General features: G+C 47.2%; 3 protein-coding genes and 1 pseudogene across 3 annotated transcripts; all 4 read right to left on the reverse strand.

Moving 5' to 3' along the window:
• Nucleotides 1–10,169: 10,169 nt before the first annotated feature.
• LOC119921396 (olfactory receptor 1571-like) lies at nucleotides 10,170–19,490 on the reverse strand. The gene is made up of 3 exons (XM_038741643.1): nucleotides 19,396–19,490; nucleotides 10,988–11,837; nucleotides 10,170–10,190 (listed from the first exon to the last, which is right to left on the reverse strand). The coding sequence occupies exons 1-3, from the start codon at nucleotides 19,488–19,490 to the stop codon at nucleotides 10,170–10,172; spliced, it is 966 nt and encodes a 321-aa protein (XP_038597571.1).
• Nucleotides 19,491–34,652: 15,162 nt separating this feature from the next.
• On the reverse strand, nucleotides 34,653–39,887 carry LOC119921397 (olfactory receptor 7A10-like). The gene is made up of 4 exons (XM_038741644.1): nucleotides 38,972–39,887; nucleotides 37,995–38,037; nucleotides 34,779–34,879; nucleotides 34,653–34,714 (listed from the first exon to the last, which is right to left on the reverse strand). The coding sequence occupies exons 1-4, from the start codon at nucleotides 39,885–39,887 to the stop codon at nucleotides 34,653–34,655; spliced, it is 1,122 nt and encodes a 373-aa protein (XP_038597572.1).
• Nucleotides 39,888–45,244: 5,357 nt separating this feature from the next.
• LOC119921398 (olfactory receptor-like protein OLF4) lies at nucleotides 45,245–46,192 on the reverse strand. The gene has a single exon (XM_038741645.1). It carries the CDS (start codon nucleotides 46,190–46,192, stop codon nucleotides 45,245–45,247), a length of 948 nt encoding a protein of 315 aa, XP_038597573.1.
• A 9,656-nt stretch (nucleotides 46,193–55,848) lies between these two features.
• Nucleotides 55,849–66,990, reverse strand: LOC119921399 (annotated as a pseudogene).
• Nucleotides 66,991–71,008: the final 4,018 nt, after the last annotated feature.

Here is a 71,008-nt window from a genome sequence, read left to right on the forward strand (position 1 = left end):
AGGTGGTAGAGCTGGGCTTAGAACTTAGTTCTCCTGACTCCCAGGCTTTCCACTAGGCCACACTGATTCCAAATCCCAGACCAAGATGGAAGATATAGAATGCAAGGCCAGGTTGTAAAGAGAGGCCCGATACTGACCGCCTGAGGAGTTAAGAGTTAGGAGGCCTGGGCTTCAAACGTCTAGTGAAACCAGTAGAGACCAAGCTGCCCACATCCCAAGAGAAGGACAAAGGACAATGAAGCTGAGCCTAGACTAGCCTCGAAGTTCTCTGAGGGCAGGGAACGTGTCTTCCAATTATGTTCTACTGTACTCCCCCCAGGCTTAGTACAGTGCTCTGCACCCAGTAATTGCTCAATAAATACCACTAATTGATCGATTGCCTATTGGACGGCCTTTGAGCCCATGAATAACAGAATTTATCTACATGTATCGGATCCCCTCAGTCATTTTAGTTGGATTGAAGAGGAACCTGCCTTCTGAGCACACTCAAAATAAGGGAGGGAACTTATATTCATTTAGTAATTTATGTATTTATACTTATGTCTGTATCCTCCACTAGACTGTGAAGTCGTTGTGGGCAGGGAATGTTTCCACTAACTCTGTTCTATTGTACTCTCCCAAGCACTTAGTACAGTGCCCTGCACAACGAAAGCACTCAGGAAACACCATTAATGTTGAAGAAATATTAGGCAATGTAGGTAATTCATTAATTTCTAGACTGTGAGCCCGGTGTGGGCAGGGATTGTCTCTCTCTTTTGCTGAATTGTACTTTCCAAGTGCTTAGTAGAGTGTTCTGCATACAGTAAGAGCTTAATAAATACAGCTGAATGGTAATATCAGGATGTCATTATGACACCCACCAAAAAGGTGATTGCAGGAATGATCAATTAATCAATGGTATTTATTGAACACTTACTGTGTTCAGAGCACTGAAATAAGTGCTTGGGAGAGTGAAATAGAACAGAGTTGGGAGAGTATAGTAGAACAGAGTTGGTAGACAATATAAAAATATCTTTGTAAAGTGTCTCTTTGTGTGTGAAAAGTGTCTCTTTGTGTAAGTGAAAGAGAGAAAGGGGTGATTGGGTGGGGTGTTAGGACCCCAGACCCTTTTTCGTTGCTCCAAAGCCATTGCCTTCCCATCCTGGGTCTCTGTGAAAGTGTAAATGCAGACTTAGAAGCCTAAACGGAGGGAGGCTGATAGGTGAAAATAAAAATGGAAATTTTCAGATTCCTTCCTGTAAATGTGCTCCTTCTCTGTGCTTCCATGGGAAATCCAAAGATAATCCATGAAAATGGGAAACACCACCATTGTGAGAGAATTCCTCCTGCTGAGATTCTCGAAGGTCCGGGAGCTGCAGCTGTTACTACTGGTCTATCTGGCGGCCATGATGGGGAATCTCCTCATCGTCGCCGTCACCACCCTGGACCGGTGCCTCCACACCCCCATGTACTTCTTTCTCAGACACCTGTCAGTCTTCGACCTGTCCCTCATCTCCGTCACCGTCCTCAAGTTCACCCACAACCCCCTGATCAATGGCAGAGCAATTTCTCTCTGGGGCTGTGTGGTTCAGGTCGTTTTGTGATTTCGTTTGCTTTCTCGGAGTTGTCCCTCCTCACGGTGATATCCTACGACCGCTAGTGCGCCTTCTGCCGCCCCCTGCGCTACGAGGGCATCATGGACTGAGGGGCCTGTGGGAAGGTGGCGGCCTCCTCGTGGCTCAGCGGGGGCCTATTAGGGGCAATGTACTCAGCCGGTACATTAACACTGAGCTTCTGTGGCTCTAACACGAACTGCTAGCTCTTCTGTGGCATCTCTTCCTTACTGAACATGTTCTGTTTCGAAACGCCCGTTGTCATCTATGTCAGCGTGGTCACTGCATTTAGCTTGGCTTTCATCTCCTTCATATTCATCGTCGTCTTGTACGTGCACATCTTCTGGGCCGTGCTGAGGATGCCGGCCGCCTAGGGCCAGGCCAAAGCCTTCTCCACCTGCCTGCCTCGCCTCATCGTCGTCACCATCTTCCTCTCGACTGGAGCTGTTGCCTACCTTAAACCCGTGTCAGACTCCCCCTCGACACTGGACCTGCTGGTGTCCATGTTCTATACCGTGGTTCCCCCTACCCTGAACACCCTCATCTACAGCCTGAGGAACCAGGACATGAAGGTCGTCCTGGGAAGCGTCCTGCGGGGGCATACATTCTTCCAGAATAAGGATCCCCTCTTTTTGACCTGATATTTACCCCCAGAATCTTTCCAAACCCCCTGGATGTGAACTGTGCTGTACTAAGTGTTGTTGTTTCTCCTTCCCGGGTGATCAGTCAACCTGTGGTATTTATTGAGCACTTACTCTGACTGTACTAAGCTTTTGGGAGAGTTCAACATAACATAATTTGCAGAGACGTTCTCCTCCCACAAGGAGCTTACAGTCTTGACCACTCTTCGCTCCCTTATCTCTCTTCCCTTGACGTCCCAGATTCCAAATCCTTCCCTGACAAAATTGCTATATATCCAGAAACATGAGACATCCCGTTTTCAGCTGATCCATCTTATGTCCATCACAAATCACTCTTCCCACCTTCACAGCCTTACTGAAGGCAAATCTCCTTCAAGAGGCCTTCCATGACCAAGCCCTCATTTTTTCTTCTCCCACTCCTTTCTGCATCACCCTTGCACTTGGATTTGCTCCCTTTATTCACTCCTCCCTCAGCCTCATAGCACGTATGTCCATAGTCAAAATTTATTTATTTGTATTCATTTCTGTCTCCCCCACTATTCTGGAAACACTCTGTGGGCAGGGAACGTGTCTACCGACTCTATTATATTGTACTGTCCCAAGCGCTGAGTACAGCATTCTGCACATGGCAAGCACTCAATAAATACAACTGATGTATTGATTAGCTAATATGGTCCCGGAAGACTTTCCATGCAATATTTCAACACTACGTGGCTAGCCTCCCTCTTTCTAGAATCCAGCTGCTCTCCCAGAATTAATTCCAATGCTGGGGAATATTTTGATGTAGTACTTGGGGTGGGGTGGTATGTGGGTTTCCCCGCCTCCACCGTCCCTTCTGGGTTATCTGGACCCTTGGGTCTTTGCCAAGGACTTGGATACTTACCCCAATCCTGACCCATAGCACTTATGTCCAACTCCTTACACTCTGTTGCTTCCCCTCTGTAATTCACTTGAATGTCTGCCTCCCCTATAAGATTGCAAGCCCCTTGAGATAGGGATCCTGTTTTAAAAGCCTAGTATTTTCTCCAAGGGCTTAGAACAGTGCTCTGGTAGTGCTTACCAAATGGAGAAGCAGAATAGCCTAGCAGAAAGACCTCGGGCCTGGGAGTCAGATTACCAGGTTCTAATCCCCACTCCACAATTTGTCTGCTCTGTGATCTTGGTCAAGTCACTTCTCTGTAATTCAATTTCCTCATCTGTAAAATGTGGATGAAGACTGTGAGCCCCATGTGAGACAGAGGCTGTATCCAACCTGATTAGCTTGTAGCTACTCCCTGTGCTTATACAGTGCTTGGCACATAGTATGTGCTTAACAAATGCCACAATTATCATTATTATTATTATTATTATTATTATTATTATTATTGTTATCATCAGTGAATAAGAGGACAAAAACACAGAAAAACAGAGAGGAAATTGTTGGTTAAGCGGGGATCCTAGATCATAAGGAGGGAATCAAAAAGAGACCCTTGATCACAAAAATGACTCAAGATAACAGAAGAGTAGCCTCTAAGAAGATGTCTTACAATCTATGAGGAAATCGTACTGGTAAAAATAAATCATACCAGCCTCCTCCACCTAAGGCCTTCAATCATCAATCATCACCATTAATGGTGTTTATTGAGCTCTTACTGTATGCGGAGCATTATACTGAGCCTTTGAGAGAGTACAGTATGCCAGAGAAGCAACATGGCCTAGTGGATCTTGTATGGGCCTGGGGTCATGGGTTCTATTCCAGTCTCTGCCACCTCTCTGCTGTGTAACTTTGGGGAAGTCACTTCACTTCTCTATGCCTCAGTTACCTCCTCTGTAAAATGGGGATCGAGACTGTGAGTCCCACGTGGGACAGGGACTGCGTCCAACCCAATTTGCTTGTCTCCACCCCAGCATTTAGTACAGTTCTTGGCACACTGTAACTGCTTAACAAAAACCATTAATATTATTATCATTATTATTGTCATTACTATTATTTTCATTGCAGTATAACAGAGTTGGAAGATATCTTCCCTACCCACAAAAAGCGAAAGGTCTAGAGAGGGAGTAAGATATTAATCTAAATGAATAATTTATGATATACAATTCATAATTTATAAATATTAAATGCTGTGGGGTTGAGAGTAGCTTGACTATCTTCGTGGCGAAGCCAGGATGATTCATTCATTCAATCATATTTGACAGCACAATAGATTCTGGGGTCTTTCAGTCGTGAGGTCCCTCAGAACAAAAGACGCATCCTGCTTTCTCCAAAGGTAAAAGAGAGGCCACGTGGGAAGTATTATAAACTGCCACTCGGGAGGAGTGCAGAATGAGAAAGACACCATCTTTCAGGAACTGTTCAACAAAAGAGTGATATCTCCTCCCGGGTGAAACCAGCCATCAATCAGTGAGATTATATTAGTGCTTACTGTGTGCAGGGGACTGGACTAAGCACCCAGCGCTGTGTCATCTCCTCCCGGGTGCAACCAGCAATAAATCAGTGGGATTTATTAAGCGCTTACTGTGTGCAAGGCACTGGACTAAGCGCTCAGGAGAGTACAATATAATAGAGTTGGGAGATATGTTTCCTGGCCACAATAAGCATACAGTCCAGAGGAAGAGACAAACTTTAATTAATCCATCAGTGGTATTTCCTGAACACTTCTTGTATGCAGAGCTCTGGATTAAGATCTTGGGAGAGTGCAATATAACAGAGTTGGGAGACAGGTTCCCTGATTACAACGAGATAGACGTCTAGAGATGGAGGGTCTGAACAGCAAAAAGCGGAGGCTTTTAAGTCTGGGAGAAGTGTGATGAGAAATCACCTGTTTCTGTCCATTGGTAAGTGCCAACGTGCATCAGGAAATCCATTTCAGTGACGTTCAGCTGTTTCATTCTTCATGTGAGTTCCTCCCTGACCCTTGTCTTTCTCTAGCTTGATAAGCGCTTACTATATTCCAAGCACAAGGCTAGGCTCTGGGCCAGATAAAAAACTGTACAGAATCCACTTCCCACATGGGGCTCACCGTCTAAATTGGAGGGAGAACAGGTATTTTTATAGGTGCTTGTTAAGCACTTAGTATTGCCTTGTAATAATAATAACAATAATAATTATTATTGTATTGGTTATGTGCTTACTATGTGCCAGGTACTGTACTAAGCGCTGGAACTGTTCTAAGTGCTGGGGTTGATACAAGATTGGACATAGCCCATGTCCCACATGGAGCTCACATTCTAAGTAGAATGCAGAACCCGTATTTTTTTTTATGTATACTTGTTAAGCACTTAGTACGTGCCTAGTACTGTTCTAAGCCCTGGGGGAGATACAAGGTAATAATTATAATAATAATCATATTTTCCAAGCACCTATTATATGCCAAGCACTGTTCTAAGCACTGGGGAAGATACACAAGGTAATCAGGTTGTCCCACGTGAGGCTCAAGCTCTTAATCACCATTTTGCAGATGAGGTAACTGAGACACAGGGAAGTTAAGTGGCTTGTCCAAGATCACCCAGCAGACAAGTGTCAGAGGTGGGATTAGAACCCACGCCTTCTGACTCCCTATCCTGTGCTGTTTCTATTAAGCCATGCTGCTTCTCTAGCAATTAGATTGGACATAGACCCTCTCCCATATGGGGCTCACAATTTGCATAGCAGGGATAAGAGGTAATTAATCACTCTTTTCAAATGAAGGTACTGAGGCCTGAGAGTTTATGTGAGTGGCCCAAGGTCTTACAGCAGGTCAATCAATCAATCAATCAATCGTATTTATTGAGCGCTTACTATGTGCAGAGCACTGTACTAAGCGCTTGGGAAGTACAAATTGGCATCACATAGAGACAGTCCCTACCCAACAGTGGGCTCACAGTCTAAAAGGGGGAGACAGAGAACAGAACCAAACATACCAACAAAATAAAATAAGTAGGATAGAAATGTACAAGTAAAATAAATAAATAAATAGATAAATAGAGTAATAAATATGTACAACCATATACACATATATACAGGTGCTGTGGGGAAGGGAAGGAGGTAAGACGGGAGGATGGAGAGGGGGACGAGGGGGAGAGGAAAGAAGGGGCTCAGTCTGGGAAGGCCTCCTGGAGGAGGTGAGCTCTCAGCAGGGCCTTGAAGGGAGGAAGAGAGCTAGCTTGGCGGATGGGCAGAGGGAGGGCATTCCAGGCCCGGGGGATGACGTGGGCCGGGGGTCGATGGCGGGACAGGCGAGAGCGAGGTACAGTGAGGTCACACTGCAAGCTAGCGGCAGAACTTTAATTAAAACTCTGTCTCTTGGTCTAGGTATCTCGTTTAATTTTGTTTGGTCTCTGTGCTTCTATCTCCCTATCTCTGTTTCTCTGCGTCTGCCTTTCTTTTATTCACCCTGCTGATTCACGTTTATCTTTGTGTTTAGTTGGGAGAGGAGAGTGGTGGTCTGTCAGATATGAAGGGAGAGAGCGTTCCAAGGCAGATAGGACAGTATGACTATATAAATAAGAGGAGTTGCAGTGTCTCAATCCTCACAAACATTTCAGAACAGGGAATGTTCCCGGGAGAATAAATCGGTTTGAATGCTTGTCTTAATTCCAGACTAGAAGCAGAAGAAAGAGGAATCTGACAGGTCCGATGCAATCTAACAATTTCACTTTTACTATGTTTTTCTCGGAGAGATACTCAATTGTTTTCTTAGTACCCTCAGGCAGTCCACAGACCACATGGCCAATCACACAGTTGTGATGGAATTCCTTCTGCTGCTTTTCTTAGACGTCCGATAGCTGCAGCTGGTCCACGCCGCGCTGTTGCTCCTGGTCAACCTGGCGGCCCTGATGGGGAGTCTCCTCAGCGTCTCTGTTACCGCCCTCTACCGGAGCCTCCACACCCCTATGTGCTTCTTGCTCAAGAACCTGTCTGTTCTCGACCTCTGCTGCATCTCTGTCACCGTTCCCAAATCCATCCTCAACTCCGTGATCAACAACAGATCCATCTATTTCAGAAGCTGTGTGGCCCAGGTCTTTTGGGTGGTTCTGCTTGCTACTTCAGAGGTGTTGGTCCTCCCTGCGATGTCCTACAACCGCTACGCCGACATCTGCCTCCGCCTGCGGTAAGATGTAGTCTTCTAGCCTGTTAGCTCATTGTTGGGTAGGGACCGACTCTACATGTTGCCAATGTGTACTTCCCAAGCGTTTAGTGCAGTGCTATGCACACAGTAAGCGCTCAATAAATACGATTGAATGAATGAACAGAGAGGCATGTGGAAAGATGGCCACCGTCTCCTGGCTCAGCAGGGGCTTTTCATGTTGATGTACTCTGCCGGGACGTTCACATTAAGCTTCTGTGAGTCCAACGTGATCCAGCAGTTCTTCAGCGACGTCCTCTCCTTACCGACGTTCACAGTAAGCTTCTGTGACTCCAACGTGATCCAGCAGTTCTTCTGCGACGTCCCCTCCTTACTGAAGATCTTCTGTGCGTTTCCGAACCGAAACACACGTTGTCGTTGGCATCAGCGTGGCTGTGGGTATTGGCTTTGGTTTCGTCTCCTTCGTCTCCATCGTCGTCTCCTACGTCCATACCTTCTCGGCCATGCTGAGGTTCTCGTCCACCGAGAGTCGGGCCAAAGCCTTCTTCACCTGCCTGTGCCACATCGCTGTCCTCACCCTTTTTCTCTCGACCGGAAACGTCGCCTACCTCAAACCCATTTCAGACAACCCCTTGACGTTGGACCTGCTGGTGTCCGTGTTCTACACCGTGGTGCACCCCACCCTGAGCCCCTTCATCTACTGCCCGAGGAACAGGGACATGAAGGCCGCCTTGAGGAAAGTTTGTGGCTGAAACCCATTTCTCTTGTCTGCTCTCCCCTCTGCGCCGACTCTGAAATTAGCTGTGTACCCCTTACACACTTTGTTACTTATGCCAATCCCATGATACACGTATAAATAGTCTCATGATCTACTATTTCCCCTAATCCTGATCTACCTTAATGTCTGTCTCCCCCTGTAGACTGTAAGCTTCTTGAAGGCAAGTATCATGTCTACCAACTCCTTTGCATTGTATTCTCTCAAGTGCTTAGTACAGTGCTCCAGAAATCATAAGCACTAAATAAAAATCCATTGATTGATTGATTGATGGATTGCCATCACAATCCCCGACAAGTCATGGAACAGGAAGCCACAAAGCTCAGAGGAGAAAATGGGAGAGACAAAGAAGGCAGAGAAGGGCGATGGACAGAGATAAATTGGGCAGATCCCGGAAGAATGGAATGGATAGACCTGTGCTTGACACTCCCTCCCATAGCTGAGACTGATAGATTACTGGAAACTCTCCAGATGCGGCACTGAGGGGGGCACTAACCCTCGCCTTTCCATAAATCCATAACATCCATAAATTTAGTAAAATCCCATTTGAACGTTTGATTTCTGCCTGAATTTCTTACATTTCCTTTTGTTTGTCTTTACTCTTCCTCCAGTGAATGTCATTAGTTGTCCCCTCCTCCCAGTAGTGTGGAATTTGGGCAACAATGAGTCTTTATTGCTGCTATCTCCGCCCTTCATGAACAATGACACTTCAACCATAACCTAAGTATTCACCTTTTTTGTCAATTTTTAGCCTTTTTCACTGTTTCCCCATTTGACAAATGTTAAGTGATGGATTTTTCAGATTTTCACTTTCTACAAATTCTGCAATTTGTAATCGCACCTGTAATAATAATAATGATGGCATTATTAAGCATTTACTATGTGCCAAGCACTTTTCTAAGTGCTGGGGGGAAACAAAGTAATCAGGTTGTCCCACATAGGACTCACAGTCTTAATCCCCATTTTTACAGATGATGTAACTGAGGCACAGAGAAGTGAAGTGACCTGCCCAAAGTCACACAGCTGACAAGTGGCGGATCTGGGATTAGAACCTATGATCTCTGGCTCCCAAGCCCATCCTCTTTCCACTGAGCCATGCTGCGTCTGTAAGCTGCTCCTTCCCAATTCCTATTATGGTTATTTCTTATAACTTCCTGCATCAAATATTTTCAGATCATGACTCTAATGTTTAGTTGTTATGGATAAAAACACACCACGGCATCATTTTTACAAAACAATTCTACCCTTTTCCATTTCTTTCACAGTTTAGACCAATAGTAGGGATTTGTTTTAGAAATATCTCATTTTTTATTTGTCCAGAAACATTTGCAGAAAGGGAGCTGAGTTCCTTTGTTCCAATAGAAGTGAAAATTCCATCTCTTAAGAAAACCAATCAACAATAATTGTGGTGTTTATTAAATGTTTATTGTGTTCTAACTCTGGGGTAGTTACAAGGTTACCCACACACTTCAATTATAAATTCCTAATCCACGTTTTTTCACTAGACAATTGAACCCCAACTGATTCCAGTGCTGGACTGGAGATTCTGACCATGCCAGACCCCACTGCACCTGCAGACTTGCTACTGGGGAAGAGCAGAGAAATCCTTCACGAGATAGCTTTTTTAGCCATTGTGTTTGATTAGACCCTTGCACCCTGGATAGAGAACTATTTTTTAAGGACATTTTATGGTGGCAGAGGTTACCGAGAAGTCTTGGGGGTGCTGGGGAATAGCCGGTGAAGAGATATGACATGTAAGATGGAGGGAGATGGTGCAGAGCTTTGAAGCTAACGGCAGGGAGTTTCCATTTATTGCAGAAGGAGAAGGATAACCACTGGAGATTTTTGAGGTGTGAGGAGATGTGTGCTGAGTGGTGCTGAAAAAGGATGATCCATGTAGCAGTGTAGAGAATGGGCTGGAGAGGTGGAGAGCAAGAAGCAGGGAGAGCAGTGATGAGGCTGATACCTGATGTAGTCTTGCTGGGCTAGGATTGCAGGCTTAGACCGGCGAGGATGGAGAGGAAAGGGTGGATTCTGGAAATGTGGAAGAAAACCTGACAGGATTTAGAAAGAGAATGATGTGAGAATTGAAAGGGAATGAGGAATTCAAGGATCATGCCAAAGAGGCCAGCTTCTGAGAACAGGGAGGGGGCGTAGAACTGGTGGCAGAGAGAGGAAAGTTTGGAGTAGAACAATTAGGAAGAGATGGAGAAGGAGGGGCTTGACAAAGGAAGGTGAGGCTCTCAGTTTTGAACACGTTGAACGTGCAGGTAGGACATTCAAGTGGAGCTGTCTTAGGGCCAAGAGGAAATGTGGAATTGGAACCCAAGAATAGAACCAACATTAGAATGCTGCTTGGAGTAGACAGCATGGCTTCGGGGAAAAACCATGGGCCTGTAAGTCAGAGGTGGGAGGTCAGGGTTAGAGAGAGAGAACTGGGAGTCATCCTCATAGTAGCCTTCCCTGATTAAGCCTTCTTTTCCCTGACTCCCTCTCTCTTCTGCATCATCTGTGCACTTGGGTTTGGTACTTTTAGGAGCATCATATACACCTCACCCTCAACCCTGCAGCATGTACATATACATAATCGTTTTATGTATATAAAGATCTATCTTCCCCTCTCGACTGCAAACTTGTTATGGGCAGAGAATGTGTCCACGAACTCTGTTGTATTGTACTCTACCCAGCGTACACGTCCCTGCACAGAGTATGTGCTCAATAAATACTGATGATGGATTTATTCATTGATCGAGGTGGTAAATAAAGCCACATGAATACATAGATGTCTCTAACGAGTAAGTACAGAATGCACTAAGTAGGCATCCAGAGCAGAACCTGAGGGACACTGACAACCAGCAGATGAGAGGGGAAAGAGCTGCCAACAACCAAAACAAAGGGATTACAGTCTCTGGAAGAAGTCATATTTCCTACTATGAATTTTCTCAGGGCCCCTTTCATGTCCTTGTTCCTCAGGCTGTAGATGAAAGGGTTCAGCATGGGGGTCACCATTGAGTACATCACGGATGCTACAGAGTCTTTCCTGGCCATGTGGGTGGACCGGGGGCTGAAGTAGACCCAAAGGGAAGTGCCATAGAACAAGGAGACCACAGACAGATGAGAGCCACAGGTGGAGAAGGCTTTAAACCTTCCCCCGGCAGATTGGATTCTTAAAATAGTGGAGAAAATCCGATTGTAAGAGAACAGAAGGCCCATGAGGGGACCTAGCCCTAACAGAGCAGCAAGAACAAAGAGTAATATTTCATTGATGAGTGGATCAGTGCAAGAAAGGTTTATGATATGGATAGGTGCACAGAAGAAGTGATGGATTCTATTGTCTGCACAGAAGGATATTCGAAGCACCATTAAAATATGTGTCAGAGCATGGAGACTGCTGATAATCCAGGACCCAGCTACCATCAGGGCACAGAGCCGTGGGCCCATGATGGTTGTGTAGTGGAGTGGGTGGCATATAGCCACATAGCGGTCATAAGCCATTCCAGTGAGAAGAAAGTGGTCCAGAGTTCTGAACAGAATGAAGAAATATATTTGTGCTAGGCACCCAGCGTACGATATGGATTTATAGTGGGTCTGAATGTTGATCAGCATCTTGGGGACTGTGGTGGACAGGAAACAGAAGTCGGACCTGGATAGGTTGGTGAGGAAGAAGTACATGGGGGTGTGCAGGTGCAGGTCAGATCTGATGGCCAGGATGATGAGCAGGCTCCCCAGGAACCCGAGCAGGTACACCAGAGGAACAGAATGAAGAGGAGCTGCTGCTGCTCTGCCCGGTCGGACAGTCCCAGGAGGAGGAATTCTGAGATGCTGGTTTGGTTTCCCCTGTCCATGCAGCCGGAGATTCTGCTGGGGGAGATGTGGCAGGAGAATGGGATGGAGGAGCAATCACATCCTGGTTCAGACTCAGTCTAGACTTTATGTAGTTCAATGTGTTATTGCCGGGGCAGGGTAAATAGTGGAGAGACCCCTGCTACTCGATTTCATACATTTCCTCGCTTTATTGGAAATGAGGCTGGGAGGGCTGTGTTCTGGCTGCAGTATTTACTCATCTGAGATTCTCCTGCTCACACTCTCCAGCCTTCCTGGGGTCCTGGGTCAACCATTCTGGGCCCGCAGTTGTGTCAACACTAGGTGAAGCGGGTTCTATTACTGCCCCATCCCCAGGCACAGAATTGGGCTCTCAGGCCGGCTGATTCTCATTCTCCATGGAACACCCCATCATCAGTGGCCCCTCAGGCTTCTCCTCACCTGAATGAACAATTCCCGTTTCTTCAGACACCCCATTCCCAGACATTTTTCCATCATCACCTCTCCCTCCGGAGCCTTCTCCATGGAATCTCATCCCACTTCTCAGGTCAAGCCTACTCAGTACTAAGGAAACAAATTGTGCCTTGCTCATTTTGGTGTCAAAACAATATTGCTGGGTCCTGTTGATGGACTTTACAGTGCTCGCAGCTGCCCTGCACCCTACCCCTAGCAAATGCCCCCCAACTCCTTATGCCTTCTTAATGAGTTTATTTTTGCTTTCTTTTAAAGCCCAACATATTTGTTTCTGCCACGCTCAGTTCCAGCCCTTGCTCCCAGTCTTGTTTGTCTTCCACATTTCTGGACTTCCCATAAGAATGAGGGTTCTGGCATCTGCAGGCGGGGGGCGGGGGTCCAATGGCAAGAGTAGTCTCCTCACAACCCACCAAACAATTTGAGGAGTGAATCCAGATCTCTACCAAGAGTGGAGGGTGGGCCATCCATGTGGCCGGGGCCCCAGTAGAGGGAAGCTACGGTCTGTGATGAGCCGCTGGCTGGCCAGGTGAGTCTTCTTCCTCTCCCCACCATGATGAAAATAAAGCCCATACCACCTGGGAACCTCTGGGAAAGACTGCAGGCATTTGTACTCTAGTACTCTTGATTGGAGAGGAGAAAATCTAGATAATTCCCCCCGCCCCCAAGTGCTGTTTTAGCTATTTGTTAAATTTTGATAATTTGGGGGCTTAAATTATCAAATGGTTCTTATTTTGGATTGCAATTTACTGTTGTTCTTTTTGTTCTGTGGGTCTCTCTTTCCTTACCTATTGGGGTCAGGGTCCAGACAACTGAGACCGTGTCTTGTGTTTGTCTGGAGGGCAGAGATTATGCCTGCCTACCCTCTTCTGCTGTGCTTTCTTAGGAACTTAGTACCTGGCTCTACACACAAGTGGTCAATAAATACCAGTGATTAAATACCAGGGCTTAGTATGAGGTAAGTGCTCAACAATAATACTAATGAAAATGGCCTGAAAATGGCTGTTGTGATTGCTGTCTTTACATCCTCTAGAAACCCTTGATGACAGGTAAACATATCCCCCTCTTCTCCCTGATCTGGCAGGAAAACCCACCTAATTAACCCCTCCGAGGTCCAGGCAGTAAACTCTCCCCCATCCATGAATCCATTGCTAAGCCTAGGCATTTCCCGTGTTTAAACACTGCAGGTTGAAATCCGCGTCAGGGAGTATGAAGGAGTTCTAGCTGGCTTGGAGGGTTTCTAGGCGATTGGAGCCATGAAACTCTGTTGGGAGGTTCTGGTCCACCTTGGCTGATCCATGCTGATCATACCCCCAGCCCAACTTTCTCCAGCCCCACAGTCCTGAGGGCCAGCCCTTCTTCTGGAGCAATCCTAGTATCCAGCGGTCTTCACCTGTGATGGCCAGTTGACCAGTTAGGTCTTTGAAGCCATCCTGTCACTTCAAACCTGTCCCACCCCACTTCCCCTGCAAATCCTCACCTTGCTTTGCCCCTGATTCCTTTTTTAAAAGATGGTATTTGTCAAGTTCTTACTATTTTCTAGGCACTGTACTGAGCCCTGGGGTAGATGCATGGCAATCATGTTGACACTTTCCATGTCCCACATGGGGCTCATAGTCATAGTTCACATTTCACAGATGAGGTAAATGAGGCACGGAGAAGTTCAATGACTTGCCCAAGGTCGCAGGGAAGACCAGTGGCAGAGCTGGGTCTAGAACCCAGGTCATATTTACTCCCAGGCCTGAGTTTTCTCCACTGGGCTAAGCTGCTTCTCAAGATAAAAATTTGTCATCCATGATCTCATCTGGGACACCAGCCATCTATTTCACTCAACCCATCATCATCATCATCAATCTATTTATTGAGCTCTTACTGTGTGCAGAGCACTGTACTAAGCGCTTGGGGAGTACAAGTTGGCAACATATAGAGACAGTCGCTACCCAACAGTGGACTCACAGTCTAAAAGTCACAAACCCAGGTGGATGGACCGTTTTTATGGTTTGTTCTAAGCACTTAATATGTGCTAGACGCACTGTACTAAGCAGCGTGGCTCAATGGAAAGAGCACGGGCTTGACTGTCAGAGGTCATGGGTTCTAATCTCGGCTCTGCCACTTGCCAGCTGTGTGACTTTGGGAAAGTCCCTTAACTTCTCCGTGCCTCAGTTACCTCATATGTAAAATGGGCATTAAGAATGCGTGCTCCACGTGGTACAACCTCATTACCTTGTATCCCCCCAGTTCTTAGAACACTGCTTAGCACATAGTAAGCGCTTAACAAATACCATCATCATCATCGTCACTGTAATAGACCCAAGTTAATGAGGTTGGATGCAGTCCATGTCTCACATGGCACTCTCAGTCAATCCCCATTTTACAGGAAAGGCACAGGGAAGGGAAGTGACTTGGCCAATGTCACACAGCAGACAAGTGGCAGGAGCTGGGAACAGAACCCAGTCCTTCTGACTCCCAGGTCCATGCTCTATCCACTAGGTCACACTGCTTCTCAAGATCTCTCCCAGGAATGGTGGGTCTTAGATTCTTGTCTTACCGGATGACTTAGAGGGAAAATTAAGGATATTAGATGACTTATCCCTAACCATTTGCATGATATTAAGGAGAGTTACTGTGACCAGTTGGCCAGTGGTCAGGGACGGGGGTCATGGCTTCACTTCCCACCCGGCAGCCCTGGCCACCTTTGCCATCACCAGGATGATGAGGCCACCGACCCCACTCTCAGGATGCCCCAATCCTGTGGCTTACCATCAAGGAGGTGGGTTGAGACATGCTTTAGTCCCAGTATCGGAGTAGCGTGAAGGCTGAAGTTCTCCTGTCAGGGGTTGGTAACAGGTGCGGGTGTTCCCATGGGCTGGCTCGGGGGGATCGTACCTTAATTGTGCAGGTTGTCTTGAGGTCAGTCGGGCAATGTACTTTTCATATGCCGTCTAACTCCTCTGTACCCTCAGGGGATGAGCCTTGTGGTAGGGAATTCCTCCTAGAACAATTGATGTGGCTGTGTGGGAAGAGGAATAAAAGAAATTCAGGGTCCCAGGCAGGAACGCTGCATCCTCACTCAAGGTGGCAGTGCGGATGGGAAAGGGGCTCATGGCAGGACTATTTGCAAGAGCCTCTGGGCCCTTGGGACTCACACTCCATGGCTCCCTGAGCTCCTTGTTAGATGTGAATGAACACTCAGCTTCTGGTTCCTGTCCTGGCCCCTCCTGGTTCTACTGTGGGAGATATCTGGAGATGATAATGTAATCTTACTGGGGACAGTTTGCATTGGCTTAGTGGAAAGAGCACGGACGTAGTGGAAAGAGGTCGTGGGTTCTATTCCTGCCTCTGCCAATTATCAGCTGTGCGACTTTGGGCCAGTTACTTAACGTCTGTTGTGCCTCCGTTGCCTCATCTGTAAAATGGAGATTAAGACTGTGAGCCGCAAGTGGGACTTCCTGATTCCCTTGTATCTCCCCTAGTGTTTAGAACAGTGCTTGGCACATAGTAAGCACTTAACAAATATCATTATTCTTTCTCGACTGTAAATCTGCTGCAGGTGGGGATTTTTCTTTTATGGTATTTGTAAAGCACTTATACTATGTACGAAGTAGTGTCTTCAGCGCTGGGGGCTACAAGGTGAGGACGTTAACCCACGTGGGGCTCACAGTCTTAATCCCCACTTTACAGATGAGGTAACTGAGGGACAGAGAAGTTAAGTGGCTTGCCCAACGTCACACAGCTAAGTTGTGGAACCGAGATTTATTGCCGAATGGTACTCTTCAAGCGATTAGTTCAGTGCTCTGCATACAGTAAGTGCTCAATGAATAAGATTGAATGAATTAATGAATGAACCTTCTGGGCTCCCCTGGAAAGCCATCCCTGAAGCTCAGTGATTATATCCCCCAAGCCGACTCCTGAAAATCTCTCAGCACAGACCAAGGGGCAACCATAACCAGTCTCCTCACCCCTCTAAGGCAGGAATCTACTCAGAATCCTCCACTGCACTACCACTATAACCTCTGCCCAGGAGAGAGTGAGCCTTGGGCGTCATTCTTATTTAACAACCAGAGAAATGCCATTGCTGTCTCAGCACAATGGTGCCCAGGTCCTAGAATTCTTTCTCTGACAGTGTCTCCCTCTCCATATCTCAGAAGCACACTGTTCGCTTTCCTGGGATATACCTTCTATCATCACTAGTGCTCCCTCCAATGACCTGCCGTGAACGGATGCCTTCCTAATCCTTTGTGAACCTTCCTCTATCCCTCGTGTCTTGCCTTATGCATTTGATTCATTTCTATCCCATAGCGACGCCACAGGAACATCTCTCCCAGAAGGCCCCGCTCTCCATCTGCAATCATTCTGGTAGTGCTTCCAGAGTTTTCTTTGTCAAATTCCGGAAGTTGTTTATTGTTGCCGGCTTCTGCCCTCAACTCTCTCCTATGCCGCTGCTGCCCAGCATGGGTGAGTTTTGTCTTGTAGCAGATTGCCTTCCACTCACTAGCCACTGCCCAAAGTAGGAATGGAATGGGTAGACCTGTGCTTGACACTCCCTCCCATAGCTGAGACTGATAGATTACTGGAAACTCTCCAGATGCAACACTGAGGGGGGCCACTATCCCTCACCTTTCCATAAATCCATAACATCCATAAATTTAGTAAAATCCCATTTGAACATGTTTGATTTCTGCCTGAATTTCTTACATTTCCTTTTGCTTGTCTTTACTCTTCCTCCAGGGAGTGTCATTAGGTGTCCCCTCCTCCCAGTAGTGTGGGATTTGGTCAACAATGAGACTTTATTGCCGCTATCTCTGCCCTTCATGAACAATGACACTTCAACCATAACCTAAGTATTCATCTTTTTTGTCAGTTTCCAGCCTTTTTCACTGTTTCCCCATTTGACAAATGTTAAGTGATGGGTTTTTCAGATTTTCAGTTTCTACAAATTCTGCAATTTGTAATCGCACCTGTAATAATAATAATGATCATGGCATTATTAAGCATTTACTATGTGCTGAGCACTGTTCTAAGAGCTGGGGGGAAACAAGGTAATAAGGTTGTCCCACATAAGACTCACAGTCTTAGTCCCCATTTTACAGATGAGGTAACTGAGGCACAGAGAAGTGAAGTGACTTGCCCAAAGTCACACAGCTGACAAGTGGCAGATCTGGGATTCGAACCTATGATCTCTGACTCGCAAGCCCGTCCTCTTTCCACTGAGCCACGCTGCTTCTGTAGCCTGCTCCTTCCCAATTCTTATGATAGTTATTTCTTATAACTTACTGCAGCAAATATTTTCAGATCATGACTCTAATGTTTAGTTGTTATGGATAAAAATGCACCATGGCATCATTTTTACAAAACAATTCTGCCGTTTTCCATTTCTTTCACAGTTTAGATCATTGGTAGGGATTTGTTTTAGAAATATACCATTTTTCATTTGTCCAAAAACATTTGCAGAAAGGGAGCTGAGTTCCTTTGTTCCAATAAAAGTGAAAATTCCAACTCTTAAGAAAACCAATCAACAATAATTGTGGTGTTTAATTAAATGTTTATTACGTTCTAAACTCTGGGGTATCTACAAGGCGTATCTACAAGGTTACCCACACACCTTCAATTATACATTCCTAATCCACGTTTTTTCAATAGACAATTGAACCCCAACTGATTCCAGTGCTGCACTGGGGATTCTGCCCATGCCAGACCCCACTGCACCTGCAGCCTTGCTACTGGGAAAGAGCAGAGTAATCCTTCACGAGTTAGCTCTTTTTTAGCCATTGTGTTTGACTAGACCCTTGCACCCTGGATAGAGAATTCGTTATTTAGGACATTGTATGGTGGCTGAGGTTACTGAGAAGGCTTGGGGGTGCTGTGGAAAAGCTGGTGAAGAGAGATGACATTTAATTTGGAGGGAGATGGTGCAGAGCTTTGAAGCTAATGGCAGGGAGTTTCCCTTTATTGCAGAAGGAGTAGAATAACCGCCGGAAATTTTTGAGGTGTGAGGAGATGTGTGCTAAGTGGTGCTGAAAAAGGATTATCCATGTAGCATTGTAGGGAATGGGCTGGAGAGGTGGAGAGCTAGAGGCAGGGAGAGCAGTGATGAGGCTGATACCTGATGTAGTCTTGCTGGGCTAGGATTGCAGACTTGGGCCAGCGTGGATGGAGAAGAAAGGGTGGATTCTGGAAATGTGGAAGAAAACCTGACAGGATTTAGAAAGGGAAAGATGTCAGAATTGAAAGAGAATGAGGAATTCAAGGATCATGCCAAAGAGCAAGCTTCTGAGAACAGGGAGGGGGCGTGGAGTTTGTGGCAGAGAGAGGAACGTTTGAAGGAGAACAATTAGGAGGAGATGGAGAAGGAGGGGCTTTAAAATTGAAGGTGAGGCTCTCAGTTTTGAACACGTTGAACTTGAGGTTCCGATAGGACATTCAAGTGGAGCTGTCTTAGGGCCAAGAGGAAATGTGGGATTAGAACCCAAGAATAAAACCAAGATTAGAATGCTGCTTGGGGGAGACAGCATGGCTTCGGGGAAAAACCATGGGCCTGTAACTCAGAGGTGGGAGGTCAGGGTTAGGGAGAGAGAACTGGGAGTCATCCTCATGGTAGCCTTCCCTGATTAGGCCTTCTTTTCCCTGATCCCTCGCTCTTCTGCATCATCTGTGCACTTGGGTTTGGTACTTTTAGGAGCATGATATACACCTCACCCTCAACCCTGCAGCATGTGCATACATATCCATAATCGTTTTATGTATATAAAGATCCATTTCCCCTCTCGACTGCAAACTTGTTGTGGGAAGAGAATGTGTCCACGAACTCTGATGTATTGTACTCTACCCAGCGTACATGTCCCTGCACACAGTATGTGCTCAATAAATACCGATGATGGATTTATTCATTGATCGAGGTGGTAAATAAAGCCACATGAATACATAGTTACCTCTAAGGAGTAAGTGCAGAATGTGCTAAGTAGGCATCCAGAACAGAACCTGAGGGACACTGACAACCAGCAGATGAGAGGGGAAAGAGTTGCCAACAAACAAAACGAAGGGATTACAGTCTCTGGAAGAAGTCATATTTCCTACTGATGAATTTTCTCAGCGCCCCTTTCATGTCCTTGTTCCTCAGGCTGTAGATGAAAGGGTTCATCATGGGGGTCACCACTGAGTACATTACAGATGCTATAGAGTCTTTCCTGGCCTTGTGGGTGGACCGGGGTCTGAAGTAGACCCAAACGGAAGTGCCATAGAACAAGGAGACCACAGACAGATGAGAGCCACAGGTGGAGAAGGCTTTAAACCTTCCCCCGGCTGATGGGATACTTAAAATAGTGGAGAAAATCTGATTGTAAGAGAACAGAAGGCCCGTGAGGGGACCTAGCCCTAACACAGCTGCAAGAACTAAGAGCAATATTTCATTGATGAGTGGATCAGTGCCGGAAAATTTTATGATCTGGATAGGTTCAGAGAAGAAGTGATGGATTTTATTGTCTGCACAGAAGGATATTCGAAGCACCATTAAAGTATGTGTCAGAGCATGGAGACTGCTGATAATCCAGGACCCAGCTACCATTAGGGCACAGAGCCGTGGGCCCATGATGGTGGTGTAGTGGAGTGGGTGGCATATAGCCACATAGCTGTCATAAGCCATTCAAGTGAGGTGAAAGTGGTCCAGACCTGCGAACAGAAGGAAGAAATACATTTGTGCCAGGCACCCAGCATAGGATATGGTTTTACTGTGTGTCTAAATGTTGACCAGCATCTTGGAGACTGTGGTGGACAGAAAACAGACGTCAGCCAGGGAGAGGTTGGTGAGGAAGAAGTACATGGGCGTGTGCAGGTGTGGGTCAGATCTGACGGCCAGGATGATGAGCAGGCTCCCAAGGACCCCGAGCAGGTACATCCAGAGGAACAGCATGAAGAGGAGCTGCCGCTGCCCTGCCCGGTCGAACAGTCCCAGGAGGAGGAATTCTGAGATGCCAGTTTGGTTTCCCCTGTCCATGCGGCCGGAATTTCTCCTGGGGGAGATGTGGCAGGAGAATGGGATGGAGAAGAAATCACATCCTGGTTCAGACTCAGTCTAGACTTTATGTAGTTCAATGTGTTATTGCCATGACAGGGCACGGTAAACAGTGGAGAAATCCCTTCTACTCGATTTCATAAATTTCCCCGCTTTATTGGAAATGTGGGTTGGAGGGCTGAGCTCTGGCTGGAGTATTTGTTCATCTGAGATTCTCCTGCTCAAACTCTCCAGCCTTCCTGGGGTCCTGGGTCACCTATTTCGGGGCCTGGGTGTGTGTCAACACTAGGTGAAGCGGGTTCTATTTCTGCCCCATCCCCATGCACAGAATTGGACTCTCAGTCCTGCTGCGCCTCATTCTCCATGGAACACATCATCAGAGACTTGGAGCCCATCATCAGTGGCCCCTCAGGCTTCTCCTCACCTGAATGAACGATCCCAGTTTCTTCAGACACCCCATTCCCAGACATTTCTCCATCATCACCTCTCCTTGCGGAGCCTTATCCATGGAATCTCATCCCACTTCTCAGGTCAAGCCTACTCAGTGCTAAGGAGACAAATTGTGCCTTGCTCATTTTGGTGCCAAAAGAATATTCCTGGGTCCTGTTGATGGACTTTACAATGCTCGCAGATACCCTGCACCCTACCCTTAGCAAATGCCCCTCAACTCCTTCCTTATGCCTTCTTAATAAGTTTATTTTTGCTTTCTTTTAAAGCCCAACATGCTTGTTTCTGCCATGCTTAGTTCCAGCCCTTGCTCCCAGTCTTGTTTGTCTTCCACATTTCTGGACTTCCCATAAGAATGAGGGTTCTGGCATTTGCAGGGGGTGGTCCAATGGCTATAGTAGTCTCCTCAAAACCCACCCAACAATTTGCAGAGTGAAGCCAGATCTCTATCAAGAGTGGAGGGTGGGCCATCCATGCGGCCGGGGTCCCCTATAGAGGGAAGCTACGGTCTGTGATGAGCCGCTGGCTGGCCAGGTGAGTCTTCTTCCTCTACCCGCCATGATGAAACTAAAGCCCATACTACCTAGGAACCGCTGGGAAAGACTGCAGGCATTTGTATTCTAGTACTCTTGATTGGAGAGGAGAAAATCTTGATAATTCCCCCGCCCCCAAGTGCTGTTTTAGCTATCTGTTAAATTTTGATAATTTGGGGACTTAAATCGTCAAATGGCTATTATTTTGGATAGTAATTTACTGTTGTTCTTTTTCTCTTTTGGGTCTCTCTTCCCTTACCTAGTGGGGTCAGGGTCCAGAGAACTGGGACTGTGTCTTATATTTGTCTTGAGGGCAGAGATTATGTCTGCCTACCCTCTTCTACTGTGCTTTCCCAGAGGCTTAGTACAGCACTCTACACACAAGTGTTCAATAGATACCAGTAATTAAATACCAAGGGTTAGTATGAGGTAAGTGCTCAACAATAACACTAATATAATCCTGAAAACGGCTGTCATGGTGTGATTGCTGCTTTTAAATCCTCTAGAAATCCGTGATGATAGGTAAACATATCCCCCTCTTCTCCCTGCTCTAGGAGGAAAACCCACCTAATTAACTCCTCCAAGGTCCAGGCAGTAAACTCTCCCCCATCCCTGAATCAATTGTTAAGCCTAAGCATTTCTTGGGTTTAAATACCGCAGGTTGAAATCCGTGTCAGGGAGTATGAAGAAGTTCTAGTTGGCTCGGAGGGATTCTAGGTGATTGGAGCCATGAAACTCCGTTGGGAGGTTCTGGTCCAGCTTGGCTGATCCATGCTGATCATACCCCAAGCCCAACGTTCTAAAACCCCTCAGTCCTGAGGTCCAGCCCTTGTTCTGAAGCAATCCTAGTATCCAGCAGTCTTCACCTGTGATGGCCAGTTGACCAGTTAGGTCTTCGAAGCCGTCCTGTCACTTCAAACCTGTCCCACCCCACTTCCCCTGCAAATCCCTGACTTTCCCATCTCTATTGAAGGTACTACCATCCTTCCCGTCTCACAAGCCCGCAACCTTGGTGTCATCCTCGACTCCGCTCTCTCATTCACCCCTCACATTCAAGCCGTCACCAAAACCTGCCGGTCTCAGCTCCACAACATTGCCAAGATCCGCCCTTACCTCTCCATCCATACTGCTACCCTGCTCATTCAAGCTCTCATCCTATCCCGTCTGGACTACTGCATCAGCCTTCTCTCTGATCTCCCATCCTCGTGTCTCTCTCCACTTCAATCCATACTTCATGCTGCTGCCCGGATTATCTTTGTCCTGAAACGCTCTGGGCATATTACTCCCCTCCTCAAAAATCCCCAGTGGCTGCCAATCAATCTGCGCATCAGGCAGAAACTCCTCACCCATGACTTCAAGGCTCTCCATCACCTCGCCCCCTCCTACCTCACCTCCCTTCTCTCCTTCTACAGCCTACCCCGCACCCTCCACTCCTCTGCCGCTAATCTCCTCACCGTGCCTCGTTCTCACCTGTCCCACCATCGACCCCCGGCCCACGTCATTCCCCGGGCCTGGAATGCCCTCCCTCTGCCCATCCGCCAAGCTAGCTCTCTTCCTCCCTTCAAGGCCCTGCTGAGAGCTCATCTCCTCCAGGAGGCCTTCCCAGACTGAGCCCCTTCCTTCCTCTCCCCCTCGTCCCCCTCTCCATCCCCCCATCTTACCTCCTTCCCTTCCCCACAGCACCTGTATATATGTATATATGTTTGTACATATTTATTACTCCATTTATTTATTTATTTATTTTACTTGTACATATCTATTCTATTTATTTTATTTTGTTAGTATGTTTGGTTTTGTTCCCTATCTCCCCCTTTTAGACTGTGAGCCCACAGTTGGGTAGGGACTGTCTCTATATGTTGCCAATTTGTACTTCCCAAGCGCTTAGTACACTGCTCTGCACATAGTAAGCGCTCAATAAATACAGTTGATTGATTGATTGATTGCTTTGCCCCTGACTCGTTTTTAAAAAATGGTATTATGTTCTTACCATTTTCCAAGTGCTGTACTGAGCCTTGGGGTAGATGCATGGCAATCACGTTGACACTTTCCATGTCCCACGTGGGGCTCATAGTCATAGTTCACATTTCACAGATGAGGTAAATGAGGCACGGAGAAGGTCAATGACTTGCCCAAGGTCACAGGGAAGACGAGTGGCAGAGCTGGGTCTAGAACCCAGATACTATATACTCCCAGGCCCGAGTTCTCTCCACTGGGCCAAGCTGCTTCTCAAGATAAAAATTTGTCATCCATGATCTCACCTGGGACACCAGTCATCTAGTTCACTCAACCCAGGTGGATGGACAGTTTTTATGGTTTTCTTTAAGCACTTAATATGTGCCAGATGCACTGTACTAAGCAGCGTCTCTCAATGGAAAGAGCACGGGCTTGACTGTCAGAGGTCATGGGTTCCAATCACGGCTCTGGCACTTGCTAGCTGTGTGACTTTGGGAAAGTTCCATAAGTTTTCCGTGCTTCAGTTCCCTCATCTGTGAAGTGGAGACTAAGACTGCGAGCTCCACGTGGTACAACCTCATTACCTTGTATCCCCTAGCGCTTAGAACAGTGCTTAGCACATAGTAAGCGCTTAACAAATACCATCATCATCATCGTCACTGCAATAGATCCAAGTTATTCAGGTTGGACGCAGTCCATGTCCCACATGGCACTGTCAGTCAATCCCCATTTTACAGGAAAGGCACAGGGAAGTGAAGTGACTGGGCCAATGTCACACAGCAAACAAGTGGCAGGAGCTGGGAACAGAACCCAGTCGTTCTGAATCCCAGGTCCATGCTCTATCCACTAGGCCACACTGCTTCTCAAGATCTCACCCAGGAATGGTGGGTCTTAGATTCTTGTCTTACGGGATGACCTAGAGGGAAAATTAAGGATATTAGATGAGGTATCCCTAATCATTTATGTGATATTAAGGAGAGTAGCTGTTACCAGTTGGCCAGTGGTCCATTGGGCATAGGGCCCACAGCTGCAGGATAAGTGATACCAGCAAGATAGTGTATACAACCTGCATCGGATGGTCTTTGACAGACTGCTTGGTCATCTCGGGAACTAATTGTTCATTCTTGGAAGAGTCCTCCAGCGACCCACTCTTTTCATCACCCAAAGGAGGAACTCCCTTCTGAGGGTTCCCGCAGACTATCAGCAAGTCTAACTAAGGATCTCTCAAAAATGGTTCAAACCTATGATCATAAAAAGAAGGAGGACCTAGGACTGGAGGCATCACCAGAACATAGAAATTTCCTCTCCAGGATTCATTAAAAGAAGGGAGGGACTTCCTCTGTGTGCAGGGCAGCAACTGGGAAGACTTTCAGAGGGGGTGCTTTAGAATATAAAAGGCACAACTAGTTGCTGCAAAAGTATGTATTTATCTGTTTGTACCAGGATTGTGCACCTTGTTATGTGGGATCCAGTGGGATGTTTTAATAAAGAGGACCAGTTATTCACTGAGATCTTGGGGTATAGTGTCTGCAGTAATGGCTATGGAATGAGAAACACAGTGTCCTGTTCCCTGAAAGGGTCAGTGAAAATAGTAATGATTCATTCATTCAATCAGATTTATTGAGCGCTTATTGTATGCAGAGCACTTTACTAAGCATTTGGAAAGTAAATTTGGCAATAGATAAAGAGAATCCCTACCCAACAACGGGCTCACAGCCTGAAAGCAGGAGACAGACAACAAAACAAAAAAAAGTAGACAGGCATCAATACCATCAATATAGATAATTAGAACTATAGATAATATTTAGTATTATATTATTAATAAAAGAAATATAGTAATAATTATGTACAAATATAACAAGTGCTGTGGGGAGGGGAAGGGGGTAGAGCAGAGGGATGGAGTAGGGGTGGTGGGGAGGGGAGTAGGAGCAGAGGAAAAGGGGGGCTCAGTCTGGGAAGGCATCCTGGAGGAGGTGAGTTCACAGTAGGGCTTTGAAGAGGGGAAGAGTGTTAGTTTGATTAATTAATTAATACTTAATAATGGCATTTGTTAAGTGCTTACTATGTGCGAAGCACTGTTCTAAGCGCTGAGCACTGTTCTAAGTGCTGTTGTAAGTTTGATGCGAGTAGGGAGGTCATATCTAACTTTCAGAATGCCCCGATATTGTGGCTTTTAGACTCCTGTGGACCCCCTGGGGAAGGGGGCTGGGATGTACTTGTAGCCACAATATTGGATCAGAGTGAAGGCTAAGGTTCTCCCATCGTAACTGGAAAGAGGCATGGGTGCTCCTGTGTGCTGGGATGGGGGGGTCGTTCCCTACCTGTGCAGGTCGTCTTGGGGTCAGTCGGGCAATGAAGGCTGTCTGCACCGTCTTCCTCCTTTGTCCCTTCGGATGATGGACCTTGTGGTGGGGAACTCGTCCTGGAACAATCAGTGTAGCTGAGGGGGAAGCGGGACGGGGGGCTATGGAGCTCCAAGCAGAAACGCTGCGTCCTCAAACACAGGTGCAGTTGCGGTGTAATTGGGGCTTATGGCAGGACTATTTGCAGGAGTCTCTGGTCCCTCAGGCCCCACAGTTTATGGCTCCTCCAGCTCCGTGTGAGAGACACACAAACTCTCAGTGCCTGGTCTCCCTGCTGGGCTTTGTTTAGGGAGATGTCCCAGGAGATTTTCTTTTTTAAGTGGTATTTAAGTGCTTACCATGTGCCAGGCACTGTACTAAGTGTGGAGTAGATACAAGATAATCGGGATGGACACAATCCCGTTTCGCAAGGGACTCACAATCCTAATCTCCATTTAATAGAGGAGGTAAATGAGGCCCAGAAAAGTGAAGTGACTTGCCCATGGCTACACAGCAGAGAAGTGTCAGAAGCAGGATTAGAACCCTGGTCTTCCAACTCCCAGGCCCATACTAGGTCCACCAGGCCATGCTGCTTCCCTAATAATAATGGCATAGGTTATGTGCCAAGCATTGTACTAAGGGCTGGGGCAGATATAAGATGATTAAGTCTCACGTAGGACTCACAGTCTCAGTAAGAGGGGGAACAGGTACGGAATCCCCATTTTACAGATAAGGCCCTGAAGCACAGAAAAGTTGAGTGACTTTTCCCGAAGTCACACAGCAGACAAGTGGTGATCTGGGATAAGAGCCCAGTTTCTCTGACTCCCATGTCCCTGATCTTTCCACTAGGCCACACTGCTTCTCTGGTCAACAGAATATTGGTGACCATAAAGGAGGATGGTAAACTCTCACTAGGAATGTGAGAGTTTGACCCCCTCCTCCAAAAAAAAAACAAAGCAAAACCAAATTGTACATGATAAAAAGTATGTGAGGTTCGAGAGCTGGCTTAACTTTCTCAGGAAAATAAGCTTCAGGTGAATCAGCATGTCAGAGTCCTCGAGAGAAGACACTTTTCCTGTTGAATGCATTTCTCAGGGCCATTTTCATGTTCTTGTTCCTCAGGCTGTAGATGAAGGGATTCATTGTGGGGATGACCACTGTGTACAGCACAGATGCTATCGAGCCCTTACTGAATGTTTGGGTAGATGTTGGACAAATGTAGGTCCCAAGAGAGGTGCTCTAGTAAAAGGAGACCACAGACAGGTGAGAACCACAAGTGCTGAAGGCTTTCCGCCTACCCCCTGCAGATGGGATTCTCAATGTGTTGGAGATGATGCAAACATAATAGAACAGGAGGCCGGCGATTGGACATACCCCAATCACTACTGCAGAGACAAACACGATTACTTCATTGATGAAAAGGCTAGAACAGGAAAGTTTTAGGATCTGGTAAAGTTCACAGAAGAAGTGAAGAATTTCCCAATTGGTACAGAAGGATAAGCGAACCACCCATAAATAGGGTGTGTGTCAGGGCATGGAGGGAACTGAAGATCCAGGATCCAGCAACCACCAGGGTACAGAGCCGTGGGCTCATGATGGTGGTGTAGTGGAGGGGGTGACATATGGCCTCGTAACGGTCATATGACATTCCAGTGAGGAGAAAATGGTCCAGACTTGCAAACAGAATGAAGAAGTAAATTTCTGCCTGGCAGCCAGCGTAGGATATGGATTTGTCGTGGGTCTGAATGTTGACCAGCATCTTGGGGAGCGTGGTGAACAGGAAGCAGATGTCAGCCAGGGAGAGTTTAGTGAGGAAGAAGTACATGGGGGTGTGCAGGTGTGGGTCAGAGCTGACGGCTAGGACGATGAGCAGGCTCCCCAGAATCCCAAGCAGGTACAACCAGAGGAACAGCACGAAGGGGAGCTGCTGCTGCTCTGCCTGGTTGGACAGTCCCAGGAGGAGGAATTCGGAGATGCCAGTTTGGTTTCCCCTCTCCATGGGCCTGGAGGATCTGCTGGGGGAGATGCGACAGGAGAATGGGATGGTGGAGCAATCACATCCTGGTTCAGACTCAGTCTACGTTTTATGCAGTTTAATGTGTGAGTTCCAGGGCGGGGAAGGGTAAACATTGGAGAGACACCTGCTGCTCGATTTCAGACATCTCCCCAGCTTTATTGGGAATGTGGGTGGGAGGGCTGGGGTCTGGCTGGAGTATCTGTTCATCTGAGATTCTTCTGCTCACACTCTCCAGCCTTCCTGAGGTCCTGGGTCCACCCTTCCCAGGCCTGTGTGTGCACAAGGTGCAGCGGGTTCTATTTCTGCCCCACCCCCAGGCACAGCACTGGGCTCTCCTGGTCCGGCTATTCCTCATTCTTAGAAACTCGGAGCCCATCCTCAGTGGCCCTTCAGGCTTCTCCTCACCGGATTGAACAATCCCAGTTTCTTCAGACACCCCAATTCCGTGACATTTCTCCATCATCACTACTCTCTCCTGAGCTTTCTTCATGGAATCTCATCCCAATTTTCAGGCCAAGCTTATTCATTAGTAAGGAGAAAAAGTGTGCCTTGCTCATTTTGGTGCTAAATGAATATTTCTGGGTCCTGTTGATGGACTTTACGGTGCTGGCAGCTGTTCTGCACCCTACCCTTAGCAAATGCCCCCCAACTCCTTCCTTATGCCTTCTTATAAGTTTATTTTTGCTTTCTTTTTAAACCCATCACATTAGTTTTTGCAAGGCTCATCCCACTCCTCACTCCCAGTCTTATTTGTCTTCCTCGTGTCTATAGTTCCCATACGAATGAGGGTTGTGGTGTCTGCAGGGGGTCGTACAATGGGTAGTGTAGTCTTCCCTCCACCCACCAACAATTACAGGAGTGAAGTTAGATCTCTTTCGTGAGTGGAGGGTGGGCCATCCATGTGGCCGGGGTCTCCATAAGAGGGAAGCTCCGGTCTGTGATGTGCCGCTGCCTGGTCAGGGGAGTCTTCTTCCTCTCCCCCACAGTATGGAAGTAAAGCCCATAACCCCCTAGGTAACACTGGGAAAGACTGCAGGCTATTGTATTCTAGTACTCTTGATTGGAGAGGAGAGAATCTTGATAATTACCCCCCGCCCCGCCCTGTGCTGTTTTTACTATTTGTTTAAATGTTGATAATTTGGGAAATTAAATATTCATTTGGCTCTAATTTTGGATTGTTATTTACTGTTGTTCTTTTTCTTTTATGTGTCTATCTTCCTTCACTTAGTGGGGTCAGGGTCCAGAGAATTGAGACCGTGTCTTGTATTTTTCTTGAAGGCAGAGATTATGACTGCCTACCCTCTTCTGCTGTGCTTTCCCAGGAGCTTAGTACAGTGTTCTACACACAAGTGTTCAATAAATACCAGTGATTAAATGCTAGGGCTTAGTATGTGGTAGGTACTCAACAATAACACTAATACAATAATGAAAACGGCGGTTATGCTGTGATTTCCACTTTTAAATCCTCTAGAAACCCTTGATGACAGGTAAACATACCCCCTCTTCTCCCTGCTCTAGCAGGAAACCCCACCTAATTAACCCCTCCAAGGTCCAGGCAGTAAACCCTTCCCCATCCCTGAATCCACTGTTAAGCCTAGGCATTTTCCAGGTTTAAATACTGCAGGTTGTAATTCATGTCAGGGGATATGAAGGAGAGATAGTTGGTTGGGAGGGATTCTAGGCGATTGGAGCCATGAAACTCTTTTGGGAGGTTTTAGTCCACCTTGGCTGATTCATGCTGATCATGCTGATCAGAGAAGCAGCGTGGCTCAGTGGAAAGTGCACGGGCTTTGGAGTCAGAGGTCATGGGTTCAAATCCCCATTCCACCACTTGTCAGCTGTGTGACTTTGGGCAAGTCACTTCACTTCTCTGGGGCTCAGTTCCCTCATCTGTTAAAAGGGGATTAAGACTGTGAGCCCCACGTGGGACAACCTGATCATCTTGTAATTTCCCCAGCACTTAGAACAGTGATTTGCACATAGTAAGTGCTTCATAAATTACATTATTATTATTATACCCCCAGCTCAACTTTCTCCAGCCCCACAGTCATGAGGACCAGCCCTTCGTCTGGAGCAATCCTAGTATCCAGCAGTCTTCACCTGTAATGGCCCTTGACCAGTTAGGTCTTCAAAGGTGTCCTCTCACTCCAAGACCTGTTCCACCCCACTTCCCCTGCAAATCATCACCTTGCTTTGCCCCTGACTCTATTTTAAAAATGGTAATTGTTAAGTTCTTACTATTTGCCAGGCACTGTCCTAAGCCCTGGGAAGATGCATGACAATCAGGTTGACACTTTCCATGTCCCACGTTGGGCTCACAGTCATAGTTCACATTTTACAGATGAGGTAAGTGAGGCACGGAGAATTTCAATGACTTGCCCAAGGTCACAGGGCAGACAAGTGGCAGAGCTGGGACTAGAATCCAGGTCCTACTGTCTCCCAGGCCCATGCTCTATCCACAGGGCCAAGTTGCTTCTCAGGATGAAAATTTGGCATCCATGATCTCATCTGAGATCCCAGCCATCTACTTCACTCAAACAACGTGAATGGACCATTTTTCATGGTATCTGTTATGCACTTTCATTCAATCGTATTTATTGAGCGCTTACTGCGTGCAGAGCACTGTCCTAAGCACTTGGGAAGTACAAGTTGGCAACATATAGAGATGGTCCCTACCCAACAGCGGGCTCACATTTGTGCCAGGGACACTGTACTAAGCAGCATGGCTCAATGGAAAGAGCATAGGCTTGGGAGTCAGAGTTCATGAGTTCTAATAACAGCTCCAGCACTTGTCAGCTGTGTGACTCAAGGCAAGTCACTTAACTTCTCTGTGCCTCAGTTCCCTCATCTTTCAAATGGGGATTAAGACTGTGAGCCCCACCTGGAACACCCCGATCACCTTGTATCCCCCACGGCGCTTAGAAAAGTGTTTGGCACATAGTAAGTGCTCAACAAATACCGTCATCATCATTACTGCAGTAGATCCAAGTTAATCCAGTTGGACGCAGTCCGCATCCCACATGGCACTCTCAGTCAATCCCCATTTTACAGGGAAGGCACAGGGAAGTGAAGTGACTTACCCAATGTCACATAGCAGACAAATGGGGGGAGCTGGGATTAGAACCCAGGTCCTTCTGTCTCCCAGGTCCATGCTCTATCTAGTAGACCACACTGCTTCTCAAGATCTCACCCAGGAATACTCGGTCTTAGATTCTGGTCCTACTTGATGACTTAGAAGGAAAATTAGGGATGTTAGACGATGCATCCGTAACCGTTAAGATGATATTAAGGAGAGTAACTGTTACCAGAGGGCCAGTGGTCCACTGGGTACATGGTGGAGAGCTACAGGATGAGTGATACCAGCAAGATAGTGCGTAGAGCCTGCATCGGATGGTCTATGACAAACTGCTTGGTCATCTCGGGAACTAATTGTTCATACTTGGAAGAGTCCTCCAGAGACCTACTCTTTTCATCACCTAAAGGAGGAACTTCTCCTTGAGGGTTCCCACATACCATCATCCAGGGTAACTAAGGAGCTCTCAAAAACGGCTCGCACTTATGATCATTAAAAGAAGGAGAAATTAGGACTGTATGCATCACCAAAAAATAGGATTTCCTCTCCAGGATTTATTAAAATGAGGGAGGGACTTCTTCGGCGTGCACGGCAGCAACTGGGAAGATTTTTAGGTGGGGTGCCTTAGAATGTAAAAGGCACAGTTCGTTGCTGCTGAAGTGTGTGTCTGTCTGTGCTGGGATGGTGTAATAAATGTGTACAAATTTATATAAGTGTTGTGGCGAGGGAAAGGGGGTAGAGCAGAAGGAGGGAATAGGGGCGATGGGGAGGAGGAGCAGAGGAAAAGGGAGGCTCAGTCTGGGAAGGCCTCTTGGAGGAGGTGAGCTCTCAGTAGGGTTTTGAAGAAGGGAAGAGTGCTAGTTTGGGGGATGTGAGGAGGCAGGGCATTCCAGGTCAGAGTTAGGATGTGAGCCAGGGGTCGACGGTGGTATAGGCAAGAACAAGGCACAGTGAAGAGGTTAGTGGCAGAGGAGCAGAGGGTGCGGGCTGGGCTGTAGAAAGAGAGAAGGGTGAGGTAGGAGAGGGCAAGGTAATTGAGAGCTTTGAAGCCAATAGTGAGGAGTTTTTGCTCTATGTGAAGGTTGAAAGGCAACCACTGGAGATTTTTGAGGAGGGGATGACATGCCTTCAGCGTTTCTGTAGGAAGATAATCCGGGCAGCAGAGTGAAGAATAAACTGAAGCGGGGAGAGACAGGAGGATGGACGATCAGAAAGGAAGCTGATGCAGTAATCCAGGCAGGATGTGATGAGAGATTGTACCAACAATGTAGCGGTTTGGATGGAGAGGAAAGGGCAGATGTTGTCGATGTTGTGAAGGTGAGACAGGCAGCTTTTGTTGATGGATTGGACGTGTGGGATGAATGAGAGTGCGGAGTCAAGGATGACACCAAGGTTGCAGACTTGTGAGACAGGAAGGATGGTAGTGTTGTCCAAAGTAACAGGATAGTCAGAGGGAGGACAGGGTTTGGGAGGGAAGATAAGGAGCTCAGCCTTGGACATGTTGAGTTTTAGCTGGCAGGCAGACATCCAGGTGGAGAATGTCCTGAAGGCGGGGGGAGATACGAGGCTGGAGGGAGGGAGAGAGAACAGGGGAGGATATGTAGATTCGGGTGTCATCTACGTAGAGATGATAGTTGAAGCTGTGGTAGTGAATGAGTTTGACAAGGGAGTGAGTATAGATGGAGAACAGAATGGGACCAAGAACTGACCCTTGAGGAACCCTTACAGTTAGGGGATGGGAGGGGGAGGAGGAGCCCATGAAGCAGCCTGAGAATCAATGGCCAGAGAGCTAAGAGGAGAACCAGGAGAGGACGGATCCCGAGAAGGCAAGGTTGGTTAACCTTTTGAGGAGAAGGGGATGGTCGACACTGTCAAAGGCAACTGAGAGGTCGAGGATTAGGATAGAGTAGGAGCCACTGGATTTGACAAGACGGAGGTCATTGGTGATGTTTGATAGGTCAGTTTTGGAAGAGTGGAGAGGACTGAAGCTAGACTGGAGGGGGTCCAGGAGAGAATTGGTGTTGAGCAATTCGAGGCAGCGAGTTTGGAAAGGAAGGGTAGGAGGGAGACAGGGCAATAACTGGAAGGAGCAGTGGGGTCAAGAGAGGGTTTTTTAGGATAGGGGAGAATTGGGCATGTTTGAAGGCAGAGGGGAAGAAGCCGTTGGAGAGTGAGCATTTGAAGATGGAAGTTAAGGAGGGGAGGAGGGAAGGGGTGAGAGTTTTTATAGGATGAGAGGGAATGGGGTCCAAACCATAGGTAGTGGGGGTGGCAGGTGAGAGGAGGAAGGAGATCTTCTCTGAAGATACTGCCAGAAAGTATGGAAAAGTAGAGGAGAAGGTTGAGAGTCGGGGGATGGAGAAGGGGGAGCGGTGACCTTTTGGGGAGCTCAGACCTGATGGTGTTAATTTTCCTAATGAAATAGGTGCCCAGATCATTGGGGGTGAGAGATGGAGGAGACGGAGGAACAGGGGGCCTGAGGAGGGAGTTGAATGTCCGGAACAGCCAACGTGGGTAATGGAGATGGGTGTCAATAAGGGAAGAAAAATTGTTTTGCCTGGCAGAGGAGGGGGTAGTTTTAGGGCAGGAAAGGTTAACTTTAAAGTGAACAAGGTTGGCTTGGTGACCTTCACCAGTTTTGGTGGTGAAACATCCTGGTTTGGGTAGGTTATTATTAGGCCTGGTAGGGACCAGGGGAGACTTGCTGGATTTTAGCCAAGAAACACCCAGGGCAATACCCGAATCTCAGAGAATTCACCACCAGCAATACCCTCTTCAGATGGCATCCCAGATGATAGACAAAAACGGTATAGATACCCAGCCCAGGCATCATTTGTCATACTGTGGCCAGCAGATACCACTAGAACAGAGCTCCCCTGTATACCCAGTCTCTGGCACACTGGTCCCTGACTCCTGCTGCATGGCTCAAGCTGCTGAACTCCAACGACCTCTGGCCCTCCCTGTCCTTTCTCCATCCCTTGCAGCATGGGCCACAGAAAAAGAAGCACTGCACACTATTGGTTTGTCTTGCTAACTCCGTTGTATTCTCACAAGGGTTCAGTACAGTACTTTGCACAGAGTAAGCACTCAATAAATACCATTGATCATGGTAATGATAAAGTGAACACAAGATCAGATGAGCCAGGTGGCTATTGCAGAAAAAAAGATCATTGTGACCGGAACCATCCCACACTTGGAAGCCTTTCCCTTCTCTGTCAGTGATCTGAAAGCAAGGGTGGCTGGAATGTGTATCTTAAAACGGTCCTTTGTGCATAGTAAGTGCTTAACAAATTCCATCACCATCATTATTATTATTATCTATTTATATTATTGTCTGCCTCCCCAACTAGACTGTAAGTTCATTGTGGGCAGGGAATATTTCTGTCCTCTTGCTGGGCTTTACTCTCCCAAGTGCTTAGTATGGTGCTCTGCACACAGTAAGCGGTCAATAAATATGATTGGTTGATACATTGATATAGGGTTGAAGTTTCCTGCATTTAGAACCCCAGACTACAAGTCCTCGGGTGTTCTGTGACTTCAACTGAGCATGCTGTGAGGGTGTTCCAACCCGAACAAGGAAGGCTAGGCCTTTCAAGTGAGGAAGAGCAGCTGCTCACACCCAGACTAGGGCGCCCAGCCCATGCATGTGGCTGTTGGTTTCTCTCCTAAATGTGGTCAATAACATATAACAGAGAGGAAGAGCCTGTGGAAGGTCGAGATGAGGACCCACACTCCCGTGGAAAGTTAAAGGGGGTCTGCACCTCCCCCAGAGACATGCCCTTCTCCCAGCCCCCTCCCCAGCCCCTGACCATCAGGGACAGGGGTCACCGGCTTCACTTCCCACCCAGCAGACCTGGCCACTGTGGCCCTCACCGGGATGATGAGGCCACTGAACCCACTCTCAGGATGCCCCAATCCTGTGGCTTACCATCAAGGAGGTGGGTTGAAACACGCTTTAGTCCCAATATCGGAGTAGTATGAAGGAAGTTCTCCTGTCAGGGGTGGGTAACAGGTGCAGGTGTTCCCGTGGGCTGGCTTGGGGGGAACGTACCTTACCGGTGCCGATTGTCTTGAGGTCTGTCGAGCAATGTACTTTGCATACGCAGTCCACCTCCTCTGTACCCTTGGGGGATGAGCTTTGTGGTGGGGAACTCCTCCTAGAACAACCGATGTGGCTGAGTGGGAAGAGGAACACAGGATTGCAGGGTCCCAGGCAGGAGCGCTGCATCCTCACTCATGGGGGCAGTGTAGATGGGAAAGGGGCTCATGGCAGGACTATTTGCAAGAGTCTCTGGGCCCTTGGGACTCACACTCCATGGCTTCCTGAGCTCCTTGTTAGAGAGAAACAAACACTCAGCTTCTCGTTTCTGTCCAGGCACCTCTTGGCTTTGCTGAGGAAGATATATGGGGATGATAATATAATCTTACTGGGGACAGTTTAGCATGGTTTAGTGGAAAGAGCGTGGACTTTGTGGAAAGAGGTCGTGGGTTCTATTCCCGCCTCTGCTGCTTATCAACTGTGCGACTTTGGGCAAGTTACTTAACGTCTCTTGTGCCTCAGTTGCTTCATCTGTAAAATGGAGATTAAGACTGTAAGCCCCAAGTGGGAGTGCCTGATTACCTTGTATCTACTCCAGTATTTAGAACAGTGCTTGGCACATAGTTAGCACTTAACACATTATTATTCCTTCTTGACTGTAAGCCTGCTGTGGGCAGGGATTTTTTTTGATGGTATTTTTTAAGCACTTACTCTGTATGAAGCACTGTTTTGAGCACTGGGGGATACAAGGTGATGAGGTTGTCCCACGTGGGGCTCACAGTCTTAATCCCCATTTTACAGATGAAGTAACTGAGGCACAGAGAAGTTAAGTGGCTTGCCCAAGGCCACACAGCTGACAAGTGGTGGAGCCCAGATTTATTGCCGAATTGTACTCCCCAAGCACTTAGTATAGTGCTCTGCACACAGTAAGCGCTCAATAAACAAGATTGAAAGAATGACTGAATGAATCTTCTGGGCTCCCCTGGACAGCCATCCCCTGAAGCTCAGTGATTATATCCCGCAGGCGGACTCCTGAGAATATCTCAGCACAGACCAAGGGACAACCATGACCAGTCTCCTCACCCCTCTAAGACAGGAATCTACCCAGAATCTTCCACTGCACTACCACTGTAACATCTGCCCAGGAGATAGTGAGCCTTGGGTGGCATTCTTATCTTACAACCGGAGAAATGCCATTGCTGTTTTAGGACAATGGTGCCCAGGTCCCAGAATTCTGTCTCTGACAGTGTCTCCCTCCCCCTATCCCAGAAGCACCCTGTTGGCTTTCCTGGGATGTACCTTCTATCAACACTAATGCTCCCTCCAATGACCTTCCATGAATGGATGCCTTCCTAATCCTTTCCTGAACCTTCCACTATCCCTCTTGTCTTGTCTTATGCCTTTGATTCATTTCTAACCCATAGCGACACCACTGGCACATCTCTCCCAGAAGGCCCCGCTCTCCATCTGCAACCGTTCTGGTAGGGTTTCCAGAGTTTTCTTTGTCAAATTCCGGAAGCTGTTTACCATTGCCCCCTTCCACGCAATAAACTCTAGTCTCCGCCCTCAACTCTCTCCTATGCCACTGCTGCCCAGCGTGGGTGAGTTTTGACTTGTAGCAGATTGCCATCCACTTGTTAGCCACTGGCCAAAGTAGGAATAGAATGGATAGGCCTGTGCTTGACTCTCCCTCCCATAGCTGAGACTGATAGAGTACTGGCAACTCTCCAGATGCAACCCTGAGGGGGGCCACTATCCCTCACCTTTCCATAAATCCATAACATCCATCAATTTCATAAAAATCCCATTTGAACATGTTTGATTTCTGCCTGAATTTCTTACATTTCCTTTTGTTTGGCTTTACTCTTCCACCAGCGTGTGTCATTAGTTGTCTCCTCCTTCCAATGGTGTGGGATTTGGTCAACAATGAGTCTTTGTTGCCGCTATCTCAGCCCTTCATAAACAATGACACTTCAACCATATCCTAAGTATTCATCTTTTTTGTCAATTTCCAGCCTTTTTCACTGTTTCCCCATTTGACAAATGTTAACTGAAGGGTATTTCAGAATTTCACTTTCTGCAAATTCTACAATTTGTCATCACACCTGTAATAATAATAATGATGGCATTATTAAGCACTTACTATGTGCCAAGCACTGTTCTAAGCGCTGGGGAGAAACAAGGTAATCAGGTTGTCCCACATGGGACTCACAGTCTTAATCCCCATTTTACAGATGAGGCAACTGAGGCACAGAGAAGTGAAGTCACTTGCCCAAAGTCATACAGCTGACAAGTGGTGGATCTGGGATTAGAACCTATGATCTCTGACTCCCAAGCCCGTCCTCTTTCCACTGCGCCATGCTGCTTCTATAGGCTGCTCCTTCCCAATTCCTATAATGGTTATTTCTTATAATTTACTGCAGCAAATATTTTCAGATCATGACTCTAATGTTTAGTTGTTATGGATAAAAATACACCATGGAATCATTTTTACAAAACAATTCTACCCTTTTCCATTTCTTTCACAGTTTAGATCAATGGTAGGGATTTGTTTGAGAAATATCCCATTTTTTATTTGTCCAAAAACATTTGCAGAAAGGGAGCTGAGTTCCTTTGTTCCAATAAAAGTGAAAATTCCACCTCTTAAGAAAACCAATCCACAATAATTGTGGTGTTTATTAAATGTTTATTACGTTCTAAGCTCTGGGGTAGCTACAGGATTACCCACACACCTTCAATTATACATTCCTAATCCATGTTTTTTCACTAGGCAATTGAACCCCAACTGATTCCAGTGCTGGACTGGGGATTTTGACCATGCCAGACCCCACTGCACCCACAGCCTTGCTACTGGGAAAGAGCAGAGAAATCCTTCACGAGGTAGGTCTTTTTTAGCCATTGCGTTTGACTAGACCCTTGCACCCTGGATTGGGGATTCATTTTTTAGGACATTGTATGGTGGCAGAGGTTACCAAGAAGGCTTGGGGGTGCTGGGGAATAGCCGGTGAAGAGAGATGACATGTGAGATGGCGGGAGATGGTGCAGAGCTTTGAAGCTAATGGCAAGCAGTTTCCGTTTATTGCAGAAGGAGAAGGAAAACCATTGGAGATTTTTGAGGTGTGAGGAGATGTGTGCTGAGTGCTGCTGAAAAAATATTTTCCATGTAGCAGTGTAGAGAATGGGCTGGAGAGGTGGAGAGCTAGAGTCAGGGAGAGCAGTGATGAGGCTGATACCTGATGTAGTCTTGCTGGGCTAGGATTGCAGGCTTGGAGTAACCTGGATGGAGAGGAAAGGGTGGATTCTGGAAATGTGGAAGAAGACCTGACAGGATTTGGAAAGAGAATGATGTGAGAATTGAAAGAGAAAGAGGAAGTCAAGGATCATGCCAAAGAAGCCAGCTTCTGGGGACAGGGAGGGGGTGTGGAGTCGTTGGCAGAGAGAGGAATGTTTGAAGGAGGAAAATTAGGAAGAGATGGAGAAGGAGGGGCTTTACAAAGGAAAGTGAGATGTTCAGTTTTGAACACGTTGAACTTGAGGTGCAGGTGGGACATTCAAGAGGAGCTGTCTTAGGGGCAAGAGAAAATGTGGGATTAGAACCCAAGAATAGAACCAAGATTAGAATGCCACTTGGGGGAGACAGCATGGCTTCGGGCAAAAACCATGGGCCTGGAAGTCAGCGGTGGGAGGTCAGGGTTAGAGAGATAGAACTGGGAGTCATCCTCATAAGGGCCTTCCCTGATTAAGCCTTCTTTTCCCTGACTCCCTGTCTCTTCTGCATCATCTGTGCACTTGGATTTGTTACCTTTGGGAGCATCATACTGACCTCACCCTCAACCCTGCAGCACATACGTGCATATCCATAATCATTTTATTTATTTATCATTTTATTTACTTCACGACTGTAAACTTGTTGTGGGCAGAGAATGTGTCCACAAACTCTCTTGCATTGTATGCTACCCATCCCTTTGTACAAGTCCCTGCACCCTGTAATTGCCCAATAAATACCGATGATTAATTTATTCATTGATCGAGGTGGTAAATAAAGCCACATGAATACATAAATGCCTCTATCGAGTGAGTGCAGAATATGCTAAGTAGGGGCCCAGAACAGAGCCTGTGGGACACTGACAACCAGCGGACGAGAGGGGAAAGAGTTGCCAACAATCAAAACGAAGGGATTACAAGCTCTGGAAGAAGCCAGATTTCCTACTGATGAATTTTCTCAGGGCCCCTTTGATGTCCTTGTTCCTCAGGCTGTAGATGAAAGGGTTCAGCATGGGGGTCACCACCGAGTACATCACCGACGATATAGATTCTTTCCTGGCCGTGTGGGTGGACCGGGGGCTGAGGTAGACCCCAATGCCAGTACCATAGAACAAAGAGACCACGGACAGATGAGAGCTACAGGTGGAGAAAGCTTTATATCTTCCCCTGGCAGATGGGATTCTCACAATAGTGGAGAAAATCCAATTGTAAGAGAACAGAAGGCCCGTGAGGGGACCTAGCCCTAACAGAGCTGCAAGAACAAAGAGTAATATTTCATTGATGAGTGGATCAGTGCAGGAAAGGTTTATGATCTGGATAGGCTCACAGAAGAAGTGATAGATTTTATTGTCTGCACAGAAGGATATTCGAAGTACCATTAAAGTATGTGTCAGAGCATGGAGACTGCTGACAATCCAGGACGCAGTTACCATCAGGGCACAGAGCCATGGGCTCATGATGGTGGGGTAGTGGAGGGGGTGGCATATGGCCCCGTAGCGGTCATAAGCCATTCCAGTGAGGAGAAAGTGGTCCAGACTTATGAAGAGAATGAAGAAATACACTTGCACCAGGCAGCCAGGGTAGGATATGGATTTGCTGTGGGTCTGAATGTTGACCAGCATCTTGGGGACTGTGGTGGACAGGAGACAGATGTCGGCCAGGGAGGGGTTGGTGAGGAAGAAGTACATGGGGGTGTGCAGGTGCGGGTCGGAGCCGATGGCCAGAACGATGAGCAGGCTCCCCAGGAACCCGAGCAGGTACATCCAGAGGAACAGCATGAAGAGCAGCTGCCGCTGCTCCGCCCAGTAGGACAGTCCCAGGAGGAGGAATTCTGAGACAGTGGTTTGGTTTCCCCTGTCCATGGGGCCGGAGGATCTGCCGGGGGAGATGAGGCAGGAGAATTGGATGGAGGAGCAATCACATCCTGGTTCAGACTCAGTCTGGACTTTATGCAGTTTAATGTGTTTGTGCCGGGGCAGAGTAAACAGTGGAGAGACCCCTACTACTCGATTTCATACATTTCCTCGCTTTATTGGAAATGTGGTTGGGAGGGCTGCGTTCTGGCTGGAGTATTTGTTCATCTGAGACTCTCCTGCTCACACTCTCCAGCCTTGCTGGAGTTCCTGGGTCAACCATTTCCGGGCCCTGGGGTGTGTCAGCACTAGTGAAGCGGGTTCTATTTCAGCCCCATCCCCAGGCACAGAATTGGGCTCTCAGTCCGGCTGCTCCTCATTCTCCATGGAACACCCCATCAGAGACTCAGAGCCCATCATCAGTGGCCCCTCAGGCGTCGCCTCACCTGAATGAATAATCCCATTTTCTTCAGACACCCCATTCCCAGACATTTATCCATCATCACTGCTTCCTCCGGAGCCTTCTCCATGGAATGTCATCCCACTTCTCAGGTCAAGCCTACTCAGTACTAAGGAGAAAAATTGTGCCTTGCTCATTTTGGTGGCAAAAGAATATTGCTGGGTCCTGTTGATGCTCGCAGTGCTTACAGTGCTCGCAGCTGCCCTGCACCCTACCCTTAGCAAATGAGCCCCAACTCCTCCCTTATGCCTTCTTAATAAGTTTATTTTTGCTTTCTTTTAAAGCCCAACATACTTGTTTCTGCCACGCTCAGTTCCAGCCCTTGCTCCCAGTCTTGTTTGTCTTCCACATTTCTGGACTTCCCATAAGAATGAGGGTTCTGGCATCTGCAGGGGGTGGTCCAATGGCTGGAGTAGTCTCCTCAAAACCCACCCAACAATTTGAGGAGTGAAGCCAGATCTCTATCAAGAGTGGAGGGTGGGCCATCCATGCGGCCGGGGTCCCCAATAGAGGGAAGCTCCGGTCTGTGATGAGCCGCTGGCTGGCCAGGTGAGCCTTCTTCCTCTCCCCCGCAGGATGAAAATAAAGCCCATACCACCTAGGAAACCCTGGGAAAGACTGCAAGCATTTGTACTGTAGTACTTTTAACTGGAGAGGAGAGAATCATGGTAATTCCCCCTGCCCCCAAGTGCTGCTTTAGCTATTTATTAAATTTTGATAATTTGGGGAATTAAATTGTGTAATAGCTCTTATTTTGGATTGTAATGTACTGTTGTTCTTTTTCTCCTGTGGGTCTCTCTTCCCTTACCTAGTGGGGTCAGGGTCCAGAGAACTGGGACCGTGTCTTGTATTTTTCTTGAAGGCAGAGATTATGCCTGCCTACGTTCTTCTGCTGTGCTTTCCCAGGAGCTTAGTACAGTGCTCTACACACAAGTGTTCAATAAATACCAGTGATTAAATACCAGGGCTTAGTATGAGGTAAGTGCTCAAGAATAACACTAATAGAATCCTGAAAATGGCTGTTATGATGTGATTGCTGTTTTTAAATCCTCTAGAAACCCTTGATGAAAGGTAAACATATCCCCCACTTCTCCCTGTTCTAGCAGGAAAACCCACGTAATTAACCCCTCCAAGGTCCAGGAAGTAAACTCTCCCCCATCCCTGAATCCATTGTTAAGCCTAGGCATTTCCCGGGTTTAAACACTGCAGGTTGAAATCCGTGTCAGGGAGTATGAAGTAGTTCTAGTTGGCTCAGTGGGATTCTAGGTGATTGGAACCATGAAACTCTGTTGGGAGGTTCTGGTCCACCTTGGCTGATCCATGCTGATCATACCCCCAGCCCAACTTTCTCCAGCCCCGCAGTCCTGAGGGCCAGCCCTTCTTCTGGAGCAATCCTAGTATCCAGAAGTCTTCACCTGTGATGGCCCTTGACCAGTTAGGTCTTCAAAGCCGTCCTGTCACTTCAAACCTGTCCCACCCCACTTTTCCTGCAAATACTCACCTTACTTTGCCCCTGACTCTTTTTTTAAAAGTAGTATTTGTTAAGTTCTTACTATTTTCCAGGCACTGTACTGAGCCCTGGGGTAGATGCATGGCAATCAGGTTGACACTTTCCATGTCCCACATGGGGCTCACAGTCATAGTTCACATATTACAGACGAGATAAGTGAGGCACGGAGAAGTTCTATGACTTGCCCAAGGTCACAGAGCAGACAAGTGGCAGAGCTGGGACTAGAACCCAGGTCCTGTTTATTCCCAGGCCCGAGTTCTCTCCACTGGGCCAAGCTGCTTCTCTAGATAAAAATTTGTCATCCATGATCTCATCTGGGACACCAGCCATCTACTTCCCTCAACCCAGGTGGATGGGCCATTTTTTATGGTATCTGTTATACACTTAATATGTGCCAGACGCACTGTACTAAGCAGCGTGGCTCAATGGAAAGAGCACAGGCTTGGCTGTCAGAGGTCATGGGTTCTAATCACGGCTCTGCCACTTGCCAGCTGTGTGACTTTGGGCAAGTTCCTTAACTTCTCCGTGCCTCAGTTCCCTCATCTGTAAAATGGTCATTAAGACAGCGAGCTCCACGTGGTACAGCCTCATTACCTTGTATCCCCCCAGAGCTTAGAACAGTGCTTAGCACATAGTAAGCCCTTAACAAATACCATCATCATCATCGTCACTGCAATAGATCCAAGTCAATCAGATTGGATGCAGTCCATGTCCCACATGGCACTCTCAGTCAATCTCCATTTTACAGGGAAGGCACAGGGAAGTGAAGTGACTTGGCCAATGTCACACAGCAGACAAGTGACAGGAGCTGGGAATAGAACCTAGTCCTTCTGACTCCCAGGTCCATGCTCTGTCCACTAGGCCACACTGCTTCTCAAGATCTCGCCCAGGAATTGTCGGTCTTAGATTCTTGTCTTATTGGATGACTTTGAGGGTAAATTAGGGATATTAGATGAGTTATCCCTAACCATTTACATGATATTAAGGAGAGTAACTGTTACCAGTTGGCCAGTGGTCCATTGGGTATAGGGCCCACAAGCTGCAGGATAAGTGATACCAGCAAGATAGTGTATACAGCCTGCATCGGATGGTCTTGGACAGACTGCTTGGTCATCTCGGGAACTAATTGTTCATTCTTGGAAGAGTCCTCCAGAGACCCACTCTTTGCATCACCCAAAGGAGGAACTTCCCTCTGAGGGTTCCCGCAGACTATCAGCAAGGCTAACTAAGGCTCTCTCAAAAATGGTTCAAACCTGTGATCATCAAAAGAAGGAGGAACTAAGACTGTAGGCATCACCAGAAAGTAGAAATTTCCTCTCCAGGATTCATTAAAAGGAGGGAGGGACTTCCTCTGTGTGCAGAGCAGCAACTGGGAAGACTTTTAGTGGGGGTGCTTTAGAATATAAAAGGCACAACTAGTTGCCGCAAAAGTGTGTGTCTATCTGTTTGTACCGGGATGGTGCACCTTGTTATGTGGGATCCAGTGGGATGTTTTAATAAAGAGGACCTGTTATGCACTGAGATCTTGGGGTATAGTGTCTTCAGTAATGGCTATGGAATGAGACAGACAGTCTCCTGTTCCCTGAAAGGGTCGGTGAAAATAGTAATGATTCATTCATTCAATCAGATTTATTGAGCGCTTACTGTTATGCAGAGCACTGCACTAGGCATTTGGAAAGTAAATTCGGCAATAGAAAGAGAGAATCTCTACCCAACAACAGGCTCACAGCCTGAAAGCAGGAGACAGACAACAAAACAAAAAAAGTAGACAGCTATCGATACCATCAATATAGATAAATAGAACTATAGAAAATATTTAGTATTATTATTATTAATAAAATAAATAAAGTAATAATTTTGTACAAATATAAACAAGTGCTGTGGGGAGGGGAAGGGGGTAGAGCAGAGGGATGGAGTAGAGGAGGTGGGGAGGGGAGGAGGAGTAGAGGAAAAGGGGGGCTCAGTCTGGGAAGACATCCTGGAGGAGGTGAGCTCACAGTAGAGCCTTGAAGAGGGGAAGAGTGCTAGTTTGATTAATTAATTATTAATAATTAATAATGGCATTTGTTAGGTGCTTACTATGTGCGAAGCACTGTTCTAAGCGCTGAGCACTGTTCTAAGTGCTGTTGTAAGTTTGATTTGAGTAGGGAGGTCATATCTCACTTTCAGAATGCCCCAATATTGTGGCTTTTAGACTCCTGCGGACCCCCTGGGGAAGGGGGCTGGGATGTACTTGTAGCCTCAATATTGGATCAGAGTGAAGGCTAAAGTTCTCCCATCGTGGCTGGGAAGAGGCATGGGTGCTCCTGTGTGCTGGGACGGGTGTCGGGGGGGTGTCGTTCCCTACCTGTGCAGGTCGTCTTGGGGTCAGTCGGGCAATGAAGGCTGTCTGCACCATCTGCCTCCTTTGTCCCTTCGGTTGATGGGCCTTGTGGTGGAGAAATCGTCCTGGAACAATCCTTGTAGCTGAGGGGGAAGAGGGACGAGGAGATGTGGAGCTCCAAGCAGAAGCACTGCGTCCCCAACCACAGGCGCAGTGGTGGTGTGAGTGGGGCTTACGGCAGGACTATTTGCAGGAGTCTCTGGTCCCTCAGGCCCCACAGTTTATGGCTCCCCCAGCTCCATGTGAGAGACACACAAACTCTCAGTGCCTGGTCTCCTTGCTGGGCTTTGCTTAGGGTGATGTCCCAGGAGATTTTCTTTTTTAAGTGGTATTTAAGTGCTTACCATGCGCCAGGCACTGTACTAAGTGTGGGGTAGATACAAGATAATCGGGATGGACACAATCTCCGTCTCAGAAAAGACTCACAATCCTAATCTCCATTTCATAGATGAGGTAAATGAGGCCCAGAAAAGTGAAGTGACTTGTCCATGGTCACACAGCAGAGAAGTTGCAGAAGCAGGATTAGATCCCTGTTCTTCCAACTCCCAGGCCCATAGTATGTCCACCAGGCCATGCTGCTTCCCTAATAATAATGGCATAGGTTATGTGCCAAGCATTGTACTAAGGGCTGGGGCAGATATAAGATGATTAGGTCTCACAGTCTCAGTAGGAGGGGGAACAGGTACTGAAATCCCATTTTATAGATAAGGACCTGAAGCACAGAAAAGTTAAGTGACTTGTTCAAAGTCACACAGCAGACAAGTGATGAGCTGGGATAAGAGCCCAGTTTCTCTGACTCCCATGTCCCTGATCTTTCCACTAGGCCACACTGCTTCTCTGGTCAACAGAATATTGGTGACCATAAAGGAGGATGGTAAACTCTCACTAGGAATATAGTCTGTTCCTCTCCTACAAAAAACAAACAAAACCAAATTGTACATGACAAAAAGTATGTTATCTTTGAGAGCTGGCTAAACTTTCTCAGAAAAATAAGCTTCAGGTGAATCAGCATGTCAGAGTCCTCGAGAGAAGACACTTCTCCTGTTGAATGCGTTTCTCAGGGCCATTTTCATGTTCTTGTTTCTCAGGCTGTAGATGAAGGGATGCATTGTGGGGATGACCACTGTGTACAGCACAGATGCTATCGAGCCCTTACTGAATGTTTGGGTAGATGTTGGACAAAGGTAGGTCCCAAGGGTGGTGCTATAGAATAAAGAGACCACAGACAGGTGAGAAGCACAAGTGCTGAAAGCTTTCCACCTACCCCCTGCAGATGGGATTCTCAATATGGTGGAGATGATGCGAAGGTAAGAGAACAGGAGGCCGGTGATTGGACCTACCCCAATCTCTACTGCCAAGACAAACACCAGTGCTTCATTGATGACAGTGCTAGAACAGGAAAGCTTTAGGATCTGGTAAAGTTCACAGAAGAAGTGAGGAATTTCCCAATTGGTACAGAAGGTTAAGCGAACCACCAATAGGGTGTGTGTCAGGGCATGGAGGGAACTGAAGATCCAGGATCCAGCAGCCACCAGGGTACAGAGCGGTGGGCTCATGATGGTGGTGTAGTGGAGGGGGTGACATATGGCCTCGTAACGGTCATATGCCATCCCGGTGAGGAGAAAGTGGTCCAGAGTTCCAAACAGAAGGAAGAAGTACATTTGTGCCAGGCAGCCAGGGTAGGATATGGATTTGTCGTGGTTCTGAATGTTGACCAGCATCTTGGGGACCATGGTGGACAGGAAGCAGATGTCAGCCAGGGAGAGGTTGGTGAGGAAGAAGTACATGGGGGTGTGCAGGTGTGGGTCAAAGCTGACGGCCAGGACGATGAGTAGGCTCCCCAGAACCCCAAGCAGGTACAACCAGAGGAGCAGCATGAAGAGGAGCTGCCGCTGCTCTGCCAAGTTGGACAGTCCTAGAAGGAGGAATTCTGAGACCCCAGTTTGGTTTCCCCTCTCCATGGGGCTGGAGGATCTGCTGGGGGAGATGTGGGGCGGGAGAATGGGATGGTAGAGCAATCACATCCTGGTTCAGACTCAGTCTAGGTTTTAAGCTGTTTAATTTGTGTGTTCTGGGGCAGGGCAGGGTAAACAGTGGAGAGACCCCTGCTGCTCGATTTCAGACATCTCCCCAGCTTTATAGGAAATGTGGTTGGGAGGGCTGGCTTCTGGCTGGAGTATTTGTTCATCTGAGATTCTCCTGCTCACACTCACCAGCCTTCCTGGGGTCTTGGGTTCACCCTTCCCGGGCCCGTGTGTGTGTGTCGCCACAAGGTGCAGCGGGTTCTATTTTGCCCCACCCCTAGGCACAGCATTGGCCTCTCCCGTTCTGGCTAATCTTCATTCTCCATGGAAAACCCCATCAGAGACTCGGAGCCCATCATCAGTGGCCCTTCAGGTTTCTCCTCACCGGATTGAAGAATACCAGTTTCTTCAGATACCCCCATTCCCTGACATTTCTCCATCATCACTACTCTCTTCCTGAGCTTTCTCCATGGAATCTCATCCCAATTCTCAGGCCAAGCGTATTCATTACTAAGGAGAAAAACTTGTGCCTTGCTCATTTTGGTGCTAAAAGAATATTTCTGGGTCCTGTTGATGGACTTTATGGTGCTTGCAGCTGTTCTGCACCCTACCCTTAGCAAATGCCCCCCAACTCCTTTCTTATGCCTTCTTATAAGTTTATTTTGCTTGCTTTTTAAGCCCATCACACCAGTTTTTGCAAGGCTCAGCCCACTCCTCGCTCCCAGTCTTTTTTGTCTTCCTCGTGTCTGGAGTTCCCATAAGAATGAGGGTTGTGGCGTCTGCAGGGGGTGGTCCAATGGGTAGAGTAGTCTTCCCTCCACCCACCAACAGTTACAGGAGTGAAGTCTGATCTCTTTCATGAGTGGAGGGTGGGTCATCTGTCCGGCCGGAGTCTCCATAAGAGGGAAACTCCGGTCTGTGATGGGCCGCTGGCTGGTCAGGGGAATCTTCTTCCTCTCCCCCCACAGTATGAAAGTAAAGCCCATAACCACCTAGGAAACACTGAGAAAGACTGCAGGCATTTGTACTCTAGTACTCTGGAATGGAGAGGAGAGAATCTTGATAATTACCCCCTCCAAGTGCTGTTTTAGCTATTCGTTTTAATGTTAATAATTTGGGCAATTAAATTTTCAAATGGCTCTTATTTTGAATTGTAATTTCCTGTTGTTCTTTTTCTTCTATGAGTCTCTCTTCCCTTACTTAGTGGGGTCAGGATGCAGAGAATTGAGTCCATGTCTTGTATTTTTATTGAGTGCAGAGATTATGCCTGCCTACCCTCTGCTGCTGTGCTTTCCCAGGAGCTTAGTACAGTGTTCTACACACAAGTGTTCAATAAATACCAGTGAGTAAATACCAGGGCTTAGTATGAGGTAGGTACTCAACAATAACACTAATACAATAGTGAAAATGGCTGTTATGATGTGATTTCTTCTTTTAAATCCTCTAGAAACCCTTGATGACAGGTAAACATCCCCACACTTCTCCCTGTTCTGGCAGGAAACCCCACCTAATTAACCCCTTCAAGGTCCAGGCAGTAAACTCTTCCCCATCCCTGAATCCACCGTTAAGCCTAGGCATTTCCCAGGTTTAAACACTGCAGGCTGAAATCCGTGTCAGGGGATATGAAGGAGTTCTAGTTGGGTGGGAGAGATTCTAGGTGATTGGAGCCATGGAACTCCGTTGGGAGGTTCTGGTCCACCTTGGCTGATCCATGCTGATCATACCCCAACTTTCTCCATCCCCGCAGTCCTGAGGGCCAGCCCTTCTTCTGGAGCAATCCTAATATCCGGCTGTCTTAACTTTGCAGTCTTCACCTGTGACGGCCCTTGCCTATCTAGGTCTTCAAAGACATCCTATCACTCCCAAGACCTGTCCTATCCCACTTCCCCTGCAAATCCTCACCTTGCTTTGCCCCTGACGCTTTTTTTGAAATGGTATTTGTTAAGTTCTTACTATTTGCCAGGCACTGTACTAAGCCCAGGGGTAGATGCAAGGCAATCGGGTTGACACAGTCCATGTCCCACATGGGGCTCAGAGTCATAATTCCCATTTTACAGATGAGGTAAGTGAGGCATGGAGAAGTTCAATGACTTGCCCAAGGTCACAGGGCAGACAAGTGACAGAGCTGAGACTAGAACTCAGGTCCTAGTGACTCCCAGGCCCGTTCTCTATCTACTAGGCCAAGCTGCTTCTCAAGATGTAAATTTGGCATCCCTGATCTCATCTGGGACTCCAGCCATCTACTTCACTCAACCCAGGTGAATGGACCAATTTTGATGGTATCTGTTATGCACTTAATATGTGCCAGGGTCACTGCACTAAGCAGCATGGCTCAATGGAAAAAGCATAGGCTTGGGAGTCAGAGTTCATGGGTTCTAATCAGGGATCCAGCACTTGTCAGCTGTGTGACCTTAGGCAAGTCACTTAACTTCTCCGTTCCTCAGTTCCCTCATCTCTAAAATGGAGATTAAGACTGTGAGCCCCACGAGGAACACCCTGATTACCTTGTATCCCCCACAGGGCTTAGAACAGTGCTTGGCACATAGTAAGTTCTTAACAAATACCATCATCTTCATTACTACAATAGATCCAAGTTAATCAGGTCGGATGCAGTCTGTGTCCCACATGGCGCTCTCAGTCGATCCCCAGTTTACAGGGAAGGCACAGGGAAGTGAAGTGACTTGCCCAGTGTCACACAGCAGACAGGTAGTGGAGCAGGGATTAGAACCCAGGCCCTTCTGACTCCCAGGTACATACTCTATCCACTAGGCCACACTACTTCTCAAGATCTCACCCAGGAATGGTCAGTCTTAGATTCTTGTCTTACTGGATGACTTAGAAGGAAAATTAGGGATGTTAGATGATACATCCCTAACCGTTAAGATGATATTAAGGAGAGTAACTTTTACTAGTCGGCCAGTGGTCCACTGTGTACATGGCCCACGAGCTACAGGAAAGGTGATACCAGCAAGATAGTACATACAGCCTGCATCCAATGGTCTAGGAGAGACTGCTTGGTCATCTCAGGAACTAATTGTTCATTCTTGGAAGAGTCCTCCAGAGACCTACTCTTTTCATCACCCAAAGGAGTATCTTCCCCTTGAGGGTTCCCACATAGCATCATCAAGGGTCACTAAGGATCTCTCAAATATCGTTCACACCTATGATCATTAAAAGAAGGAGGAACTAGAACTGTATGCATCATTGGTCATTGGGGACGTTTGATAGGGCAGTTCGGTAGAATGGAGGGGACTGAAGCTAGACTCGAGGGCATCCAGGAGAGCATTGGAGTTGAGCAATTCGAGGAATCGAGTATAGACGACTTGCTCTAGGAGTTTGGAAAGGAAGGGTAGGAGGGAGATAGGGCAATAACTGGAAGGAGCAGTGGGGTCAAGAGTGGGTTTTTTTAGGATGGGGAGAATTGGGCATGTTTGAAGGCAGAGGGGAGGAAGCCGATGGAGAGTGAGTGGTTGAGGATGGAAGTTAAGGAGGGGAGGAAGGAAGGGGTGAGAGTTTTTATAAGATGAGAGGGAATGGGGTCCGAAGCACAGGTGGCAGGAGTGACACTTGAGAGGAGGAAGGAGATCTCCTCTGAAGAAACTAGCAAAAAATATGGGAAGGTAGCGGAGGAGGTTGAGAGTGGGGGGATGGAGAAAGGGGAGCAGTGACTTTGGGGAGCTCAGACCTGATGGTGTGAATTTTCCTAATGAAGTAGGTGGCCAGATCATTGAGGGTGAGAGATGGAGGAGGGGGAGGAACAGGGGGCTTGAGGAGGGAGTTAAATGTCCGGAACAGCTGATGTGGGTGATGTGCATGGTTGTCAATAAGGGAAGAAACACTGTTTTGCCTGGCAGAGGAGAGGGCAGTTTTAGGGCAGGAAAGGTTAAATTTAAAGTGAATAAGGTTGGCTTGGTGACCTTCACCAGTTTTGGTGGTGAAACATCCTGGTTTGGGCAGGTTGTTATTGGGCCTGGTAGGGACCAGGGGAGACCTGTTGGATTTTTGCTAAGAAACACCCAGGGCAATACCCGAAACTCGGAGAAGTCACCACCAGCATTACCCCCTTCAGATTGCATCCAGGATGATAGACAAAAACGCTATGGAAACCCAGCCCAGGCATTATTTGTCACACTGTGGCCAGCAGGTACCACTAGAACAGAGTTCCCCTGGGTACCCAGTCTCTGACACACCGGTCCCTGATTGCGGCTGCATGGCTCAAGCTGCTGACCTCCAACGACCTCTGGCCCTCCCTGTCCTTTCTCCATCCCTTGCAGAAGAAGAAGCACTGCACACTATTGGTTTTAACTCCGTTGTATTGTATTCTCACAAGGGTTCAGTACAGTATTTTGCACATAGTAAACACTCAGTAAATAGCATTGATGATGATAATGATAATGTGGACACAAAATCAGGTGAGCCAGGTGGCTTTTGTAGAAAACAGGTCATTGTGACCGGAACCATCCCACACTTGGAAGCCTTTCCCTTCTCTGTCAGTGATCTGAAAGCAAGGGTGGCCAGAATGTGTATCTTAGAACAGTGCTTTGCACATAGTAAGCGCTGAACAAATACCATCATCATCATCATTATTATTATCTATTTATATTATTGTCTGTCTCCTCAACTAGATTGTAAGGTCATTGTGGACAGGGAGTATTTTTGTCATATTGCTGGGCTTTACTCTCCCAAGTGCTTAGTACAGTGCTCTGCACACAGTAAGCGGTCAATAAATATGATTGGTTGATAGATTGGTGTAGGGTTGAAGTTTCCTGCATTTAGAACCCCAGACTACCCATCCTCGGGTGTTCTGTGACTTCAACTGAGCCTGCTTGGTGGGTGTTCCAACCTGTACATGGAAGGCTAGGCATTTCAAGTGAAGAAGAGCAGCTGCTCACACCCAGACTAGAGCACCCAGCCCATGCATGTGGCTGTTGGTTTCTCTCCTAAATGTGGTCAGTAACGTATAACAGAGAGGAAGAGCCTGTGGAGGATCGAGATGAGGACCCACACTCCAATGGGGGTCTGCACCTCCCCCAGAGACATGCCCTTCTCCCTGGCCCCTCCCCAGCCCCTGGCTTTCAGGGACAGGGGTCTTGGCTCCACTTCCCACCTGGCAGACCTGGACACTGTTGCCATCACCGGGATGATGAGGCCACTGACCCCACTCTCAGGATGCCCCAATCCTGTGTCTTACCACCAAGGAGGTGGGTTGAGACATGCTTTAGTCCCAGTATCAGAGTAGCGTGAAGGCTGAAGTTCTCCTGTCAGGGGTGGATAACAGGTGCGGGTGTTCCCATGGGCTGGCTCAGGAGGAACGTACCTTACCTGTGCAGGTTATCTTGAGGTCAGTCGGGCAATGTACTTTTCATTTGCCTTCTAACTCCTCTGTACCCTCAGGGGATGAGCCTTGTGGTGGGGAATTCCTCCTAGAACAATTGATGTGGCTGTGTGGGAAGAGGAATGCAAGAAATTCAGGGTCCCAGGCAGGAACGCTGCATCCTTACTCATGGTGGCAAGTGGGGATTGGAAAGGGGCTCATGGCAGGACTATTTGCAAGAGTCTCTGGGCCCTTGGGACTCACACTCCATGGCTCCCTGAGCTCCTTGTTAGAGATGAATGAACACTCAGCTTCTGGTTTCTGTCCTGGCCCCTCCGGGTTCTGCTGAGGGAGATATCTGGAGATCAATATAGTCTTACTGGGGACAGTTTAGCATGTCTTAGTGGAAAGAAGTCGTGGGTTCTATTCCTGCCTCTGCCGCTTATCAGATGTGCGACTTTGGGCAAGTTACATAACGTCTGTTGTGCCTCAATTGCCTCATCTGTAAAATGGAGATTAAGACTGTGATCCCCAAGTGGGGCTACCTGATTACCTTGTATCTCTCCTAGTGCTTAGAACAGTGCTTGGCACATAGTAAGCACTTAACAAATATCATTATTCCTTTCTTGACTGTAAGCCTGCTGTGGGTGGGGATTTTTTTATGGTATTTCTAAAGCACTTACTATGTGCGATGCACTGTTTTAAGCGTTGGGGGATACAAGGTGATTAGGTTGTCCCACGTGGGGCTCACAGTCTTAATCCCCATTTTACATATGAGGTAACTGAGGCACAGATAAGTTAAGTTGCTTGCCCAGGGTCACACAGCTAAGTGGTGGAACCCAGATTTATTGCCGAATTGTACTCTTCAAGCCCTTAGTTCAGTGCTCTGCATACAGTAAGTGCACAATAAATAAGATTAAATGAATGAATGAATGAATGAACCTTCTGGGCTCCCCTGGACAGCTGTTCCTGAAGCTCAGTGATTATATCCCCCAAGCCGAATCCTGAGAATCTCTCAGCACAGACCAAGGGACAACCATAACCAGTTTCCTCACCCCTCAAAGACAGGAATCTACTCAGAATCCTTCAGTGCACTACCACTATAACCTCTGCCCAGGAGAGAGTGAGCCTTTTAGAGTGTGAGCCCACTGTTGGGTAGGGACCGTCTCTATATGTTGCCAACTTGTACGTCACAAGTGCTTAGTACAGTGCTCTGCACACAGTAAGCGCTCAATAAATACGATTGATTGATTGATTGGGTGGCATTCTTATCTAACAACCTGAAAAATGCCATTGCTGTCTCAGGACAATGGTGCCCAGGTCCCAGAATTCTGTCTCTGACAGTGTCTCCCTCCCCCTATCTCAGAAGCACACTGTTGGCTTTCCTGGGTTGTATCTTCTATCATCACTAGTGCTCCCTCCAATGACCTTCCATGAATGGATGCCTTCCTAATCCTTTCCTGAACCTTCCACTATCCCTCTTGTCTTGTCTTATGCCTTTGATTCATTTCTATCCCATAGCAACACCACGGGCACATCTCTCCCAGAAGGCCCCGCTCTCCATCTGCATTTGTTCTGGTAGGGTTTCCAGAGTTTTCTTTGTAAAATTCCGGAAGTGGTTTATCATTGCCTCCTTCCGCGCAGTAAACTCTAGTCTCCGCCCTCAACTCTCTCCTATGCCGCTGCTGCCCAGTGTGGGTGAGTTTTGACTTGTAGGAGATTGCCTTCCATTCACTAGCCACTGCCCAAAGTAGGAATGTAACGGATAGACCTGTGCCTGACACTCCCTTCCATAGCTGAGACTGATAGATTACTGGAAACTCTCCAGATGCGACCCTGAGGGGCTCTACTATCCCTCACCTTTCCATAAATCCATAACATCCGTAAATTTAGTAAAATCCCATTTGAACATATTTGATTTCTACCTGAATTTCTTACATTTCCTTTTGTTTGGCTTGATACTCCCACCAGCGCGTGTCATTAGGTGTCCCCTCCTCCCAGTAGTGTGGGATTTGGTCAACAATGAGTCTTTATTGCCGCTATCTCCGCCCTTCATGAACAATGACACTTCAACCATAACCTAAGTATTCAGCTTTTTTTGTCAATTTCCAGCCTTTTCCACTGTTTCCCCATTTGACAAATGTTAAGTGATGGGTTTTTCAGATTTTCACTTTCTACAAATTCTGCACTTTGTAATTGCACCTGTAATAATAATAACGATGACATTATTAAGCATTTACTATGTGCCAAGCACTGTTCTAAGCCCTGGGGGGAAGCAAGGTAATCAGGTTGTCCCACATGGGACTCACAGTTAATCCCCATTTTACAGATGAGGCAACTGAGGCACAGAGAAGTGAAGTGACTTGCCCAAAGTCACACAGTTGACAAGTGACAGATCTGGGATTAGAACGTATGATCTCTGACCCCCAAGCCCATCTTCTTTCCACTGAGCCATGCTGCTTCTATAGACTGCTCCTTCCCAATTCCTATTATGGTTATTTCTTATTATAACTTCCTGTAGCAAATATTTTCAGATCATGACTCTGATGTTTAGTTGTTACGGATAAGAAAACACCATGGAATCATTTTTATAAAACAATTCTACCCTTTTCCATTTTCTTCACAGTTTAGATCAATGATAGGGATTTGTTTGAGAAATACCGTGTTTTTTATTAGTCCAAAAACATTTGCAGGAAGAGAGATGAGTTCCTTTGTTCCACTAAAAGTGAAAATTCCACCTCTTAAGAAAACCAAGAAACAATAATTGTGGTGTTTATTAAATGTTTATTACGTTCTAACTCTGGGGTAGCTACAAGGTTACCCACACAACCTCAATTATACATTCCTAATCCCTGTTTTTTTCACAAGACAATTGAACCCCAACTGATTCCAGTGCTGGACTGGGGATTCTGACCATGCCACATGCCAGACCCCACTGCACCTGCAGACTTGCTACTGGGAAAGAGCAGAGAAATCCTTCACGAGATAGCTCTTTTTTAGCTATTGTGTTTGAGTACACCCTATCACCCTGGATAGAGAATTCTTTTTTTAGGACATTTTATGGTGGCAGAGGTTACCGAGAAGGCTTGGGGGTGCTGGGAAATAGCCGGTGAAGAGAGATGACATGTAAGATGGAGGGAGATGGTGCAGAGCTTTGAAGCTAATGGCAGGGAGTTTCCATTTATTACAGAAGGAGACGGATAACCACTGGAGATTTTTGAAGTTTGAGGAGATGTGTGCTCAGTGGTGCTGAAAAATGTTGATCCATGTAGCAGTGTAGAGATTGGGCTGGAGAGGTGGAGAGGTAGAGTCAGGGAGAGCAGTGATGAGGCTGATACCTGATGTGGTCTTGCTGGGCTAGGATTACAGGCTTGGAGTAACCTGGATGGAGAGGAAAGGGTGGATTCTGGAAATGTGGAAGAAGACCTGACAGGATTTAGAAAGAGAATGATGTGAGAATTGAAAGACAATGAGGAATTCAAGGATCATGCCACAGAAGCCAGCTTCTGAGAACAGAGAGGGGGCGAGGAGTAGGTGGCCGAGAGAGGAACGTTTGGAGGAGGAAAATTAGGAGGAGATGGAGAAGGAGGGACTTTAGAAAGGAAGGTGAGGCTTTCAGTTTTGAACACATTGAACCTGAGGTACAGCAGGACATGAAAGTGGAGCTGTCTTAGGGCCAAGAGGAAATGTGGGATTAGAACCCAAGAATAGAACCAAGATTAGAAAGCTGCTTGGAGGAGACAGCATGGCTTCGGGGAAAAACCATGGGCCTGTAAGTCAGAGGTGGGAGGTCAGGGTTAGAGAGAGACAACTGGGAGTCATCCTCATAGTAGTCTTCCCTGATTAAGCATTCTTTTCCCTGACTCCCTCTCTCTTCTGCATTATCTGTGCACTTGGGTGTGGTACCTTTGGGAGCATGATATTGACCTCACCCTCAACCCTGCAGCACGTGCATACATATCCATAATCGTTTTATGTATATAAAGATCTATCTTCCCCTCTCGACTGCAAACTTGTTGTGGGCAGAAAATGTGTCCACGAACTCTGTTGTATTGTACTCTACCCAGCGTACATGTCCCTGCACAGAGTATGTGTTCAATAAATACCGATGATGGATTTATTCATTGATTGAGGTGGTAAATACAGCCACATGAATACATAGATGCCTCTAACGAGTAAGTGCAGAATGTGCTAAGTAGGCATCCAGGACAGAACCTGTGGGACACTGACAACCAGCAGATGAGAGGGGAAAGAGTTGCCAACAAACAAAACGAAGGGATTACAGTCTCTGGAAGAAGTCATATTTCCTACTGATGAATTTTCTCAGGGCCCCTTTGATGTCCTTGTTCCTCAGGCTGTAGATGAAAGGGTTCAGCGTGGGGGTCACCACTGAGTACATCACGGATGCTATAGAGTATTTCCTGGCCTTCTGAGTGGACCGGGGGCTGAAGTAGACCCAAAGGGAAGTGCCATAGAACAAGAAGACCACAGACAGATGAGAGCCACAGGTGGAGAAGGCTTTAAACCTTCCCCCGGCAGATGGGATTCTTAAAATAGTGGAGAAAATCTGATTGTAAGAGAACAGAAGTTCTGTGAGGGGACCTAGGCCTAACAGAGCTGCAAGAACAAAGAGCAATATTTCATTGAAGAGTGGATCAGTGCATGAAAGATTTATGATCTGGATAGGTTCACAGAAGAAGTGATGGATTTTATTGTCGTCACAGAAGGATATTCGAAGCACCATTAAAGTATGTGTCAGAGCATGGAGACTGCTGATAATCCAGGACCCAGCTACCATCAGGGCACAGAGCCGTGGGCCCATGATGGTGGTGTAGTGGAGTGGGTTACATATAGCCGCATAGCGGTCATAAGCCATTCCAGTGAGGAGAAAGTCGTCCAGAGTTCTGAACAGAATGAAGAAATACAGCGTAGGATATGGTTTTAGTGTGGGTCTGAATGTTGACCAGCATCTTGGGGACTGTGGTGGACAGGAAACAGACGTCGGCCAAGGAGAGGTTGGTGAGGAAGAAGTACATGGGCGTATGCAGGTGCGGGTCAGATCTGATGGCCAGGATGTTGAGCAGGCTCCCAAGGACTCCGAGCAGGTGCATCCAGAGGAACAGCATGAAGAGGAGCTGCCGCTGCTCCCCCAGGTCGGACAGTCCCAGGAGGAGGAATTCTGAGATGCCGGTTTGGTTTTCCCTGTCCATGCAGCCGGAGGATCTGCTGGGGGAGATGTGGAAGAAGTATGGGATGGAGGAGCAATCACATCCTGGTTCAGACTCAGTCTAGACTTTATGTAGTTCAGTGTGTTATTACCGGGGCAGGGCAGGGTAAACAATGGCGAGACCCCTGCTACTCGATTTCATACATTTCCCCACTTTATTGGAAATGTGGTTGGGAGGGATGTGTTCTGGCTGGAGTATGTGTTCATCTGAGATTGTTCTGCTCACACTCTCCAGCCTTCCTGGGGTCCTGGGTCAACCATTTTTGGATCTGGGTGTGTGTGAACACTAGGTGAAGCGGATTCTATTTCTGCCCCATCCCCAGGGACAGAATTGGGCTCTCAGTCCAGCTGCTCCTCATTCTCCATGGAACACCCCATCAGAGACTAGGAGCCCATCATCAGTGGCCTCTCAGGCTTCTCCTTACCTGAATGAACAATCCCAGTGTCTTCAGACACCCCATTCCCAGACATTTCTCCGTCATCACTGCTCCCTCCGGAGCCTTCTCCATGGAATCTCATCCCACTTCTCAGGTCAAGTCTACTCAGTACTAAGGAGAAACATTTTGCCTTGCTCATTTTGGTGCCAAAAGAATATTCCTGGGTCCTGTTGATGGAGTTTTCAGTGCTCGCAGATGCCCTGCACCCTACCCTTAGCAAATGCCCCCCAACTCCTTCCTTATGCCTTCTTAATAAGTTTATTTTTGTTTTCTTTTTAAGCCCAACATAATTGTTTCTGCCACACTCAGTTCCAGCCCTTGCTTCCAGTCTTGTTTGTCTTCCACATTTCTGGACTTCCCATAAGAATGAGGGTTCTGGCATCTGCAGGGGGTGGTCCAATGGCTAGAGTAGTCTCCTCAAAACCCACCCAACAATTTGAGGAGTGAAGACAGATCTCTATCAAGAGTGGAAGGTGGGCCATCCATGAGCCCGGGGTCCCCAATCGAGGGAAGGTCTGGTCTGTGATGAGCCACTGGCTGGCCAGGTGAGTCTTCTTCCTCTCCCCGCCAGGATGAAAATAAAGCCCATACCACCTAGGAACCACTGTGAAAGACTGCAGGCATTTGTACTCTAGTACTCTTGATTGGAGAGGAGAAAATCTTGATAATTCCCCCGCCCCCAAGTGCTGTTTTAGCTATTTCTTAAATTTTGATAATTTGGGGGCTTAAATAATCAAATGGCTCTTATTTTGGATTGCAACCTGGGAGAGGTTGGTGAGGAAGAAATACATGGGCGTGTGCAGGTGCGGGTCAGATCTGATGGCCAGGATGATGAGCAGGCTCCCGAGGACCCCAAGCAGGTACATCCAGAGGAACAGCATGAAGAGGAGCTGTCGCTGCTCCGACTGGTCGGATGGTCCCAGGAGGAGGAAGTCTGAGATGCTGGTTTGGTTACCCCTGTCCATGTGGCCGGAGGATCTGTTGGGGGAGATGTGGCAGGAGAATGGGATGGAGGAGCAATCACATCCTGGCTCTGACTCAGTCTAGACTTTATGTAGTTCAATGTGTTATTGCCGGGGCAGGGCAGGGTAAACAGTGGAGAGACCCCTGCTACTTGATTTCATACATTTTCCTGCTTTATTGGAAATGTGGTTGGGAGGGCTGGGTTGTGGCTGGAGCATTTGTTCATCTGAGATTCTCCTGCTCACACTCTCCAGCCTTCCTGGGGTCCTGGGTCAACCATTTTTGGGCTTGGGTGTGTGTCAACACTTGGTGAAGCAGGTTCTATTTCCTCCCCATCCCCAGGCACAGAATTGGGCTCTCAGTCCGGCTGTGCCTCATTCTCCATGGAACACCTCATCAGAGACTCGGAGCCCATCATCAGTGGCCCCTCCGGCTTATCCTCACCTGAATGAATAATCCCAGTTTCTTCTGACACCCCATTCCCAGACATTTCTCCATCATCACCTCTCCCTCCGGAGCCTTCTCCATGCGATCTCATCCCACTTCTCAGGTTAAGCCTACTCAGTACTAAGGAGAAAAATTGTGCCTTGCTCATTTTGGTGCCAAAAGAATATTTCTGGGTCCTGTTGATGGACTTTACAGCGCTTGCAGCTGCCCTGCACCCTACGCTTAGCAAATGCCCCCCAACTCCTTCCTCATGCCTTCTTAATAAGTTTATTTTTGCTTTCTTTTAAAGCCCATCATACTTGTTTCTGTCATGATCAGTTCCAGCTCTTGCTCCCAGTCTTGTTTGTCTTCCATATTTCTGGACTTCCCATAAGAATGAGGGTTCTGGCATCTGCAGGGGGTGGTCCAATGGCTAGAGTAGTCTCCTCAAAACCCACTCAACAATTTGCGGAGTGAAGCCAGATCTCTATCAAGAGTGGAGGGTGGACCATCCATGCAGCTGGGATCCCCGTAATAGGGAAGCTCCGATCTGTGATAAGCCGCTGGTTGGCCAGGTGAGTCTTCTTTCTCTCCCCCCGAGGATGAAAATAAAGCCCATACCACTTAGGAACCACAGGGATAATACTGCAGGCATTTGTACTCTAGTACTCTTGATTGGAGAGGAGAGAATCTTGATAATTACCCCCTGCCCCCAAGTTCTGTTTTAGCTATTTGTTAAGTTTTATAATTTGGAGAGTTAAATCATCAAATGGCTCTTATTTTGGATTGTAATTTACTGTAGTACTTTTTCTTCTGTGGGTCCCTCTTCCCTTACCTAGTGGGGTCTGGGTCCAGAGAACTGAGACCGTGTCTTGTATTTTTCTTGAGGGCAGAGATTATGCCTGCCTACCCTCTTCTGCTGTGCTTTCCCAGGAGCTTAGTACAGTGCCCTAAACACAAGTGCTCAATAGATACCAGTGATTAAATACCAGGGCTTAGCATGAGGTAAGTGCTCAACAGTAACACTAATATAATACTGAAAATGGCTGTTATGATGTGATTGCTGCTTTTAAATCCTCTAGAAACCCTTGATGACAGGTAAACATATCCCCCTCTTCTCCCTGCTCTAGCAGGAAAACCCACCTAATTAACCCCTCCAAGGTCCAGGCAGTAAACTCTCCACCATCCCTCAATCCACTGTTAAGCCTAGGCATTTCTCTGGTGTAAACACTGCAGGTTGAAATCCGGGTCAGGGAGTATGAAGGAGTTCTAGTTGGCTCGGAAGGATTCTAGCGATTTGAGCCATGAAACTCTGTTGGTTCTGGTCCACCTTGGCCTATCCATGCTGATCATACCCCAAGCCCAACTTTCTCCATCCCCGCAGTCCTGAGGGCCAGCCCTTCATCTGGAGCAATCCTAGTATCCAGCAGTCTTCACCTGTGATGGCCAGTTGACCAGTTAGGTCTTCGAAGCCATCCTGTCACTTCAAACCTGTACCACCCCACTTCCCCTGCAAATCCTCACCTTGCTTTGCCCCTGATTCTTTTTTTAAAAATGGTACATGTCAAGTTCTTACTATTTTCCAGGCACTATACTGAGCCTCGGGGTAGATGCATGGCAATCACGTTGACACTTTCCATGTCCCCGTGGGGCTCATAGTCATAGTTCACATTTCACAGATGAGGTAAATGAGGCATGGAGAAGTTCAATGACTTGCACAAGGTCACAGGGAAGACCAGTGGCAGAGCTGGGTCTAGAACCCAGGTCCTATTTACTCACAGGCCCGAGTTCTCTCCACTGGGCCAAGCTGCTTCTCAAGGTAAAAATTTGTCATCCATGATATCACCTGGGACACTAGCCATCTACTTCACTCAACCCAGGTGGATGGACCGTTTTTATGGTTTTCTTTAAGCACTTAATATGTGCCAGACGCACTGTACTAAGCAGTGTGGCTCCATGGAAAGAGCATGGGCTTGACTGTCAGAGGTCATGGGTTCTAATCTCGGCTCTGCCACTTGCCAGCTGTGTGACTTTGGGCAAGTCCCATAACTTCTCCGTGCCTCAGTTCCCCGATCTGTAAAATGGGGATTAAGACTGCGTGCTCCACGTGGTACAACCTCATTACCTTGTATACCCCCAGCGCTTAGAACAGTGCTTAGCACATAGTAAGTGCATAACAAATACCATCATCATCATCGTCACTGCAATAGATCCAAGTTAATCAGGTTGGACGCAGGCCATGTCTCCCATGGCACTCTCAGTCAATCTCCATTTTACAGGGAAGGCACAGGGAAGTGAAGTGACTTGGCCAGTGTCACACAGCAGACAAGTGGCAGGAGCTGGGAATAGAACCCGGTCCTTCTGACTCCCATGTCCATGCTCTATTCACTAGGCCACACTGCTTCTCAAGATCTCGCCCCGGAATGGTTGGTCTTAGATTCTTGTCTTACTGGATGACTTAGAGGTAAAATTAGGGATATTAGATGAGGTATCCCTAACCATTTATATGATATTAAGGAGAGTAACAGTTACGAGTTGGCCAGTGGTCAGGGATGGGGGTCGTGGCTCCACTTCCCACCCGACAGACCTGGCCACTGTTCCCATAACCGGGATGATGAGGCCACTGACCCCACTCTCAGGATGCCCCAATCCTGTGGCTTACCATCAAGGAGGTGCGTTGAGAAATGCTTTAGTCCCAGTATCGGAGTAGCGTGAAGGCTGATGTTTTCCTACCAGGGGTGGGGAACAGGTGCGGGTGTTCCCATGGGCTGACTCGGAGGGAACATACCTTACCTGTGCAGGTTGTCTTGAGGTCGGCCGGGCAATGTACTTTTCATACACCGTCTAACTCCTCTGTACCCTCGGGGGTTGAGCCTTGTGGTGGGGAATTCCTCCTAGAACAATTGATGTGGCTGTGTGGGAAGAGGAATGCAAGAAATTCAGGGTCCCAGGCAGGAACGCTGCATCCTCACTCATGGTGGCGGTGCGGATGGGAAAGGGACTCATGGCAGGACTATTTGTAAGAACCTCTGGGCCCTTGGGACTCACACTCCATGGCTCCCTGAGCTCCTTGTTAGATGTGAATGAACACTCAGCTTCTGGTTTCTGCCCTGGCCCCTCCTGGTTCTGCTGAGGGAGATATCTGGAGATGATAATGTAATCTTACTGGGGACAGTTTAGCGTGGCTTAGTGGAAAGAGCACGGACATAGTGGAAAGAGGTCATGGGTTCTATTCCTGCCTCTACCGCTTATCAGCTGTGCCTGTCCCGCCATCGACCCCCGGCCCACGTCATCCCCCGGGCCTGGAATGCTCTCCCTCTGCCCATCCGCCAAGCTAGCTCTCTTCCTCCCTTCAAGGCCCTACTGAGAGCTCACCTCCTCCAGGAGGCCTTCCCAGACTGAGCCCCTTCCATCCTCTCCCCCTTGTCCCCCTCACCATCCCCCCATCTTACCTCCTTCCCTTCCCCACAGCACCTGTATATATGTATATATGTTTGTACATATTTATTACTCTTTTTATTTATTTATTTTACTTGTCCATATCTATTCTATTTATTTTATTTTGTTGGTATGTTTGGTTTTGTTCTCTGTCTCCCCCTTTTAGACTGTGAGCCCACTGTTGGGTAGAGACTGTCTCTATATGTTGCCAACTTGTACTTCCCAAGCGCTTAGTACAGTGCTCTGCACACAGTAAGCGCTCAATAAATACGATTGATGATGATGATGATGACTTTGGGCAAGTTACTTAACATCTGTTGTGCCTCAGTTGCCTCATTTGTAAAATGGAGATTAAGACTGTGAACCCCAAATGGGACTACCTGATTACCTTGTATGTCTCCTAGTGCTTAGAATAGTGCTTGGCACATAGTAAGCACTTAACAAATATCATTTTTCCTTTCTCAACTGTAAGCCTGCTGTGGGTGGGGATTTTTTTATGGTATTCGTAAAGCACTTACTATGTGTGAAGCACTGTTGTAAGCGCTGGGGGCTACAAGGTGATGAGGTTGTCCCACGTGGGGCTCACAGTCTTAATCCCCATTTTACAGATGAGGTAACTGAGGCACCGAGAAGTTAAGTGGCTTGTCCAGGGTCACACAGCTAAATGGTGGAACCCAGATTTATTGCGGAATTGTACTCTCCAAGCACTTAGTTCAGTGCTCTGCATACAGTAAGTGCACAATAAATAAGATTCAACGAATGAATGAATGAATGAATGAATGAATGAATGAATGAATGAACTTTCTTTGGCTCCCCTGGACAGCCGATCCTGAAACTCAGTGATTATATTCCCCAGGCCGACTTCTGAGAATCTCTCAGCACAGACCAAGGGACAGCCATAACCACTCTCCTCACCCGTCTAAGAAAAGAATCTACTCAGAATCCTTCACTGCACTACCACTATAACCTCTGCCCAGGAGAGAGTGAGCCTTGAGCAGCATTCTTATCTAACAACCTGAGAAATGCCATTGCTGCTTCAGTACAATGGTGCTCAGGTCCCAGAATTCTTTCTCTGACAGTGTCTTCCTCCCTGTATCTCAGAAGCACACTGTGGGCTTTCCTGGGATATACCTTCTATCATCACTAGTGCTCCCTCCAATGACCTGCCATGAATGGATGCCTTCCTAATCCTTTCCTGAACCTTCCACTATCCCTCTTGTCTTGTCTTAAGCCTTTGATTCATTTCTATCCCATAGCGACACCACGGGAACATCTCTCCCAGAAGGCCCCGCTCTCCATCTGCAATCATTCTGGTAGTGTTTCCAGAGTTTTCTTTGTAAAATTCCCGAAGTGGTTTATCATTGCCACCTTCCGCGCAGTAAACTCTAGTCTCCTCCCTCAGCTCCCTCCTATGCCGCTACTGCCCAGCGTGGGTGAGTTTTGACTTGCAGCAGATTGCCTTCCACTCACTAGCCACTGCCCAAAGTAGGAATGGAATGGATACACCTGTGCTTGACACTCCCTCCCATAGCTGAGACTGATAGATTACTGGAAACTCTCCTGATGTGACACTGAGGGGGGCCACTATCCCTCACCTTTCCATAAATCCATAACATCCATAAATTTAGTAAAATCCCATTTGAACATGTTTGATTTCTGTCTGTAGTTCTTACATTTCCTTTTGTTTGTCTTGATACTTCCACCAGCGAGTGTCATTAGGTGTCCCCTCCTCCCAGTAGTGTGGGATTTGGTCAACAATGAGTCTTTATTGCCGCTATCTCCGCCCTTCATGATCAATGACACTTCAACCATAACCTGACTAAGTATTTATCCTTTTTGTCAATTTCCAGTCTTTTCCACTGTTTCCCCATTTAACAAATGTTAACTGATGGGTTTTTCAGATTTTTACTTCCTACAAATTCTGCAATTTGTAATCACACCTGTAATAATAATAATGACGATGGCATTATTAAGCATTTACTATGTGCCAAGCACTATTCTAAGCCCTGGGGGGAAACAAGGTAATCAGGTTGTCCCACATAGGAATCACAGTCTTAATCCCCATTTTACAGATGAGGCAACTGAGGCACAAAGAAGGGAAGTGACTTGCCCAAAGTCACATAGTTGACAAGTGGCGGATCTGGGATTAGAACGCCTGATCTCTGACCCCCAAGCCCATCCTTTTTCCACTGAGCCAAGATGCTTCTATAGGCTGCTCCTTCCCAATTCCTATTATGGTTATTTCTTATTATAACTTACTGCAGCAAATATTTTCAGATCATGACTCTAATGTTTGGTTTTTACGGATAAGAAAACACCATGGCATCATTTTTATAAAACATTTCTACCCTTTTACATTTCCTTCACAGTTTAGATCAATGATAGGGATTTGTTTGAGAAATACCGTGTTTTTTATTTGTCCAAAAACATTTGCAGGAAGGGAGATGAGTTCCTTTGTTCCAATAAAAGTGAAAATTCCACCTCTTAAGAAAACCAATCAACAATAATTGTGGTGTTTAATAAATGTTTATTACGTTCTAAACTCTGGGGTAGCTACAAGGTTACCGACACACCCGCAATTATACATTCCTAATCCACGTTTTTTCACTAGACAATTGAACCCCAACTGATTCCAGTGCTGAACTGGGGATTCTGACCATGCCAGACCCCACTGCACCTGGAGCCTTGCTACTGGGAAAGAGAAGAGAAATCCTTCACGAGGTAGCTCTTTTTTAGCCATTATGTTTGACTAGACCCTTGCACCCTAGATAGAGAATTCTTTTTTTAGGACATCGGCAGAGGTTACCGAGAAGGTATAGTGGTGCTGGGGAAAAGCCGGTGAAGAGAGATGACATTTAAGATGTAGGGAGATGGCAGGGAGTTTCCCTTTATTGCAGAAGGAGTAGAATAACCACTGGAGATTTTTGAGGTGTGAGGAGATGTGTGCTGAGTGGTGCTGAAAAAGGATGATCCATGTAGCAGTGTAGACAATGGGCTGGAGAGGTGGAGAGCTAGAGGCAGGGAAAGCAGTGATGAGGCTGTTACCTGATGTAGTCTTGCTGGGCTAGGATTGCAGGCTTGGACCAGCGTGGATGGAGAGGAAAGGGTGGATTCTGGAAATGTGGAAGATTTAGAAGATTTAGAAAGAGAATGATGTGAGAATTGAAAGACAATGAGGAATTCAAGGATAAAGCTAAAGAAGCCAGCTTCTGAAAACAGGGAGGGGGCGTGGAGTCATTGGCAGAGAGAGGAACGTTTGGAGGAGAAAAATTAGGAGGAGATGGAGAAGGAGGGACTTTAGAAAGGACTGTGAGGCTCTCAGTTTTGAACACGTTGAATTTGAGGTGCAGGTAGGACATACAAGTGGAGCTGTCTTAGGGCCAAGACGAAATGTGGGAATAGAACACAAGAATAGAACCAAGATTAGAATGCTGCTTGGGGGAGACAGCACGGATTTGGGGAAAAAAATGGGCCTGTAAGTCAGAGGTGGGAGGTCAGGGTTAGGGAGAGAGAACTGGGAGTCAACCTCATAGTAGGCTTCCCTGATTAAGCCTTCTTTTCCCGGACTCCCTCTCTTTTCTGCATCATCTGTGCACTTGGGTTTGCTACTTTTGGGAACATGATATACACCTCACCCTCAACCCTGCAGCACGTGCATATATATCCATTATCGTTTTATGTATATAAAGATCTAACTTCCCCTCTCGACTGCAAACTTGTTGTGGGTAGAGAATGTGTCCATGAACTCTGTTGTATTGTACTCTACCCAGCATACACGTCCCTGCACACAGTATGTGCTCAAAAAATGCCGATGATGGATTTATTCATTGATCGAGGTGGTAAATAAAGCCACATGAATACATAGATGCCTCTAACGAGTAAGTGCAGAATGTGCTAAGTAGGCGTCCAGAACAGAAGCTGTGGGACACTGACAATCAGCAGATGAGAGGGGAAAGAGTTGCCAACAAACAAAACGAAGGGATTACAGTCTCTGGAAGAAGTCATATTTCCTACTGATGAATTTTCTCAGGGCCCCTTTGATGTCCTTGTTCCTCAGGCTGTAGATGAAAGGGTTCAGCGTGGGGGTCACCACTGAGTACATCACGGATGCTAGTTTTTTTTCCTGGCCTTGTGGGTGGACCGGGGGCTGAAGTAGACCCACAGGGAAGTGCCATAGAACAAGGAGACCACAGACAGATGAGAGCCACAGGTGGAGAAGGCTTTAAACCTTCCCCCGGCAGATGGGATTCTTAAAATAGTGGAGAAAATCTGATTGTAAGAGAACAGAAGTCCCGTGAGGGGACCTAGCCCTAACACAGCTGCAAGAACAAAGAGCAATATTTCATTGATGAGTGGATCAATGCAGGAAAGTTTTATGATCTGGATAGGTTCACAGAAGAAGTGATGGATTTTATTGTCTGCACAGGAGGATATTCGGAGCACCATTAAAGTATGTGTCAGAACATGGAGACTGCTGATAATCCAGGACCCAGCTACCATCAGGGCACAGAGCCGTGGGGCCATGATGGCGGTGTAGTGAAGTGGGTGGCATATAGCCACATAGCGGTCATAAGCCATTCCAGTGAGGAGAAAGTGGTCCAGAGTTCTAAACAGAATGAAGAAACACATTTGCGCTAGGCACCCAGCATAGGATATGGATTTATTGTGGGTCTGAATGTTGACCAGAATCTTGGGGACTGTGATGGACAGGAAACAGACGTCAACCAGGGAGAGGTTGGTGAGGAAGAAATACATGGGCGTGTGCAGGTGCGGGTCAGATCTGATGGCCAGGATTGATGAGCAGGCTCCCGAAGACCCCAAGCTGGTACATCCAGAGGAACAGCATGAAGAGGAGCTGTTGCTGCTCCGACTGGTCGGATGGTCCCAGGAGGAGGAAGTCTGAGATGCTGGTTTGGTTACCCCTGTCCATGTGGCCGGAGGATCTGTTGGGGGAGATGTGGTAGGAGAATGGTATGGAGAAGCCATCACATCCTGATTCAGACTCAGTCTAGACTTTATGTAGTTCAATGTGTTATTGCTGCAGCAGGGCACGGTAAACAGTGGAGAAATCCCTGCTACTCGATTTCATAAATTTCCCCGCTTTATTGGAAATGTGGTTTGGAGGGCTGAGTTCTGGCTGGAGTATTTGTTTCATCTGAGATTCTCCTGCGTACACTCTCCAGCCTTCCTGGGGTCCCGGGTCAACTATTTCCGGGCCTGTGTGTGTGTCAACACTAGGTGAAGCGGATTCTATTTCCGCCCCATAAACAGGCACAGAATTGGGCTCTCAGTTCTGCTGCGCCGCCTTCTCCATAGAACACCTCATCAGAGACTTGGAGCCCATCATCAGTGGCCCCTAAGGCTTCTCCTCACCTGAATGAACAATCCCAGTTTCTTCAGACACCCCATTCCCAGACATTTCTCCATCATCACCTCTCCCTCCGGAGCCTTCTCCATGGAATCTCATCCCACTTCTCAGGTCAAGCCTACTCAGTACTAAGGAGAAAAATTGTGCCTTGCTCATTTTGGTGCCCATAGAATATTGCTGGGTCCTGGTGATGGACTTTACAGAGCTCGCAGCTGCCCTGCAAATGCCCCCCAACTCCTTCCTTATGCCTTCTTAGTAAGTTTATTTTTGTTTTCTTTTTAAGCCCAACATACTTGTTTCTGTCATGCTCAGTTCCAGCTCTTGCTCCCAGTCTTGTTTGTCTTCAGCATTTCTGGACTTCCCATAAGAATGAGGGTTCTGGCATCTGCAGAGGGTGGTACAATGGCTTGAGTAGTCTCTTCAAAACCCACCCAACAATTTGAGGAGTGAAGCCAGATCTCTATCAAGAGTGGAGGGTGGACAATCCATGCGGCCGGGATCCCTATAAGAGGGAAGCTCCGGTCTGTGATGAGCCACTGGCTGGACAGGTGAGTCTTCTTCCTCTCTCCCCCCTGCCAGGATGAAAATAAAGCCCATACCACCTAGGAAACACTGGGAAGTACTGCAGGCATTTGTACTCTAGTCCTCCTGATTGGAGAGGAGAAAATCTTCTTAATTCCCCCTGGCCCCAAGTGCTGTTTTAGCTGTTTGTTAAATTTTTATAATTTGGGGACTTAAATCATCAAATGGCTCTTATTTTGGATAGTAATTTAATGTTGTTCTTTTTCTCCTGTGGGTCTCTCTTCCCTTACCTAGTGGGGTCATGGTCCAGAGAACTGGGACCGTGTCTTGTATTTTTCTTGAGGGCAGAGATTATCAATCAATCAATCAATCAATCGTATTTATTGAGCGCTTACTATGTGCAGAGCACTGTACTAAGCGCTTGGGAAGTACAAATTGGCGACACATAGAGACAGTCCCTACCCAACAGTGGGCTCACCGTCTAAAAGGGGGAGACAGAGAACAGAACCAAACATACCAACAAAATAAGATAAACAGGATAGAAATGTACAAGTAAAATAAATAAATAAATAAATAAGTAGAGTAATAAATATGTACAACCATATATACATATATACAGGTGCTGTGGGGAAGGGAAGGAGGTAAGATGGGGGGATGGAGAGGGGGACGAGGGGGAGAGGAAGGAGGGGGCTCAGTCTGGGAAGGCCTCCTGGAGGAGGTGAGCTCTCAGCAGGGCCTTGAAGGGAGGAAGAGAGCTAGCTTGGCGAAGGGGCAAAGGGAGGGCATTCCAGGCCCGGGGGATGACGTGGGCCGGGGGTCGACGGCGGCACAGGCGAGAACGAGGTAGATTATGTCTGCCTACCCTCTTCTGCTGTGCTTTCCCAGAGACTTAGTACAGCGTTCTACACACAAGAGTTCAATAGATACCAATGATTAAATACCAAGGGTTAGTATGAGGAAATGCTCAACAATAACACTAATATAATCCTGAAAATGGCTGTCATGGTGTGATTGCTGCTTTTAAATCCTCTAGAAACCCGTGATGATAGGTAAACATATCCCCCTCTTCTCCCTGCTCTAGGAGGAAAACCCACCTAATTAACTCCTCCAAGGTCCAGGAAGTAAACTCTCCCCCATCCCTGAATCCATTATTAAGCCTAGGCATTTCCTGGTTTTAAATACTGCAGGTTGAAATCCGTGTCGGGGAGTATGATGAAGTTCTAGTTGGCTCGGAGGGATTCTAGGTGATTGGAGCCATGAAACTCCGTTGGGAGGTTCTGGTCCAGCTTGGCTGATCCATGCTGATCATACCCCAAGCCCAACGTTCTCCAGCCCCTCAGTCCTGAGGGCCAGCCCTTCTTCTGGAGCAATCCTAGTATCCATCAGTCTTCACCTGTGATGGCCAGTTGACCAGTTAGGTCTTCGAAGCCGTCCTGTCACTTCAAACCTGTCCCACCCCACTTCCCCTGCAAATCCTCACCTTGCTTTGCCCCTGACTCTTTTTAAAAAATGGTATTAAGTTCTTCCTATTTCCAGGCGCTGTACTGAGCCCTGGGGTAGAGCATGGCAATCATGTTGACACTTTCCATGTCCCACGTGGGGCTCATAGTCATAGTTCACATTTCACAGATGAGGTAAATGAGGCATGGAGAAGTTCAATGACTTGCCCAAGGTCACAGGGAAGAGCAGTGGCAGAGCTGGATCTAGAACCCAGGTCCTGTTTACTCCCAGGCCCGAGTTCTCTCCACTGGGCCAAGCTGCTTCTCGAGATAAAAATTTGTCATCCATGATCTCATCTGGGACACCAGCCATCTACTTCACGCAGCCCAGGTGGATGGACCGTTTTTATGACTTTCTTTAAGCACTTAATATGTGCCAGACGCACTGTACTAAGAAGCGTGGCTCAATGGAAAGAGCACGGGCTTGGTTGTCAGAAGTCATGGGTTCTAATCACGCTCTGCCATTTGCCAGCTGTGTGACTTTGGGAAAGTTCCATAACTTTTCCATGCCTCAGTTCCCTCATCTGTGAAGTGGGGACTAAGACTGTGAGCTCCACGTGGTACAACCTCATTACCCAGTATCCCCCAGCGTTTAGAAAAGTGCTTAGCACATAGTAAGCACTTAACAAATACCATCATCATCATCGTCACTGCAATAGATCCAAGTTATTCAGGTTGGACGCAGTCCATGTCCCACATGGCACTGTCAGTCAATCCCCATTTTACAGGGAAGGCACAGGGAAGTCAGGGTGACTTGGCCAATGTCACACAGCAGACAAGTGGCAGGAGCTGGGAATGGAACCCAGTCCTTCTGACTCCCAGGTCCATGCTCTATCCAGTAGATCTCGCCCTGGAATGGTCGGTCTTAGATTCTTGTCTTACTGGATGACCTAGAGGGAAAATTAGGGATATTAGATGAGGTATCCCTAACCATTTATGTGACATTAAGAAGAGTAACTGTTACCAGTTGGCCAGAGGTCCACTGGGTATAGGGCCCACAAGTTGCAGGATAAGTGATACCAGCAAGATAATGTATACAGCGTGCATCGGATGGTCTTGGACAGACTGCTTGGTCATCTCGGGAACTAATTTTTCATTCTTGGAAGAGTCCTCCAGCGACCCACTCTTTGCATCACCCAAAGGAGGAACTTCCCTCTGAAGCTTCCCGCAAACTATCAGCAAGGCTAACTAAGAATCTCTCAAAAATGGTTCAAACCTATGATATTCAAAAGAAGGAGGACCTAGGACTGGAGGCATCACCAGAAAATAGAAAGTTCCTCTCCAGGATTCATTAAAAGAAGGGAGGGACTTCCTCTGTGTGCAGGGCAGCAACTGGGAAGACTATTAGAGGGGGTGCTTTAGAATACATAAGGCTCAACTAGTTGCTGCTAAAGAATGTATTTTTTGTATCTGTTTGTACTGGGATGGTGCACCTTGTTACGTGGGATCCAGTGGGATGTTTTAATAAAGAGGACCTGTTATTCACTGAGATCTTGGGGTATAGCTTCTTCAGTAATGGCTATGGAATGAGAAAGACAGTTTCCTGTTCCCTGAAAGGG

The sequence above is a fragment of the Tachyglossus aculeatus genome, assembly GCF_015852505.1.
Source record: "Tachyglossus aculeatus isolate mTacAcu1 chromosome 12 unlocalized genomic scaffold, mTacAcu1.pri SUPER_6_unloc_2, whole genome shotgun sequence".
Classification (NCBI taxonomy): Eukaryota; Metazoa; Chordata; class Mammalia; order Monotremata; family Tachyglossidae; genus Tachyglossus; species Tachyglossus aculeatus.

What these genes read in the sequence shown, in the direction of transcription:
- LOC119921396 (XM_038741643.1), bottom strand. Translation starts at nt 19,490, where the DNA reads ATGATGAACCCTTTCATCTACAGCCTGAGGAACAAGGACATGAAAGGG. An exon ending in TATGACTTCTTCCAGAGACT is followed by an intron (nt 11,838 to 19,395) that starts GTAATCCCTTCG and finishes CCGACCGGGCAG; the next exon opens with AGCAGCAGCAGCTCCTCTTC. An exon ending in GGGCCCTGAGAAAATTCATA is followed by an intron (nt 10,191 to 10,987) that starts GTAGGAAATATG and finishes CCCTGTTCTCAG; the next exon opens with AAGCTGGCCTCTTTGGCATG.
- LOC119921397 (XM_038741644.1), bottom strand. Translation starts at nt 39,887, where the DNA reads ATGGACAGGGGAAACCAAACCACTGTCTCAGAATTCCTCCTCCTGGGA. An exon ending in GGCCCTGAGAAAATTCATCA is followed by an intron (nt 38,038 to 38,971) that starts GTAGGAAATCTG and finishes CTCTCCATCCAG; the next exon opens with GTTACTCCAAGCCTGCAATC. An exon ending in GCCCAGCAAGACTACATCAG is followed by an intron (nt 34,880 to 37,994) that starts GTATCAGCCTCA and finishes CGGTTGTTCTAG; the next exon opens with GAGGAGTTCCCCACCACAAA.
- LOC119921398 (XM_038741645.1), bottom strand. Translation starts at nt 46,192, where the DNA reads ATGGAGAGGGGAAACCAAACTGGGGTCTCAGAATTCCTCCTTCTAGGA.